Here is a 71,436-nt window from a genome sequence, read left to right on the forward strand (position 1 = left end):
GCTGACTCCCCACTGAGCAGGGAGCCTGATGTGGGGCTCAGTCCCAGGACAACAGGATAATGACTTGAGCTGAGGGCAGCTGCTTAACCAACTGAACCAAGTAGGCACCCCAGGGTGGCCATTTCTTGAAGATATTCATTGTATTTGCATAGGCTTGTATTGGGAAGTAGTAAGCAGTATAGACAAAAAGACCTAGGTTTGAATCCTGGCTTTCTCAACCAATTAGATTATGACTTTGAGGAGATGACATCCTGTCTGAGCTGCAGATTTCTCGTCTATAAAATATATTCTTTGTGGTTTCATTAAGATTACTGGGAGAGGGAGTCCTGGGTGGCTCAGTGGTTGAGCGTCTGCCTTTGGCTCAGGGCATGATCCTGGAGTTCCGGGATCCAGTCCCACATCAGGCTCTCTGCATGGAGCCTGCTTCTCCCTCTGCCTATGTCTCTGCCTCTCTCTTTCTGTGTCTCTCATGAATAAATAAATAAAATATTAAACAACAACAAAAAAAGATTACTGGGAGAATTCACCCAGTACTACAAATCAGTACTACAAATCACTAGTGTTAAATATATTCATGGAATTGTGCAGTTATCACCACAAGCAATTTTAGAATGTTTTCATTACCCTGAGAAGTCCTCACTCTCCATTCCTCTCTTCCCCAGCCCTAGGCAACCCTTAATCTACTTTCTATCACTACAGATGTGCCTGTTCTAGATGGTTCATGTGAATGGAAGTGAGCTATTAGGACTGGCTCCTTTACTAAACGTAATGTTTCCAAAGTTATCCATGTCGTGGCATGTATCAGCACTTCATTCTTTTTTTACCGCCAAATGCTCTTGTTGTATGGATATACCACAGTTTATTTATCCATTCATCAGCTAATGGGCGTTTGGATTGTTTCTACTTTTTAGCTATTACAATAAAGCTGCTGTGAACATTCATGTAGAAGTTTTTTGTGGACATATGTCTTCATTTCATCTATAAATGAAATTGCTGGGTCCTGTGGTAACTGTTTAACCTTTTATGAAACTGTCAGACTGTTTTCCAATGGCATCCAGATCATTTTTAAAGCACTTAACCCGGGCGCCTGGGTAGCTCAGACAGTTGGGCATCTGCCTTAAGCTCAGGGCATGGTCCCAGAGTCCTGGAATTGGGCCTCACATCCAGCTCCCTGCTCCACGACGAGGAGCCTGCTTCTCCCTCTGCCTCTGCTGTTCCCCTGCTTGTCCTCTTTCACTCTCTCTCTGTCAAATAAATAAATACAATTCTTTAAAAAAATAAATAAATAAAGCACTTAACCCAGTGCCTGCCACAAGGCAAGTACCTTAACAAGATAGCTATTCTGGTAATATGTTTTCATTCTAAGAAAAATGTTCTTGAAAGCCACTCTCCTAATTTAGTGAAATGAACTGGCAAGCATTTTGCTTTTTTTAATGCCCTGTAACAATTTGTGCGGACAAAGAATAATTAGTTTCTTTGGAGTGTGAAGGACACTTCCAGTCAAGCTGAGATTTCAAGTAATTTCTGCTTCCCTAGAAAAGGATGCATTTCTTTAAGTTTTCCAATTTGTTAGCGTAGTATTACATAGCATAATGGTTGAAGAGTCTGACATCTGGAGTCATTTACAAGGTTTGCAAGTTTGAGTGAGACTTTGTGAACTTCAGTTTCCTCATATGTAAAACAGATGAGGACATCTATCTCACCTATTTTAAGGACAAGCTGCAAAACATGTAATGCTTGATATAGTAGGTAGCACACAAGGAGTGCTAAATAAATATTAGTTTTTTAATCTCAGAGAGCTTATGTAGTTGAAAATCCCTGTGCTAGGTTATTATTAGAATGTTTTGGAGAGCATCTTAACGCAGGAATTCTTTGTAAGAAGATTTCTCCTATTTTTTTTCTATCCTTTTGGTAGTCAATTTGGATCATTTTAATTTTCTTTGAAAATGTTCCTTTTCATTAAATTTTCGTATGTATCAGTTTAAAGTCTTATTTAATATTAATGTGTTTGCTCTGACTTTTAATAAGTTATATATTTCTGTGATTCAAAAAGGAGAAAGGGGTATATAGTGAAAATTTCTTTCCCACATGCAGTCTAGAGCCACCAGTTTTCCTCCCTGAAGATAGCTGGTGTTACTAGTTTTGTGAATATGCTTTCCAAAGTTATTCCATGCATATAGTAGCAAATATATGTTTCTCTTTTAATTTAACAAATGAAGCGTTCAACTCCTTGGCTTTTCACGTAACAATGTATCTTGGACATCATTCCATAAGATATCTCTCCTTTGGGCATTTTCTATTATATGTAAAATAATATGGGATTTTCTATTATATATAGAATTTGTAAAATCTGTACCTCTTGTCCCTAGCTGTTTTTCTGCTTTCTAAGTCATTTTCTACTTTTATCTCACTGATGGTCTTTTTCTTATTCTCTTCAGATATATCTTGTAATGGGCCTTTAGGAAAGCCAACCAGGCTGCCTGGCCTGATAATCTATGCTGTGGAAGACAGATCACCTCTCCATATCATTTTAGTCACATCCTGAGGTGTTGACATGTGAGTATGTGTGGAAATCGTGCCATATTTCAGGAGACATGGGTGAGATTTGATTGTTGGTTGCCCCTCAGAGGAATTCCTGCAATATGCTGGATTGTGATTGCCAGGAACCTCCAGTCCTTAAATGGCCTACAAGACCCTACAAGATCTGACTTCTCTCTCTAACATTTGTCTTATGCCAGTCTGTACTCTAGTTCTGTGGCTCTCCATATTCCTCTCTGCCTCCTAACTTCTGTACACACTGTTCAGTAGGCATAGGCTGCCTTTGCTTAGCACTTGGTCCAGGTTGGACACTTTGTACATGTGTATCTTTATCATATTTACTGCTTGTCACTCAAGTTGTGTGGTTATTTGATGGTTTGGCTTCATCCATGGGCCATATGTCCCATGAAAGCAGAGACTGTGTTTCCTTTTTCATTGTATCCCAAGTGTCTGGATGTAGTCGATATTCCATAACTGTTTATTGGATGATTGAATAAATGGGCATCTAGCATTTTGCCAGTTCAGGAGCTTTTTGGCTGATAAACCAATTTGAGAAAAAAGTATGTAAATAACCCCACATTTTCTAAATCAGTATTTTGATTAGCATTGACTTCTGAATGTTTTTGTTCCCAATGAGAGAAGGTGCCCAGTGCCCTCTTGTACAGAAACATGTGAGCAGAACACTGAGTAGGCAGTTGAGCCTTCTTGGCATACAGGTTCATAGTTCTGAACCTTAATACTGTCTGTCAGACTCGACATAGTTTCCTTTTATAACTTCTGAGTTCTGACAGAGTTGTTTTTGTTTAGTTTTAATCTTATAAGTAATTAATTTTGGGGGAGCTATTATTTTAATAATTGAATTTAGGAGCAGTTTTGTGAAAGAACTGTTTGCCTCTAACATATATTTGGTTTTTCATTGTCCTTTAATCCTTTGAGAGGATTAAAAAATAAAAGTAAGTTTACCCTTAAGGAAGAGTGATTAGATTTGCATTAATGAGGAATTTGATACAAATTTGTATACTAAGATATTTACCCATTCAGCTGTGAATATATACATAAGAGTCCTAAATACTGAAGAACTGATTTCTTTATTTTGTAAAGTAGTGTTTATTTTAACCTGAGTATTCATATAACAACCCAGCTCTTTGCAGTGGAATTCTAGACCTAGAGCTCCAACAGAGACCTCTCAAGAATCCCTACTTAACCTCTCCATGTCAGTGGAGTATAAGCATTTCAAATATAACACCTCCAAAAGAGAGCTTTTGATTTTAAGCTCCTCCACCACCCAAAAATGTAATTCAGAGACTCACTAGATTACACTTCCATTTACCAAGTTGCCCAAACAAGAAATATAGGAATCATTTCTGATACTTTTTTCCTTGTCACACACACAGATTATCAGCAAGATTGCTTTCTTCTGTTTTCAAAATACATCTTTTATTTGTACAACTCTCCCTATCTCTGCTGGCACCCTGTTAGTTCAGAGCACCATCATCCTTTGCCTAGACCACTACCTCCTCTCCTTCCATCTCCTGTACTCCGCACAGCAACACACATCTTCTTATAATGGAGTAATGGAGTAAGTCAGACCTATAAGTCTTTATAATGGCTCCCCATCACATTTATGATTAAATTCAAGATCATCTTGGTCTACAGTTCCTAAAGTGCTGGCTCTTGCACATCTGTAAACCTCATTTTATGCCCTTCAACCCCATCCTTGCTGTCCTCTACTCATTCTGGTGTCTTTCTATTGTTTTCCTTTATGGTCTTTGTATATTGTTATTTTGTCTGTCTAGAATGTCATTTCCCTTGTTTTCCTGGCTGAATCTTTCTTACAATTTAGTCTTTGTTTCTCTTCCTCAGAGAAGCCTTCCCTGAATACTCTGTAACCGCCATACAAACACAACCTTCCTCATTTCCACATCCTGGTTTTTTTCTTCAAAGCCTTCACCACAATTTTTAAAGGTTTATTTTGTCAACTTATTTATTGTATGTATCTTCCAGCTAGACTGAAGCTTGAAGACAGATTTATCAAATAAATGAATTAGGGCAGGGGCCATTTCATTGTCACTCACCATGAGCTTGGCCTTTATATGTGGGAGGCACTCAAATGTTTGTTGAAAGCATGGATGAATAAGTATTTTTTTAAGATTTTATTTATTTATTCATGAGAGACACAGAGAGGCAGAGCCATAGAAAGAGGGAGAAGTAGGTTACTCACAGGGAACCCGATGCGGGACTTGATCCTGGACCCCGGGATCATGCCCTGAGCTGAAGGCAGATGCTCAACCACTGAGCCACCCAGGTGTCCCAGATGAATAAGTATTTACTGAGAGACTTCCATATATTTAAGATCTGTATAAGCCATGGGATCATAATACCCAGTTAGCCCAATGTATTTATTGCAGACCAGGGGTTCTGAAATTTTCTGGTCTTCAGAGCCATTCATACTTTTGAAAATGATTGAGGATGCCAAAGAATTCTGTTTATATGTGTTGTACCTGTCAATATGCATAGTTTTAGAAGTTTTTTTTAAAAGATTTTATTTATTTATTCATGAGAGACACACAGAGAGAAAGAGAGGCAGAGACACAGGCAGAGGGAGAAGCAGCAGGCTCCATGCAGGGAGCCCAATGCGGGACTCAATCCCGGGACTCCAGGATCACATCCTGGGCTGAAGGCAGGCACTAAACTATTGAGCCACCCAGGGATCCCTGAATTTTAGACGTTAAAACAAAAAATTATAAATATATATTCTTTTAAAAATAATGGTAGTAAATTCATTACATGTTAATAGAAGCAACACCTTTTTTTTTTTTTTTTTTTTTACTGAAAATGTCTTAATTCCCAAAACAAAAGCTTACCGAGGGGAGCAGCATAATTTTACATTTTTGCACATCTCATTAACATCTGGCTTAAATGAAAATAGCTAAATCCTCATCTGTTTTGGTATTCTGTCAGCCACAGGAGAACTCCACTCTATGCTTGGGAGGGAAATTAGATAATTTAATTTAGAAGATACTGTTTTTGAGATGGTGCTGGATGTTTATGCATTCACTTCAACCTCTATTTATTTATTTATAAAATATTTTTATCTATTCATGAGAGACACAGAGAGAGAGGCAGAGACACAGGCAGAGGGAGAAGGAGCCCGATGTGGGACTCAATCCTGGGTCTTCAGGATCACACCCTGGGCTGAAGATGGTGCTAAACTGCTGAGCCACCAGGCTGCCCTTCAACCTCTTTTTAATATGAACTTGCAATGATAGGGATATTTATGACATCTCTGTGGATCAAAAACTGAACAGAAAAACACAAGGATATATGAGGTTCAAAGACATAATCCTGTAGGACTTTTGATCTTGAAATAGGCAGACGAAGTTAACAATTTGCTTTGGAGTAACGAGGTTCAGGAGCATCCAATGCATATTGAAGCCCCAGGTTCACCGTCAAACAGGCTGGGAGGGGGGAGTTGTCCTGACATGAAATGAGACTGGAAAAAACTAGTGATGGTTACACAGGACTCCAGCTTATATTGCGAGTAGTGGTAGTAGGGAAAAACATGTAGAGAGGGCCCAGCCTAAGTTTAAATCTTGTTCAGTGAGTAATATGCTCTTATCACATGGCATAGAGTCCCCAATGGACAATATAAAACTAAGTTAAGACTAAGTTTCTCATGGGCTGGTAGAGCTAACCAGAAAAAAAAAAAGCTAGACATGGAGGGAAGAGAAGTTCCGAGAGGAGGGGATAAAGAGATAAAGATAACCTATAGCAGAAATACTTAGAAACTAAAATTGCAAAGTATTGAGTTAAACTTAGGAAAACCTGTAATAAGCAAGATAATAAAATCAACAGCTAGGACATGAATTCACTCCTGACAAAATACAATTCAAAGCAAATAGTTTTAGTGTGACTTAAAATTTTTTTTTTTTAAGATTTTTATTCATGAGAGACACAGAGAGAGAGGCAGAGACACAGACAGAGGGAGAAGCAGGCTCTATGCAGGGAGCCTGATGTGGGACTCAATTCTGGGTCTCCAGGGTCACACCCTGGGCCAAAGGCAGGCACTAAACCACTGAGCCACCCAGGGATCCCAACTTTAAGAGTCTTAAAGAATAAACAGTAGTATTCATAAAATGTTCATCCATTTGAGGAAGGTGAGTAAAGAAAAGTACCAATTAAAAATCTTAGGGGATCCCTGGGTGGCTCAGCAGTTTGGCGCCTGCCTTTGGCCCAGGGCGTGATCCTGGAGTCCCCGGATCAAGTCCCGCATTGGGCTCCTGGCATGGAGACTGCTTCTCCCTCTGCCTGTGTCTTTGCCTTTCTCTCTGTCTATCATAAATAAATAAATAAATAAATAAATAAATAAATAAATAAACAAACAAACCAACCTCAAAATAAATAAATAAATAAATAAATAAAATAAAAATCTTAGATGTGAAAAAAATACAGCAGTTGTGAAAACACATCAAGGGAAACAGTATATTGGATGTAGTTAAACAGAGGAATTGCAGGGGTGCCTGTTTGGCTTAGTCTATAGAGCATGCAAGTCTTGATCTTGGGGTCATGAGTTCAAGCCCTATGTTGGGCATAGGGTTGACTTAATTTTAAAAAAATATATGTACGTGTGTGTGTTTAAAAAAAGAAAGAAAGGAAAGGAATTATTCAGCAACCCAGAAAAGAATATGAAAAAGAAAATTTAAGATAAATGGAGGATAGATGAAGAAGAGCCAGTATCCTTCAATTGGTTGAGAAGGAAAGAGAATTGGAATGGCAGAAAAGCTATTTTGGCCAAGACACACTGGCATGAATTCTCCAAAAGGGAAGAAAGAAAGTCCTGAGCAGGATAAACAAAAATCCATACATACCACCTATTCTAAAGGCTCCAGGGGGACATTTTGATTGATAGTAGACCTTCTCCTCAGCAGTTTCTGAAGACAATGGAATAATATCTTCAAAATAAGGAGAGAAGATAAGGGTCACCTTAGAATTCCATATCTAAGTAAACTGTCATTTAGAAATGTCTTCTAAAGACATTTTTAGAGATATAAATAGACTATCTTATATACTAACTAAAAGACTTATTTAAGGAATTATTTTAATGAGAAAACAAGAAGATGAATCTAGAGAGGAGTGAAATTTAAGAAACAATAATGAATGAACAAATTATTCAAATATCAATAAATATAAGTAATCATCAAATATAAAATTTTTTTGGTTTGTTTAAAAGGTATAACTAAAATTCTAGATCATAACTAGAAAGGGGGAGTAGGAAATTTGATAAGTTGCTAAAGTATTCCAGATATCCTTTATTATTTATACTGTTAAAAAATATATACTTGAGTATAAGTTGGGATTTTTTTTTTAGATTTTATTTATTTATTCATGAGAGACACACACACAGAGAGAGAGAAAGAGAGAGAGGCAGAGACATAAGCAGACGGAGAAGCAGGCTCCATGCAAGGAGCCTGATGTGGGACTTGATCCTGGGTCTCCAGGATCACGCCCTGAGCCAACAGCGGCACTAAGCCACTGAGCCACCCAGGTTGCCCATAAGTTGGGAATTTAAAGATAGACAATAAAGTAACTAAAATATAATTGAGAGCAGAGGGAAAAAAAGAGGAGTAAAGAAAATTTGATCTACTCAGTAGAAAATAAGAAAGGAAAAAATAAGCAAAGGAAAAGGCACATTCAACAAGCAAATATATCAGAAATTAAAAATGCAAACAGTTTAACTCCTCTGTTAAAAGTAAACTCTGTTAAAAGTAAGCTGCCTTAATTTATTTGATAGATAGCCAGCTTAACAGAAGAAATCATGAACTTGTTTCTACCTAAAAATAAGGCCCTGAAACATAAAGCATAAGGTAAAGAATTCCCAGGACCAGGATAAAACCATAGGCATTTTGGGAGATTTTATTATAACTACTTAGAATTGATACATAAGCAGAGAGAAAGTAAGAATCCTGAAGATGTGAACACATAGTTCATAAATTTGATACTATGAACATAAATAGAAGCTGGTAGGTAACATTTACAGAATACTCATTCTTTTCTAATGCATTAAATAATTAAAAATTTATTATATCCCAAGATCACAAAGGAAGCTTTAACAAATATTAGTAACATATAGGCAAAGTCACTTGGCTATAATGCAGTTAAATTAGGAATCTGTAATCAAAAGACTTTTGCAGAACTTGGAAACCTAAAGGCATTCTTTAATGTCATGAAGTGGAAGCGTAATAAAAACAATATAACACGGTACTAAACAGCAGTGAAATACATGCAAAGTGGTACTTGGAGGGAAAGTTACAGCTTTAAGTGTATCTGTTAAAAAATTAAGAAAGATTAAAATTATATGAGTTAAATAAGCAACTCAAGAGGCTAGGAAGAGAAACCCAAATAAGTAGGAGAAAGGAAATAATAAAATGAACAGAAATTAATTAAATGGAAAAGAAGAATATGGTTAAAACACCAAAAGTCACTTTAAAAACGTAAAATTGTCAAATCTTTAATAAAACTGATGAAGAAAATCAGTAGATTAAATGATATTAGTACTAGAAAAGGTGACATGTTAACAGTACGAAGAGATTATAAAGAGAATACTGTGAGTAATTCTGTGCTAATAAATTTAAGCAAAATGGACAGTTTTCTTATAAAATATAAATGACCAAAATAACTCAAGACAAAGGAGAAATATAAGTCCCAGACTTATGAGGAAATGAAATCTAAAATATTTCATGCAAAAAGACATCAGATCTATTTAATTTTATAGTGAGTTATACTAACCTTTTAAAAAGCAGAGGACCCTATTTTTTATAAACTGTTAGAGAATCTAAGCACCAAGATAACAATCTAAGTCATTTTATAAGGCAGGCATAACCTTAATACAGAAACCAGGTAAAGACAGTATAATTAAGAACTTAGATGCAAACAAAAAACAAAGGTGAAATATCAACCATAGTATTCAGCTATATGTGTATATAAATCAGACCCTCATAGTCATGCTCAAGTAGGCTTTAGAAATGCAAACATGTTTCAACATCAGAAAATTAGCCTTAATTCTCCACATTAACAGATTATATAAAATAGTAAAGTATAATCTTCCCAATAGATAAAGAAAAGTCATTGTATGAAATTAAACTTATTCATGGTAAAGTTTTTAGAAAACAAGAGCTTAAGGGAATTTTCCACAAATCCCCCCAAAAAGAGGCTCTACAAAAAAGTTTGTGAACATTTTTACTTGATGGTAAAAGGTAAGAAGTATCCCTACCTCAGAGGTCCTAGCCAATGTGTTATAATGGAATGAGTTATGATTGTCAGAGTAAATAAAAAATTGTCATTAATAAAGATACTGATATTACAAAAAATCCAGGAAAATCTATAGTCAGAACTAACAAGTGTTACAGCTAACAGGACTGGTAAGCAAATTCTTGGGATCCAAAATCAGCATATAAAAAGCAATAGCAGAAAATTCTTGAAAACTCATAATCCTAGACACATCATGAGAAAAAATTAGACAAATTCATCAAGAGACATTCTATAAAATATCTTACTAGTACTTCAAAACTGCCAGTCATGAAAAGCAAGGAACTACTGAGAGGCTGTCACAGCCCAGAGTTGCCTAAGGAGGAGTAACAATGTGTCCTGGATAGGATCCTGGAACAAAAGGAAGACACTTATAGAAAAACAGGTAAAATCCAAATAAGGTCTGTAGTTTAATGAATAGTTCTGTACTAATGTGATTTTTTTGTTTTCATAGTGAACCGAGGTTATGTAAGATGTTAACATCAGGGGAAACTGGGTGAGGAATCTTTATACTATCTTTGCAACTTTCCTATAAACCTGAGGTATGGGACGCCTGGGTGGCTCAGTGGTTGGGTGTCTGCCTTCCGGCTCAGGGCATGATCCTGGAGTCCAGGGATTGAGTCCCACATCCGGCTCCCTGTGTGGAGCCTGCTTCTCCCTCTGCCTGTGTTTCTGCCTCTTTCTTTCTCTGTGTGTCTTTCATAATAAATAAATAAAATCTTTGAAAATAAATAAATAAGTGAATAAATAGACCTAAAGTTCTTTTTTTAAAAAAAAGTTAAACCACCTTATAACACCAGAATAACTGATTAGCTAAGTAATAGGAAAAAAGACCTCCTAAAATCAAATGAAATTCCAATAGGATATTTTTCTCAGGTTTTTTTTTTTTAAAGTAATATCTACACCCGATGGGGGGCTTGAATTTACAACCCCAAGCGATCAAGAATTGCATGCTCCACTGACTGAGCCAGCCAGGTGCCCTTACAATAGTGTATTTCATCAAACTTGACCAGCTAATTCTAAAAGTCATTTGAAGGTGGAAAGCTAATAGTCAAAGACGCTTGAAAAGCAAGGTAGGTTAGATACCTAATAGCAAGATATTGAAAGCTATCACAATTACTATGATGTGTTAGCACACAGACATAGACAAATGGGCCAGTGGGACAGAGTTTAAAAACAGGCCTACCCATATACAGAAATATATAAGAAGAAAAATTAGGTCCCTATCACAAAACATACAGAAAATTAAACATAAAAACTTCAGGCTATTAGAGTATCTTTATGACTTCAGTGTGGAGAGGGATTTCTTAAGGTATTAAATGCAGAAATATGAAGGAAAAGATTGTTAAATTTTATAGCACCAGTATTTAACACTTCCATAACAAAGGATATTGATGGCTTTTCTTTTAACTTGTTTATGGTATGTATTTTAGACATACTTAAGTGCGACTGGGGTAGGGAACAGTAGATAATTCAAGCTGGAAATGACATCTTACTTGCCTTTAAAGATCACCCTGGATGTTATGTACAGAATATAAGGAGGGAAGAGTTTGGAGTAGAATTAGGTGATCCAAGTGAGTAGGCTAATAACCAGAGGAAATCATGGTGATTAGGACTATCACACAGAGGGGAAACATTGGACAAATGTAGGATGGCTTAGATGTAGGGTCAGCAGGACTTGCTGATGAATTAGATGGTGACAGGCAAAGAAGAATCAAGAACAATTATGAGATTTTTGGCTACCAAATCTGGTGCTGTTTATAGAAATATATAAAATTATAGATTGAGAAAAAAGAAAATTAAATATTTGTTTAAAAAATATTTGTTTTAAATGCTTTCAGTTCCTGTTAGATATTCAGGTAGAGCAGTCAGTTATTCAACAGACAGAGGAGATTGAGCTTCTGTGGAAAGTTCTGTGGCAGAGGATTTAAATGTGGGAGCTGTTGGCATCTAAGTGATATTTAAACCATGCCACTCGCTGAAACTGCTGCCTAGGGAGTGGACGTTGATGAGGAAGACTAGTGACTGAGTTCTGAGCATTTAGAGGTTGAACAGAGCAGATGCCAGCTAAGATGATGGAGAATAGGCCATTGAAAGCCAGGGTGGTGCAGTGTCACCAAAAATAAGATAGCATGGGTTTTTGTTATTGTTGCTTTTACTGAGGATATTGAATGTTACTGAAAGATCAGGTGAGATGAAAATCAAGTTCCCTTGCTGTATAGAGAATTGGTCAGAAGTTTTAGTGGTGTGGAAGGGGATGGAAGCACGTAAGGCACGGTAGAGGAAGAGAATGTGCAGTAAGACCGTTGAGTTAGCTACAGAAGTCCACTCTATCAAAAGAGTTTTGGGGGAGTGTGGGAGGAGGGGTTCCTGAGGAAAGGGGTCCTAGCTGGAGGAGCTCAAAAGGCATGTGGTATCTGAAAGGAATGAATGATCCAGTGTCAGAGAGATACTTATATTGCAGATAGAGGCCTTTGAGGAAAGAGAGGATGGGGTCCAGTCCATAGAATGTGTTAAAGATCACCTTCAGAACCTTAACCAGACATTAGCATCACCTTGGGAGCTCCAAAACAAACACTTCTGTGGGACCCTGGGTAGCTACAGTGTGTAACAGCTCCCCAGGTGATCCTAATGGATAACAAGTTGTGAAAACCTCTGACCTGAGGGTAGTACCACATTCACTTGCAGCCGGTGCCTCTAGAATTTTTGTAGAGGCTGCTGGGGAATGTTTCAAAGGTGCATAGCAAACACAATGTTTTAATTCAGATATTATGTTTACTGTGGCATGGCTGGCTGAGAACTGTTGAAGACTGGAGTTTAAAGCATGCCCATCCCAGCCAGTAGCTTCTTAATGTAACAAGCAACCACTGATTTCTATTTATACTAAGTATAAACAGAAAATTTAATTTTGGGCATCATATTCTGTGTGTTTATAGGTAACCTGCTTTTTATAATGAATTATTTTACGAATTTTTCCTTTAAAAAATTAAAATCCTACATTTTTACTTCCACAAAACATTGCAGTGTATTGATTTTCCAGGATACAATTTAATTCTGCAGAGTATGCTTTTCTAATAAAAAATGATGCCCCATGAATATGCTTGCATATAATCTTTAATACATTGCTGCTTATCTTCTTTGCTTTAGTCCTTTGAGAGTGGAATAGTTGGATCAAAGAATATATTAATTAACTTCATATAATTCATTGATTTTACTATTAGAAAAGAAATTCGTATTTCTGTCAAGGATATTCAAGCAGTATGGGTTGGAGAAGGGAAAAAAATCCTTCCTTCACCCCCCTCCCTCCCAATTCCTTTTCCCACCAGGTAACCAGTTAGAGGTTTCTTGTATTCGTTTGTGCAAGTTTTTTTTTTTTCGTTTGTGCAAGTTTTATCTGCAGATGTGTTCATCCTTAACAAACAAACAAATGAAAACACTTACCAGCTCATTCCTACAACGTGAGCAACTTGTGTGTTTATCTAACTCTAGGAGTCCTCGGTCCTTCCTAGTCCCAAACCGCTGCCCTTCACAGTTGTCCCGACCTACCGACCCCTCCCTGGTGTCATCTGTGGGTCGGAGGTGTGCTGCCCAGCGCTGCGGGGTCTGTGGAGCGGCTTGCAGAGAGCTGCGGGGTCTATCCCGGGTCTGTCCTGGGCTCTGTACAGGTCAGTGCTGGGCACCGGCAGGGTCTGTGCAGGTCTGTGCAGGGACCTGTGTGGGGCAGGGTCTGCGGGGATCTGTGCAGGTCAGTGCCGGGTGCCGGCGGGGTCTGCCAGGAGTCAGTGCTGGGTGCCGGTGGGGTCTGCGGGGGTCTGTGCAGGGACCTGTGTGGGGCAGGGTCTGCAGGTTCTGTGCGGGGCGCCGGCGGGGTCTGTGGGGATCTGTGTGGGGTGCCGGAGGGGTCTACGAGGCTCTCTGCAGGTCAATGCCGGGTGCAGGCGGGGTGTGCAGGATCTATGTGGGGGCAGGGTCTGCGGGGATCAATGCAGGTCTGTGCGGGGCGCTGGTGGGACCTGCAGGGGTCTGTCGGGGGGATCCGTGTGGCGATCTTGGAGGGGGGGTCTGTGCAGGGCGCTGGCGGGGATGTACGGGGGAATCCGTGCGGAGATCATGCAGGTCTCTGCGGGGCACTGGCAGGGATCCGCAGGGGGATTTGTGGGGTATCCTCTGGGAGATCCACGCGGGGATCCACGCACCGGCTCATCCGCGTTGTCCGCCTCGCCCAGCTTGGAGGCAGTGGGAGTTTCTGTGGTGGGTCTGCCAGCCATTTGACTCTTACCGCGAAGTGCTAGCATCCTTCCTGGCTGCCCAGGTTTCTGGTGTGGTTGCTCTTTCTCGCACTGGTTTCCCAGAGCTCTTCGTTTACCGAGGGAGCTAGCCCCGTGTCTGTCCAGTGTCCCAGGCGGAAAAGTGCCGTCTCCCACTTTCTCGTTTGTCTTTACCCTTCGACATACACGGTTTTGCCCGCCGGATTTTCACTTTTTGGACAAATGTATGTTTTTCTCATTTTCTTCATTGGTTTTGTGTTTGGGAGTCGTTAGTTGGCCCTTCTCCATGCCCCCCCCTTTGTGTGGGGGTCACATCCACTCGCCCCCTCCCCCCCAGACCCTCTCTGGGGCCCCTAGTGTCAGCTCAGTTGACGTCAACCTCCTGCCTTCGCGCCAAGCTGTCGGCACGGCAACCATAGCCTGATTGGCAGGGCCCAGAGGCGTGGCGAGGGGCCCGGGGTGGGCAGCTCGGCCGCTGATTGGCCCGCACTGGAGCCCCGCCTCTGCGGAGAGCCTGACAAGGAGATGCACGCAGAGGCTCGGTGCAGACGACGGGAGCTGCAGGAGGACGAGGTCGGAGTGGAAGAGCGGGCATGTCCACCTTGGGCTGGTGGCGCCGCAGGGCGCCAGGAGCCCTGTGGGTGTGCTAGACCGTGCACACGGGCTGCGCCCCGGTCGGCCCTGAGGCAGTGTGGTGAGGGGAGGTGAGTTGGGCCAGTCCCCATCAGTATGATGTCAGGAGGCGGCGCGGCGGTCACACGCTGCCGTCCAGGGTCCCGGTCAGCGGTGCGGGGGACGGCCGTTGGACTTGGCCTGGCGGGGTCCTCCCTCAGCGGGCCCAGGGTCCTGGTTGCCGCACTTGCCGCGGGCGCCATCTTGTGTGGCCCGCCAGGGTCCTGGTGACGGGCCCTCCCTTTGAGGGGCCGCAGAGCGGGGGCACTGCTGCGCCATCTTGCCTGGTGGAGGTGGGGACAGGGGCGGGCTGGGCGCTGGGGGACTGCTGGGCGGCCGAGTCTCAGGGTGCTCCCTCCATTCTCGGCTGGGTCTGGGGGCTGCCGGCCACTATATCCATCCCGCGGCATCCCTGACAGGATGGGTCCCTGGGGCTGTCCCTGCATCCCTGCCCGTCCTTGGGGGCGGGGCCTGTTTTGCCGCAGTGGCGGCGGGAGGAGCCACAGGCTGCAGGGGGCGGGGCTGAGGGCTTCGTGCCTCCAGGGTACTTTCTCTGCGTGGTGAGAGGGTGGGAGCACCCCTCCCAGCCTACCCACCCTGGCGTCACCTTCGGTGTGGGCGGTAGCGTTGGCTGTACAGGCGCTCTTCTCATTGGCTGTCTGTGGGCTGGGGCGGGGCCAAGGGCTGTGGAGATTGCGGCTCGTCTGGGCTACGACAGTCTCGTTGGGCCCCGTCCGCCCTGGCGCCATCTTCGGTCTGGGCGGTAAAGTTGGCTGCACAGGCGCTCTTCTCATTGGCTGTCTGTGGGCTGGGGCGGGGCCAAGGTCTGTGGAGATTGCGGCTCGCCTGGGCTACGGTAGTCGTGTTGGGCCCCACCCACTTTGGCGCCATCTTTGGTGGGGTGGCCGATGTTTGCCGCGCAGGCGCGATGGTGGCTGGCTGGCCACATGGGGGGTGGGGCTAAGGGGCTCTGGTGGCCGTGGTGATCCTGTGTTCTATGCAGTGATTGAAGGCTGCGGGATTTTGACTACGTAGCGCCTTCTTTGCTAGTTGAGGGTCTGGCTTTAAAGACTTGCCGTGATGTGGGATCTGGACTCAGACTTTTGAGAATGGGCCACGGTTAGTGACTGGGGGGCCGAATTACTGGCCGGGTCCCTGCATGTGGTCTGGAGAAGCCAGGCATTGTGTCTGAAGTTTGCCGCGGCAGCCGGCACCGCCGTAAAACCATTAGTCCTGAGGGACAGGGCTACAGGCCGTTGGGATGCCCTCTCCTTGTCCCGGGCCACTGTTCACCTATTGTCTGGGGACAGTTTTCACCTTGAGTGTGTCTGGCCCTATCTTTTGGCTGGAGATGTGTTGCGCAGGCCCTGTAGGGGTGGGGTCAGACCTGCGAGACCCTGCCTACTTTGGCATTCTTTTTGTTGGCTGGCCAGTGGCAGCCGAGACTTAATGTGCAGGCGCCATCTTGAATGGTAGTGTGCCTAGCCCCGGGGTGCAGGGTGGATCCAAGGGGAGGGGCTCCAGAACTCTGTCCATTCTAGTACTGCTTGTTGGCCGGCAGGTGGCAGCCGAGACTTACTATACAGGCGCCATCTTGAGTGACAGTGGGGATGGCCGCAGGAGGAGGGATGGATCCAAGGGGAGGGGCTCCAGAGCTCCGCCCACTCTAGTACCATTTGTTGGCCGGCTGGTGGCACCGAGACTTATTGCGCAGACGCCGTCTGAGTGACAGTGGGGCTGACCTCAGGAGGAGGAGTGGATCCAAGGGGAGGGGCTCCAGAACTCCGCCCACTCTAGTTTGTTTTTTGGCCGACAGGTGGCAGCAGAGATTTACTGCACTGGCACCATCTTGAATGACAGTGCAGCTGCCCGCGGGGGGGGGGGGGGGGCGGGGGGGGCGGGAGAGCCGGGGGCGGGCCCCTAGTACTATTTGTTGGCCGGCAGGTGGCAGCTAAGACTTACTGCGCAGACGCCATTTTGAGTGACAGTGGGGCTGGCCGTGAGGGGTGGGTGGGTCCAGGGTGCTGGAGAGCTCTGCCCACCCTAGTACTATTTGTTGGCCAACAGGTGGCGGCCAAGATTTACTGCACAAGCGCCATCTTGATTGCCGCTGGCAATGGGGGGCAGACCCAAGGGAAGGGGCTGCGGAGCTCTGCCCACTCGCGCACTTATGTTGATCAACAGGTGACAGCTAAAGCTTACTGCGCGGATGTCACCGTGAGCGATGGTATTGCTGGGAGCTGACCCAGCAGAGGGCTTTCGTGTATTAAGTGACTAACAGAAGACTGTAAAGTCCTACCCTTTGGATGGTTAGGTTTGTTGGCTTGGGGTGGTTCCCCGAGGCTTATTGCATCGGCCCCATCTTGAATGATGGCAGAGCTGCAGCAGGGGGTAGGGGGGCTGAGGGAGGGGCTGTCTTGTCCAGCAAGACCGACGGCCTACCGACACACATCTGCCCTAGTGCTCTGTTTGGCCAGTAGTTGGCTGCCAAGGCTGACTGTGCAGGCGCCATCTTGAGTGACTAGCAGAGCTGCCGGGGGGCAGTGGTAAAGGAGGTGTTTTCTCGTCCTGATTGATAGAACTGCAGACCTCTGCCTATCCATGTGTGGTGTTGGCCAGTAGGTGGCTGCCGAGGCTGACTGTGCAGGCGCCATAGCGAATGACCAGGGAGTTGCTGGGAGTGGCCTGAGGATGGGGCTGCCTCGTCCTTGAGTGACTAAAGGCAGCTACGGAGCCCTGCCCACCTTTCCTGGCCTAGAGGAGTCTGAAGTTTGCTGTGCGGGCGCCAATGTGGCTCGCCCAGAGCATTTGCTGCAGTGGCCACAGCATGGCGGCAGGCACAGTGTTTCCTGTGGAAGGATACCAAAGCCATACTCGGGCGTTTGGGGCAGGGCTCACCTGTGCAGTTCTGAGAATCAGTCTGAAATACTTGGGTTCAGATTTAGATATTTTAATAGGTTTGAGGAAGGGCAGGGTCTCAAGTAAGAAAACAGAAGGAGGGCTGTGGACATAAGTTTTGGGGTTTGGAGGGTCTGAGGGCAATATGGAGTTTACACAGAGAAAAAGGTCTAAACGCCTATGAACTAACTGGACAATTCAGAGCTGAGGATCGTTAGAAGAGGGGCATGGCATGGGAGATTATGGAGAGGAGGCTCCCTTGGCAGGTCAGGATGTGGTTTGGTGAGGGAGCGTGTGGGACCTCTGGAGGGGCGGAGCTTCCTGGAGCTGTGGGGCAGGGTTGCGCATGTGCAGAGCCCTTTGTGGCACTGTCACCGCGTTCTTTGGAGGAGAGCAACATTTCCAACACTGAATTAGCTTTCACCATGTTTCTTTATATACATCCTGGACTCCAGAAGGGGGAGTCTCTTCTAGTCCTAGCTCCAACAAAGGAGCTTGTTAGTCCCCACCCCTTTTTTTTTTTTTTTTGGATGTAGTAGGGAAGGTAACATGTTAGATTCTTCCTTCCCAACCAGGTGGTGAGGGAAGATTAAGTATGTCCATCCACTGGTAAATATTATTATTGATATATAGTAGAGGCATAGTCGTGAAGATACTTCCTCCAGGTGCTTCTAATTGATTAAACACATGCTCAGGCATAGTAAGACTTGAAATAGGAAGTATTAATCCACTGGGAGCATGTTGATAATCTTTGAAATGTTATATACGGTTAAGGCCTGATGTTACTACCTGATGATAGTGGTACTAAAGTCCTAATAGAAGTTAATATCTTCATGTTACTTAAATTTGCAGTAAAGTTAAGTTTCTGGTCCTGCATCATTGACTATTGAATGGCAAAACTGGAGTTACAATTCTACATATTCTTGCTATTCCATATGGACTCCATGGAAAATGTCAGTAGATGTTCTGTTTTTCAAAATGACAGTAGGTTGATTTATAACAGTCTGTCATGAGATCTAAGATTGAGTTCTCTGAGCATCTGCTTTTCTCTAAAATGAGAATCAGAAAGTTAAGTGTTGTGGTGAAGAGTGACAGAGACAATAAAAGTAAGATGTTAAGCACTGTAAGGCATGTAGTTAGTAAGTAATGATACTATAGATATTTTTCCTCCCAATTTTTGCCTACAACATGCATCCTTTGCTTTTAGAGGGACAATCAGTGTCACATAGTTAATAAACGGAAGTTGGATTCTTGGATTGGTTTCTTAATCCAGAGCACTGTGTCTTTACTATTTTGCTGTGCTTGTTAGAAAGGATTCTGGGGGCAGCCTGGGTGGCTCAGGGGTTTAGCGCCGCCTTCAGCCCAAGGTGTGATCCTGGAGTCCTGGGATTGAGTCCCACGTCAGGCTCCATGCCTGGAGCCTGCTTCCCCCTCTGCCTAGGTCTCTGCCGCTCTCTCTCTCTCTGTGTCTCTCATTAATAAAATAAATAAAATCTTTAAAAAAAAAAAGGATTCTGGGATACTCAGAAATTGACTTGCATACCCATTGACATAACCTCATTGGGAAAAGGCTGTAATGACAGTCCAAGATACAACATGTCACACAGGGAGCAGTGGGCCCTTCCATCCTGGGAGGGAGAGTTCTCCTTCCTGGTCTCATCTGACCTCTGCCACTGGAGGAAATGAAGATGCACGTGTTGTGCAGTCATTTTCAGCCTGAGGAATCTGGTATATATACAAAGTAAATTATCTCATGTTTTCTTTTTCTTCTGCAGCTTTGCCTTTTCCAGCTTCTGCCCTTCTCAGAGACAGCCATCAAGAGGAAGAGGGGACTAGGTGCAAATACTGGGTGGCCAGGCCCAGGTGAGCTGAATTCCCTTCTCACAGTGCTGCACTCATCCTTGGAGTGAACACATTCTTCCTCATCCTGACACTTTCCTACTGCATATGTGTTCCATATAGCCATGCAAGTGCCATTTGTGCTCTGAAAATTCAGACTCCTCTGGTGAATTCTGTGTTTGCCGGAAATTTTCTTTGGCCTCATGCTATCCTTTTCAGTTTCCTACTTCTATTTCCAATACTCAGCTGCACCTTCAGGCCTACTCTTTCTCTCTTGTCGGGTGATTAAAGAAGTATGAGAGATTCATCTGTTCATCTATCAAACATGGCCCTGAGTGGGAAAGGAAGTGTTTTCCTGGAGCTCGTAGTCTATTGGGTAATGAAAAATGTTGAAAAAATAATTGTATCATTCATGTCTTTGAGAGAGAACATTGACTATGAACAGTTAACCTGAAAAAGGCCATGTAGGGCCTTCCTGAGAATGTCATTGAGGCTAAGTCTGAGCTCTGTAGAGGGAGGATGATAGTCTTAAGCAGGGGGGACAGAGGCATTCTAGAGATAAGAGCCAAAAGTCTAGGATACCTGGAGCAAAGGAAAGAATTGAGTGGCATTTGATCAAAGTGGGGAAAAGCCATTTGGAGCTGTGTTGTGAAAGGCCTTGCAGTGAGAGGTAAGTATATGGGCTTGATATGAAGCATGGTGGGAAACCATTGAGGTGTTTTAGCCATGAAAGTAACCTGGGAATCAGCTTTGTGTTTTAAACATACCATATGGTTGTGGGGTCCAGAAGGGGGGAGTGTGGAAACAGTGGTTGCAGGGAGGCCACCTCAGGTCTGGGTGAGATATGATGGCTTGGTTTCGGGTCAGATAAGTGAAGTGAATGGATTTGAGAGAGGTACTAGGAGACTCAGTAGGGCTTGTACTTTCTTTCATGGCTTGCAGATGAGATGTAGTGAATCATATTGTGTGGGAAAGTGAGAAAAATAACAAAGGTTGTTCATTCCATCAGAATGGACATTCCATGTCCATTTGGACATCCATAATGTCCATACATGGACATTATACCCAATCTGGGACAGGACTGTGCTAGACTTTGTGTCCTTGGAAGTGGGTAATATAATCACTGGCCTCAGTGTCTACTGAATGAGAACTCTAGTTAAATGAACAGTAAGGAAACATGCTTACCAACACAGGTGTCTATGCTGATGGTATATTACCATCTGGAGAAAAGCTCACATATTGTTCCAGGTGGGCCCCATGGAATGGATTAGTTTATTCCTAGCCTCAGTGTATGCTCCAAGTATCCAATGTCTGGTACTTAAGCCTGTGAAGACTCAGAAACCTAACTTTAGCTAAGGACTCATCTTACATTAGTAAGTCCACATGAATGAAACTCAGGAGACTTAAAGATACTCTACTGACATATTAGTTTACGTTGAAAAATAGTGTGACTAAAATACAGTGTTCCTTTATTCTCAATTTTGGTTCATCAAATTATGGTGGGAGATAACTACAGTAGTGACCCAAATGCTCAGAAGTATGAATGATCAGCAGATTCTCTCCCCGTAGGCAGACCTATATGGGAAATGAAACCTTAATGAGAAGGTTGCTGGGTGAGTATGAAATGACAATGAGAGGATGTGGACAGGGTTTAATAGCACTGACCTATAAGGTAGCCTGGTGCCACCATCTGGTTGCATTGAAGCTCTTGGTAGGGTTACTAGGACATCAGAGGCCCCCTATCTACAGTCCCCTTCCTCCCTAATTTTATTCAAATTAGGTCTGAACAGAGTAGCCCTTTCCTGTACGTGGTTAGATGAACCGTGCTTTGTGTCCTGCCTTTTCATGCCCTTCCTCTTTTAGGGAAAAAAAAATCTGATCAGCTAATTACTGACATTAAAATACGTTTAGATAAGTCAACATAGCTAAGAAGACATTCTCTTTAAAGTAGCTTTATTCATTTGCAACTATTTGGGATCTGATCATTAAACTGAACTCTTAGATACTATTTTCCTCTCTTCTGAAATTTTTTGGGGAAACCCCACAAGAATGGACAACAACAAGGAAATTTCGCTGCATTGTGGTAAGTGCTGAGCTTATGTGATAGAGGTAAGCCCAGGGTAATGTGGAGATTACCTGACAGGAGCCATCCAAAAGACCAGAGGGTGGAGATCGTGGCCAGTGTGGTAGGAAGAGTGGTCATTTCCTCTTCGCTGACATTCCCATATAAAATTCATCCTCCAGCAGCCCCTGTTGTCCATATGCTCCTGTTCACGGTCAATTGAACAAGACCAGACCCCTAAGCCTAGAGCAGTGGTTCTCAAAAGTATAGCTTCTTGAGTGTTTCTTGGAATGCCTCTTTCAAAGAAGCACAGACCTCCTAAATCGAAACACCTGGAAAGGCAGGTACATATTTCATAAGTATCTCAGATGGCTTTTGGCACCAAGTTTGAGAACCACTACCCTAGAAGAATTTGAGCCATGGTGTGCGCTTATAGATTTGGAAAGCTTGGGTTGCTTAGTCTGTTGGCCCTGGGTGCTTCACCGGGAGGTGAGGTAGGACTGGGTCGGGGGCAGCATTTACCCATATACATGCTGAAGTAGAGAATGTCGGTCTGCAGAAAGAGGCAGGAGACTGGAGCAAACGAGAAGAGAGAGGAGACCGCACACCATGCTGTCCCTGAGAAATGAAGAAAGTAACTGCCTCGCTTCCTGACTTTAAAGTTCTCAATTCCAGCCCCCTCGGATGAGGTAGGTAGAATGAGTGAGGGGGCTGAATCTAGGTGCACCATGAGAGGGATCAAAGTAAGTAAGTATAGATGGGCTTGGAGAAGCTCTCATGGAGCTTCTGTCTCAACTGATGGGATATGGGAAGCCCAAGGTCAAACCAGTGGGGTCCCGGGATTCCTTGATCTCTCCTTACATGTCCCACTCACATCTCCAATCCTCTGCTCTGTGTTCTTTAATTGAGTTCTTCCCAGTTGAGTTGAACACTTGACCCAGTGATCCTTTGATTGAGGCGAAAGACACCCCCATTCATGCCTGATGAATTCCATCTTTGTTTCAGTTATGTTGTGAGACCCATATTTTTGTTTTCTGTTCATGAAATGGAAAAGTAAAGTGTTTTAAAACATTTAAATAGCACAAAAACCACAATGGCAACACTTGTCTTGGCAATACCACAGTCGTGTGGTTTTAGGTGATCAAGTTCATGTCTGAAATTTATTCAGATGCTTATGCATATCACATTACCTGGTTAGATATCTAATATATATAAGAACAGATATTTGGAGCTTAAAGAATAGCTAGAAATCCATAAGCTCTTCTGCCCAGGGTGGAGAGTGAGACTGGTTTCTGTCATTTGTCTCCTCTCTTTCCCTCCTCTTGGAATTAGTGGTCTTCCTTGGCACCTGGTCCCTTTGTGTCTCTACCTTGGCTCCTGTTTGCCAAATGTGGTCAGACCTTTTAAGATCCTGCCCTTGACTACTACTTAACCCACTTACTGCAGAAAGCAGAGGGAAATGCAGAATGTTCAGTAACTAGGGGCCTGTGAGGGTCCACCTCCAAGTCAGGAAATGAAGGTGATAGGTTGGGCATATGGCCAGAATTCAGTTTGAGTTGTGAGACAGAGGGGAGGGCTTTTGTGTGGAGCGCCATCAAGTGGTGCACAGGCTTGAGTGGGGCGGTATACAGATAGTAGAGGACTCCATGGGAGCAATGTGGGGTGGCCTGAGGGGGAGATGAAGTGTCAGAATAAGCAGGGGCCATGGACTGAGGACCATCACAACAGAGGGAATGTTGATAAACAGTAACAAGCAGAAAGGAAAAGGAAAGACAAAGAGGAATTGAATTTACTTCCAAATTTTTTATTCAAAAAAATTTTGATTGTGAACTCAGGATAATACTTAAACTAAAATATAAAAAGAAATGGAAGTATATTTTATTATTTTTTTATTTTCCCTGGTTTATGAATAGTCTCTATACAAGTTCATATGGAACTTTTCTTCTGGTTTAGTTTATACGTACTTCCATATGTTTAAATATCTATGTAGTTGTTTTAGCATATGTTTTTATTTTAACACAAACGAGAGCACAATTCATTAATGTTTCATACTGAAGCTACAAGAGTGGTTCATAGGATGTGAGACAATGGTTGGGGGGAGCATGTGATACATCATCTGGAGAGCACATAGAATAGGTCCACCACATTTTCAGTCTCCATTTACGTGTGTGTGTGTGTTTCTTTGTGTTTTTACATGTACTATTTTGTGGCTGTTTAACAGTGTCTACGAGAATTTCCATATAAATACATTTTCATCTATAGCTTTGCTTTCTGCAAAAAACACATTACATTTCTTTGTGTGGACATTTTCATTTTTTCGTGTACGTATATGAGCCATGTGTGCTGTACAATTTTATACCCTATTATTTTAAATTAATGTTTCCAAAGCTTTTTTATATTAATGGTTTCCATGAAGTTTAAATAAACCAGCGTGTCTATAGAATGGAATACTATGTGGCCTTCAGAAAGAATGACGTAGATCTGTATGTGCTAGTATAGAAGGATTAACCATCATAGATTACTAGGTTTTAAAATGCACACACAAGGGGGTACCTGGTTGGCTCAGTGGGTAGAACATGTGACTCTTGATCTTAGGGTTATGGTTTGAGCCCCACGTTGGGTGCAAAATTTATTTAAAAAAATAAAAGTAGATATAAAATGCACACTTAATGCAGAACTCCTAATGTGATCTCATTTGGGTAAAAATGAGATGCTACTCTATATGGATGTTAAAAGGTTTAGTATAGCTGCAAATTTGATCAATGTATGTGGCTTATAATTTCTACATTAAATACCCTGTCATTGAACATTGTACTATCGTTTGTAATCAGAACATAAAGTTATAAAACTTTTGGAAAACATGACTACATAACATTCATTAGAGATTTTATCTGTTTTCATTCCTTCCTATTTGATAAAAATTTTGGAGGAATGCTGTGTTTTTAGTGCACTCATTGATTTTGATGTGAATAAAGTGTATTTGTTTTGAGCTTAGTGGCCTTAGGCTTCCAGGATGGAATACTGGTGCTGAAATACAGAATTTCTTGTCAGGAGGCCAAAACTGGTTTTATTATTCTTTCCTAATGTTAAAGGCTATCTCCAACCATCTTAGAAATGCATACTTGAATAACTGGTCAGAAATTAAAGTGTTGGCCATCTCCTCTTGTTACTTTTATTAAAATTACCTTACTGCTTAGTCCTCAGAAAGTTCATAGTTTGTATTTAAAGTTAATGCTTTTCTTGACTGAAAAAACTTTATTATAAAAAAAAAAAAAAAACTTTATTATAAATTAAATCCCACATGTGTATATACTTCCAGGCAAGTCAGTTTGGGGACTGTATTAGCCCTGCTAGTGTATTTGTCCTAACACATCATTGTGTTAGAAGAAGACTTTGTTATCATATGTTTGGGTCATTTTACAGACAACCCCCTGCTCCCATCATACACATACCTTCTTCAAAATTCTCCTGATATATTTGTACATATATTTATCTAGAGGAACTGGATTCTCAATTTGTCAAAGCTCCCAACCCTGTTACGGAATTTCAGTTTATGTTCAAGAAAGGATTAACGATAATTTCCACATTCCCATCCTAAAACATATATTTTTATTTATTTAGGACTTGTTTTATATCCTTCTATAAATTTTTAAAATTTTTGTTTGGAGTTGCAAATATTTTGTTGAATTTATTTATGGGAATTTATTTATTTTGTTATTAATGGGATTATTTTCTTGTATTTATTGACCAGGTTTTTCAGCTCAAAATGCTTTTTTCACATGATGCCTTTCATTTCTTTTTCTCAGTTGTGTTTGGTAGGTTTTCTCCAGGCTAGTGTTGAATGATGGTTGTGGAGGACCACCCTTCCGTGTTCCCACCTTTAGTTGGAATACTTTTTAGTGTTCAGTCTGCTTGCGTTTATTTGAGATCTTTATTCTTAAATGGTCTCCTAGTTTTTAGCCTTTGCTAGGAATATATAAGAAGCTATTGAAGTTAGCAAATGCTTTTTAACATGTAACAGTGTTCACAGGATCCCCTTTCCCCCTTTAATCGATCATTTAGAATAGTCCACTAGAATTGGGGTATCTTCCTTGTGTTCCTAGTATAGGCTTTTATGATCATGGGCTATTTAGGCTTTTCTAGGTTGGATTTATTAAACGTTTTTGCATTTAAGTACAAATATGTTTTTTTTTTAATTTTTATTTATTTATGATAGTCACACACAGAGAGAGAGAGAGAGAGAGAGAGAGGCAGAGACATAGGCAGAGGGAGAAGCAAGCTCCATGCACCGGGAGCCTGACATGGGATTCGATCCCAGGTCTCCAGGATTGCGCCCTGGGCCAAAGGCAGGCGCCAAACCGCTGCGCCACCCAGGGATCCCCAAATATGTTTATTGGACCCCTCTGTGTTCCAGTCCTGTGAAGATAAAATATGATGATGGAAAATGGCCTTCCTTGCCCTCAGGGACTTTGGGGATAAGTATGGGAACTCTCATTTCTACTGGGTTCCTGTATCTTCAAGCACATCTCTCATAATATGTGTAAATTGTTACTGTTGGCCTTTCTGGGCTGTCCTTAGAGGGATTCCCCCTCAGCTTCAACATCTCATGTGATCGTATCAGGCAAACCTTTAGCCAGCTCCTTTTTAATGCTTTCGTATCAGCCACATCCAAACCTGTATCTTCTGTTTTCTTCAACGGTAGACATGGCTGTTGCCATGGAGGCAGAAGCTGGACTGGGGAAGTGGGGGCGAAGTGGGTAGAGCAGTTACGCTTTTGATTGGCCAGAGGCACTGTCACAGGATGAGTTCACCTGGGATCTCGGTCTTCCTGAGTGTAAGGTGAGTATGTAGCCCTAGCAGATACTAACTCAGAATGTTTGACCCCCACTTTTAGTTGCCCTTTGAGCTGCAAAGGCAGCTCTGGAGGTCAGAGTTGAGTCAGGGGCAAGGGTTGGGTCATTCAACCAAAGAGCACCTCACTTTGTCTCACAGGGCTCACCTGCTATCAGGTACCCCTGTAGGAGGATGTCAACCAGTAGTTCCTCTTCCTGAGTTTGACTCTTGTTGACTGATAGGACTGCAGTTATACAGTAGCACATTGACAACATAACACTTCTCTGACATGCGCTTGTCCCTTTCCATGGCTCCATGTGTAAAATGTCACCTGCCATCATTTACTGGGGTAGCTTTTTTGTGCTGCCAGTGTTACCTTTTATAAACTGGAAGTTAGATATACATATAAGGACTTAATTGTAGAGGGCAGCTGACTTTTTAGCTTTTTTCCCCTTACTAATATCTTATCTACTTGACCTTAACTAGAGACTTGCTAGTTCAAAAAGAATGGGCATTTTTTTTCTTTTTTAAAGATTTATTTATTTATTCATAAGAGGCAGAGAGAGAGAGAGAGAGGCAGAGACACAGGCAGAGGGAGAAGCAGGCTCCATGCTGGGAGCCGGATAGGGAACTTGATGCCGGGTCTCCAAGATCACGCCCTGGGCTGAAGGTGGCGCTAAACCACTGGGCCACCGGGGCTGCCCAAGAATGGGCATTTTTAATGTTTTTAAACCATGATGCTGAAACAGCATCTGGAAACATGGTTCATGTCTGCATCAGGCAGCTTCTCACCAATGTCAGTTTTTCTTTTTGATTTTTATTTTTGAAATACTTGCCCAAGTGATAAGCCAAAAAAATATTCACTGTAATAAATTACATATCTTTGACTTCTGGTGTAACTGTGTTGGATCTTACCATTGATTTTAGGAACTGTGTTTTTATTTTTATGTTGAGACACTTATCTTTCTGTTGCTCTTTCTAAGAGCTTTTCACATTTTGAATATTAACTATCACCTATGTTGCAAAATATTTTTCCTCCTCCTTGTCTGGTTTGTTTTGGTTGTTTTTTATAGTACAGAAAATTTTTATTTTCATGTCTGCTGTTGGAATTCTGCTTGAGCATTCTCCCTGTCCCTGTTCTTTGCTGTTGCAAGTAAATGATGCCTCTGTGAACATATTTGAGAATTGTATCTGTGGGCAGATAGGTCTGTCAGTTAGGTTTCAGAGGGAGAATCATTAGGATAGGGGATGGCATAATAATTGCTGGAGACCTGAAGAGTATATTCAACTTATAGCTGCAATTTCTACATGTCATTTCTGGGTTTCAGAAGTTCCAAAGTTGATTCTTTGGGGTTTTCTAAATTGCCCGCCATATGGTTTATTGTGTGACCTTGGACTCCAGTAGGGTGGGATGGGCAGGGAAGGGAGGAGACCCCCCCCCCCCAGCATTAAGATGTCAGTGTTACATGCATCCATTCAATGGGCAGCACAGTCTCTAAGGCCTCTACTAGTTCTTTTGTTTCTTGTTTTGTTTTTAACTTTGGATTTATTTTTTTGACTAGGTAATACATGCTCATGGTAAAAAAAATAAAATAAAAACAAAAAAAAAGGACAATATACAGTGAAAAAGTAAGTTTCTCTTCTCTTCCTGGCAGCCCCCAGTTCCCTTCTCCAGAGGCCAGTCCTTATTAATCACTATTAATAGTCTCCTATATATCGTTACAGAAATCATCTAAGTAAATGGATCTGTTTTTATAGTTTCTTAGAATGCTATACACTTTGCTGTGTCCCATTTTGCAGTTAACGGGTCTCCAGGATCACACCCTGGGCCGAAGACAGGCGCTAAACCGCTGAGCCACCCAGGCTGCCCTGGGTTATTTTCTTTTTAAGATTTTTATTTATTTGAGAGAGAAAGAGAGCAGGGGGAGGGGAAGAGAGAAAGAGAGAAGCAAACTCCCTGCTGAACAGGGAGCCCGATGTGGAGCTCGATCCCAGGACTCTGGGATCATGATCTGAGCCAAAGGCAGAAACTCACCCAGGCACCCCTTATTGTCAGGTTAGAAATGCCCATCCTTGTTCCATAATTATAAAAAGTAATCTTTTATTTACTTTATTTTGATTTTAGTTTTAGCATTTTTATATATGGTAATTTTTTCCCTTAAGTGAATGATTGGCTAGTTTTTATTAAAGTAACTCATACATTCCTTACTAGTTTGTAAATGCCACTTTTCATGCCAATACTGAACACTCGACTATGTATTGTCAACTCAGACTAAGAAATTCCTAAATGAATCCGTTTCTTTTGTCATAAATTACTAGTGCATCTTTTTTGTTGTATTTCATTGGCTTTGGTGGTATAAACAAAACCATCATTTGTTATTTTTATGTAGTTTTTCTGCCTTCAGGCATATTATAAAATAACTTTCTTACCTGAGATTATGTTAAAATATTTTTTAAATGTTATGTATGATTTGTTGGCCTTTTGATACATGAGTTTGTAAAATATTGATAGAAATGGAATTCTTCCATGTCAACTTTAGAATCACTGCCAAGTTCGCCAAAGTTAATATTCTTTGAGGTTCCATTAAATAGTATAGATTAATTTGGGGGGGGTTTCAGAACTTTAATATGCTAGATCCATATATCTCCCATAATTATATTATGTCTTTTCAGTTATTGTCTTTTATTATTATAATATAATTTGTAGTTTTATTAACATGGTTGTCGTTACCTTTTATTAAATCTTTTCTATCTTTACAATAGTAGTTCTCTTCCCATTTTTTAAAATTTGTAATTGCTGGTACATTTTAGGGAGTCTGTTATCAGTGATTCCTTATTGTGATCCATTGATCACAGTATCTGAGTGGAGTCTTATATGACTAAATGATAGTTTTAGATCTTTCTTTATGCTTCAGATTTGTTTTTCTTGCCTTGTAATTGGCTAGAACTCTGTAGAATCATGTTCAACAGTGATAGGGTTAAACACTTTTGTGTCTGCTTTTATAACTGACTTTGGTCTGTGGTTTGTTAGTGCTAGCTTTGTCTTGGGTTTTTTAATTACTCTGGTTTCATAAAGATAATTTGAAAGCTCTCTCTTTCTCTTTGGTTCGTTTATATGACATGGGAATTGGCCTTTTCTTGAATAGGATATATAAGGCCTCATCTCTAATGCTGAGTTCACAGACATTTGGAGAATTAATTTTCTGACACTCTTTTTACATTTCTTTCATGTTTATTTGTCCATGTATTTTTTTTCTTTAAAATGTCTGCAGGTCCCTGGCATTTTGACTCTGTTCCTGTGGATAGCTGCTTGTTCTGAAGTTCCAGAAAGGATCTTATTCCCAAACAGGTATCCTGTTGCCTCCAGGAAGTTGGACTAGTGTTTTCTAGGGGACTGGGGTTTTCTCTGGAATCTGGATGCCAAGAGCAGACTTGGGCTTTCTGCCCTTGTGTCTTTGCCATTCAGGCATGCTGGTTTTTGAGAATGGTGCTTTTGTCAGAGACAGTACCTTTTAGCCAAGTCCTGTGTGAAATTGACTGTTTTCTGATCCAGAGTATCCCACCAGTTCCCCAGAACCTTAACACTTGCCCCTTTCCTTCCCCTGCTTTGGAATCTTCTGCCCAGAGGGGTATGACCTAGTACCCTTCTCTCTGTTGGTACCTGCCCTAGGACAGGGCAGTCAGGGAGGCAGTGCTTCATTCACATTCGTGATGGATTGTGTTTGTGAGGTTGGTGCTCCCGAGGACAGAGGTGGGAGAGGGCATGGGAGAACAGTGTGTACATGAATAGAGTGCAAGCCTATCACTGCCAGGGGGACCCAGCATGGCATTGCTTGCTACATTTACTCCTAAATAATAAACACCTTGTTTTCTCTTTAGATATTTTTAAAAAAAGACCTCTTACTTTTAAATGTGCTGGTTTCCTTTTAAAACAAAAGCAGAGACTATGCTGCATATGCTTTAGTTCTTCTCTGGAAGTAAAGCCAGAAGTACAAAACTGACAGGTGAATAAATTGACCCACCCAAGCCTAGACTGTGTTCCCAGAGTGCCTACTCCCTCATACTATTTGTGGCTGTCCACAGGGAGAAATGTGTAGCCTTAACTGGTTACGTTATACTCAGTCTAAAGGATTTTTCAAAAAAGATGGTCAGATAATAAAAATGAAGACAATGAGGGAAATAAATGAAAACTACAGAGGATTATCAAAGCTGTTTCTTTCCAGACAAATAAACCTTGGCAAGATTGATCAAGGCTATTGCATGAAGAAGTTTGATGGCCACTGTATCATATTCTTACAGAATAATGTGTTTATCACCTGTATAGGGTTTCTGTAGCTTCACCAAAATTGCATTTAATTTTCCCCCAGTGTACTAGGCAGCATTGTAAGATAGCTTCATGTATACCCCCAATGGCTTCCCACCCATTTGTCTAGGAATACCAAGAAGGGGCTGCTAGAAAAGGGTGGGGGGGAAAGGAGGCGACACACCAGAATGTCTTTTAAAAGCAGTGGCAGAGGTTAACCCAGGATGTTCTCTCTCCCCAGAAACTTTGCTGTGTTTCTGCAGGCACACAGTAACATATGCCTTTATCTAAAACCAATCTAAAGTGGATTTGTGTTTGTTATTTTCAGTATGTTATTTCAGTGTTGATACCTGACTTTGTGTCAGGCAGGCACTAGAGGATACAAGAATAGAAAAGTTAATCTCTAATCAATCCATTTAGTAGAGTTTACAGTTTGCTATAGGGAGAGGGGCATGTTAACTATTTAAAAATAAATGTGATGAGTGCTTGCAACACCGAAGAGATGAAGTACATCAAGAAGCCTACCTGAGGAAGTGCTGTTAGCAGAGCCTCAGACTGGGTTTTGGGAGTCGCACTCATCAGAAGGGTGTGCGGTGCTGATGGAAGGATTCCTAAGTATACCTGCAGACTGTGCCACTCTGGCCAGTAGAACTTTCCACAACAATGGAGATGTTCAGGAATAATCAGAAATGGCAATTTGGTCCCCATTCCCTATAGCCTCCTTTCCATCTTTGCTGAGAAAAAAATTGACCTCCAGTTTCAGTAATGGCTACCTTGAGCATTTCCCATGTGTAGACATGGGGTAGTTAGGCCTTTAGGTATATTGACTTACTTAATTTCACAGTTTTAAAGATGCTGAGGGCTTTTGTTCCCCATGTGTAAATAAGGGTACAGACTCCAGGACATTGAATAGTTGCCCACAGTCACAAAACCAGTTAGTAGTAGGGCTAACTTTGAAAGGGGTCTGAGCGGTGCCAAGAGGTCCTGGTTGTAGCTCCCATGTGAGGCCAACTTTGTGTGCTATGTGTGTGTCTGTTTATTGTGGGTTTTTGCATCCCAGCCCCCTTGGCCTGTTCACAAAGCATTATTGATGCCCCATGTAGGGCAGCCCCACTCTGCTGCCTGATCCTCAACTTCTGGGACATGTGTATATCTCCTTACGATCTACAGGTCCCTGAGTACTGACTGTCACAGGCTGCTGCGTCTTTCCTGTTGACTCATGTTTGGTTCCTCCAGTGAAAATTTTACTTAGAAAAATGCTGCCTCCAAAGTACTTGTCTGCCACCAAACCCAAGAAGTCTTGGGTTCCAGATGTGTATGAGCTAGACAGTGACTTGACTAAGGAGCCGGATGCCACCATAAGAGAAGGTGCAACTGACCCTGAATTCTTTCATCAGAGGTTTCGGAATTTCCTCTACGTGGAATTTGTTGGGCCTCGGAAGACGCTGTTCAAACTCAGAAACCTCTGCCTCGATTGGTTGCAGCCGGAGACTCGCACTAAGGAGGAGATTATTGAGCTCTTGGTCCTTGAGCAATACCTGACCATCCTTCCAGAAAAGATCAAGCCTTGGGTGCGGGCAAAAAAGCCAGAGAACTGTGAGAAGCTAGTTACTCTCCTGGAAAATTACAAGGGGATGTATGAGCCAGGAGGTGAGACTTTATAGAAGCATGTTGAGGCAGTCAGGGGAGTGTGAGCTCCCTGGGGTTCGCAGCCTCAGCACTGCTTGTGTTGGAGGCTTGATCATTCTCTTCTGGGGGGCCAGCTCGATATAGGACGTACAGTGACACCTCTTGCCCCTCTCTACCCACAGGGTGCCAGTTGCACTATCCCCCCAGCCGTGACAGCCACAACATGATGTTGCCAAATGTCACCTGGGAAGTAGAATGCCTTGGTTAAGGACCACCACCCCAGGGTGGTGTGAGAAGGAAGAGCAATACTTAAGTGAGGGTCTCCGTGAGGAACTGGTGAGCCCCTGTGGGCCTCACAGCCCTGGGCCTGGTTCCCTTTTGTGAAACAGAGGGTGTGTTATCCCAGAGAGGTATCTGTGGCTGCTGTTTAGAGGTGAGATGGGAGAGGAGTTGCAGTCACATTGCCCACCAAGGAGCAGTAGGAAGCTGAGGAATGAGAGGATCTGACCACTCTAGCTTGCTCTGGAGGGTGGGTAGTGTGGTGGGGGCAAGGACAGACTCCACTTGGAGGAGCTATTTGAGAACACAGGCAAGAGGTGATAAAGCATTAAGTCATTGTCTGGTGTCCTCTCAGACGACAACAACAGTGACCTCCACAGTGAAGACAGCATGAGCCGAAAGGGAGCAGAGTCCCCACCACCACGCTCCGCCTCTTCTTTCTGCAGTGAGTAACCCTGTCAGAATATGCCCCTGTTGGGGCATGCTTCCAGACTTCAACCTAGCTTCCCTTCACCAAGCCTGCCACGTGGCATGGAAGTACAGCAGTGGGCATGAAACCTTCAGTGAAGATAGCAGCTCCTTCCCCAGGGCCACTGCTGCTACTCACAGGTCTGAGGGGAAAGTAAATTAATTGATGACCTAAAGAGACATTTTTAATATCAAAGACACTAGTATGTGGCATGAAATACAATTTTCTTTTTAAATAATGAGACAGTATTTAAAGCTGTTGGAATTTGTAGCAGGCTGTTTGAAGGTATATCCACAGCCTCCCCACTGTGAGGGGCAAAGTTCATCACTACTCTCTCTAAAAGCTGATTTTTTTTTTGGCTAAAGGTTCTTCAGTGACCTTTTTAAAAGGAGGCTTGCTTTTGGGGAGGGGATGTGTTTTGTTGAAGTAGTGTAATGTGTCTATGAAGATTGTCAGGGGTGAACCCAACAGTAGAGGGTCTGATGTCATTGTCCTGAGTGTGGGCTTGTCTGTGTAGGAACTGGGAAACCAACAGAAGTGTTCGAAGAAGAATTAACCTCTAAGCCAGCCTTTGGAACTTGCTTTGCAATGTGCCCCACTTAGGCAAAGCCTCCAGCAATGGGTGGGGTTCCAGGTGTAGGGTAATAGGAAGAGCCCAGATCCTGTTAGGGAGTCTGGAGACCTCAGAGCGGGATCCATTTCCTTAAGGGAGGAGCAAGGAGAGTGTTCCTTTCCCAAGTGCTATGTGTGTACGTGGAGGGAGAGCACAGGTGTCCAAGCACTTGTTAACCAGTGTCTGGCTTTCTCAGGTGACCGGGACCGGGAATGGGACCAGGACTGGGACCGAGATCGGAAACGGGACTGGGAGCTAGACTGGGACCGGGAGAGGGAGCGGAGAGGCAGAAGCAGAGACCTGGAGTCTCGAGACCGCTGGCCATATACCAGGAATCCCAGAAGCAGTAAGTCCCACACTCTGATGTCCTTGATGAGTATGCAGGGTTAGACTGGTTCTTGTTCCTTCCCAATGCCTTTTCTCTTCCCAGGACTTCCTCAACGGGATCTTTCCCTTCCTCTGATGGAGAAAACAAGTTTTGCGATGGAAAGAGAGTGCAAACGTAGGGATTCTGTGATGGATTATGAGTCAAGATCCCAGGTATGCTTAGGCTTCCTCTCTTTCTGGAAAGGCCATCTTCCTTTCATGGCAGAAATGCCTTTCTTTACCGAGAGAGGGTAATCCACTCCCTGTAATTCATCCACTCCCTATAATCCCAGCAGGGATTGGGGCCAGTTATTCCCTGCAAAGAGCCCATGCCCTTTCCCAGAAGTGGCAAGTGGCTGGGGTGACTCCCATTTTCTCATTTATCCATGTAGTCAGAAGGAACACTTATCCGCTCAGCATCTGGGTCATGTGGTACTTTGGTCATGTCAGTTGTTCCCTATGGGGCCAGGGAAGCAGAACTATTCTGGAGATCTTTCTGGCCAACCCACTGTGGGGAGCCAGGGAAGTTGCAAAGCCATACAGCAAACTGGCAAAGGAGAGCAGAGGCTCTATAGCCAACGTGAGCTGGGTTCGAAGCCCAACTCTGCCAGCTGTTGGGTGTGCAGCCTCCAACCATTTACTTAAGCAAGCTGAACCTCAGTTTCCTCATCTGCAGGATGGATGTGGCGATTGGCTTAACAGGGTTGCTGGGAGGAGTGAGTGCGATTCTTATGTACTTGTGAAGTGCTTAATATGATGCCTGGCATGTGGTTGGCACAGCCTACCTGTCAGTGGTTATGGCTGTAACTTTAAGAGGTGATGTGCTAGAAAATTGGTGAAGGAAAAAAGGACTTGAGATTTGAGCCGACCTTTAAGAACAAAGGTGATGTACAACGTGGCATTATGAAGAGGAGCCATAGCATGGAAAGGGCTCTGAGAGGAAGGGGGTGGCTGAGTGTGTGGAGCCTGCATCTGATCTTACTATTAATAATAAGGACTTCCCCCATGTCGGGGGGTACAGTGGCGGTTGAGATAATTAGGATCCCTGAATGCCCTGGAAACTCTGAACCTTACAACAGAGAAGGGCATTCAACAATCCCACAAATAAGTAATAAGTTTATATATAAATACCATATATGACTGCTCGTTATACAGACTGCTGCTAAGGAAAAATTGGGGGTTATGACAAATTGTCATGGGGGTCTTGATTTAGATTTGAAAAGAAATATCTTGAAGGCAGTAACTTTTGACATCTGAAAGACAGGAACAGTTGGCTGGTTAAAGTGTTGTAGTCAGAGCCCAGGCAAAGGCCCTGAGGCAGGAACCAAAGACCAGGTTGGCCAGAACATAAAGGGCAAGAGACCCAAGATAGCCTGAGGCACGGGTAGGCCTGGTCACTGGTGTCCTGTAGCCAAGCAAAGAGCTCAATTCTATCCCCAGTGCACTGAGATATATTAATAATGGTTCCTGCAGTGGGATATATGATTTGGGATCAGCTGACAGAGGGCTTTGTATCTTACCCTGAGAGGTCTCTCCTTTGTCCTCTGTCCTGAAGGCAAGCAAGGATCCACAGGTGTGTATGAGAAGGAAGGATAGGGTCCAGATACTGAAAGCAGAGCTCCTGCAGCAAGAGTAACTGACAGGGGAGGGGATGTGGAAGAAGGTCAGAGGTGACTCACTTCCTCCAGGCCAGATGCCCATATGTCAGGGAAACAATTGAAGTTTGTGACGTACTTAGTTTGTTGCTAATTTTGCTGCCTTATTTGAAGAAACCAAAATGACCAAAATTTTAGGAATCTAGATTAAAAAAAAATCATAGACTCTCTCTTAAACTTGATGGTGAAAAAAGTCTAATTGATATGCGTTTGCCACCCATGTAGGTGGTCTGTGATGAATATCAGTGACTCCTGAGCACTGCTGTGCCAGATGGGAACTAAGTTTTCACTGTGATATGTGGGGAAATGAGAAATGTAAGTGTCCTTATTTTGGTAGTGTTAAAATTATGAAATAAAGGTGATAGATTAGTAATTGGCTATTGTCTTATTTTGCCTTTTAAATGCCCCTCCTTGATGGGAGCCTGGATGGCTCAGTTGGTTAAGCATCCAACTCTTGATTTCAGCTCAGGTTTTGATCTCAGTGTCTTTAGTTCAAGTTTCATATTGGGCTCCATGCTGGGTATGGTGCCTACTTAAAAAAAGAATGCCATTCTTTGACACTGAGAAGAGTACGCTCTAGGGCTGTCATCTAAAAGTCTAGAAGCCACTGATTGCTCCTAACTTAGTGTGGTAGGAATAGCAGCAGCAGCAGCAGATGTAAATTATATCTTGAGGATGTGCACAACAGAAAATCCTCATCATCTTTTACCAGTGTTTGTAGATCTCTGAATCACTAATGGTGTGGATTCTGAAAGGGAAGCTATGCCACATTGCTCTCTGGGCGGTGCTCATTCAGGTGGTACTTGACTGCATCTTGTACAAATTTAGATGCCATTTCGATTATATTGACCAACTGCTTTAGAGATGGCCACTTACATAGATTAACTTCATTTTAAATCAGAGCATCATTTTTCTTTCATAGGAACAACGTAGTTCAAAATTTAACATGCATTTATTTTACTCAGGCAAATGGAGAGAAGAATATGAAAAATAGCCACTTCTCTTTGCCATTGCCCTTGGGGGTCTGTCAACACCAGGCATGGTGACCCTTCTGATTCTCTGTGTCCATGTTCTTGACCTCATCTGTTCCTCTGCTAATCCCCCAAGTTAGGAGCCCTGGTTTCCTTCCTCTCACTACAAATGCATTTATGTTCCTACCCATTCTTTCCTTCACAGTATGATAAACCAGTGCTGGGACTTAGGAAGTAGTGTCACAAATCGGAACATAGCACAGCTTTTGCTATTGAACTTGCTGTTGGACAGAAGGAAATTGACACTCAGCAAAAATGATGCAGTTAGCTTTATAGGGTGGCAGTTGAACTGAGTTTGCAGTACCTCTTGGGCTATGTAGCTTGTTCATTGTTAGGAATTTTCAGCCTGGACCTAGAAAGAATTCCATTTTTGAAGCTCTGCTTAGTTTTGGTTGTGGTTTTTGTTTTTTATCATTGGATATTGGCAGTTGCATAAATGAAGCTTTCCTTTTAAATCCCAGTGTATGTGCCTGTCTTTCTCCATAGGAGATCCATCTAATTGTGCGCATACTTTTTCTGATATATTTTACATGGCTGTAATGTCCATGCTGCTTCTCAGAAACTAACTATAATAAATTTAATATCAAAATATCTTTTACATAGTACTATAGTAATTTACATTTTCTTTACATAATTTTTCTTGATTTTTAAACAACGCATCATGTTGCTGAAAATCTTCACCCACAATAGTGCAAGGCAGGTTGGTGCCTAGCTCTCCATTTTACAGATGAAGAACCTGAGGCTCAGAAAGTTTTCTGTTCCCAAGGTTGCATGGCTCATAAATGGTACAGTTTTCCTTTGACCCTTGAGTTTCCTCTGACTTCAAAACGTGGGCTTCCCATGATGCGTGTCCATCCTTAAGTCTGTCTCCAGGCCTTGGTGCAATACTCCATGGAACCACACCTCCCTGAGGCCAGTGACATCTTTGTGCAGCAGCGAGAAAAAGTCCCATAAGAAAAAAAAAATAAGAAAAAAAGAAAAAAAAAAGTCCCATAAGATCCTACACAGAAGACTCTTCTGAGTAATGCAGAGAATTTTAAAATTATTTTGAGATGTAGTTGTTAAATCAGAAGAGGCAGCTATAAAATGAAGGCATTCCAAGCTTAGAGTTCCATCTGGGCTATTTGGAACTTGTCCTCTGGAAGAGCTCACCATGTATCCATGTTGTACAGTGAAGGTGAGCACAGGACATAGTGGGACTGTAGACAGATGCCTACGTCACACTTTGTGACCAGATGTCTGCTGAGACATGCTCTCCTTCTGTCCCTGCACATGCTACACATGGTTAATGTTTGGCCTGTTGAAGCTCTCCCATTAATTCCTTTTCTCTGTGTCAGAGTCTTAACCACTTAGAGTCCCACCCAAACCCCTCTATAAAATCCTAAACTGTTCCTCTGCTGAACCTGTTTAGCACTTATTATCTGTACCCCACTTTATTGATTATTGTTCTCTAATTGTTTCATGAGTCTTTTCTCTCCAACCAAATTATAAGCTGCATGAGGGCAAGGAATATGTGTCATACGTCTTTTGGATCTTCCTCAGAGTATAGCGCCAAGGTAGGTACAAAGTAGGTCCGTAGTAAAACTTGCCTTGGATCACTCAGAACCCCAAACATTGTGAGCACTTTCTACATATCTTTGTATGTGTAGCACCCATGGTGCCAGAATTCTCTCTCAGATGCCCATAGAAAAACTCTATTGAGAGGTCTGTGTTTGGTATTTTAGGATGCAGTGTCATACCAGGACGTTGTGAACCTGACTGAGGACAGGAAGCCTCAGAACCCGATTCAGGACAACATGGAGAACTATAGGAAACTGCTCTCTCTTGGTAAGCAGCTGCTTCGGTCACGTACTCCAGACCTAGTCATTGGAGCTTCTCGTCACCTTTATTCTTAAAACTGTGTGATATTAGAGTTGACATTCATATATTTGGACTTTAAGGGTAATAAAAGAAGCCTTTGAAATATGTCAAGCAGAGAAGTAGATTGATGAGGTTTATGTTTTGAGAAATCATTCTGGCTTTAGGGGAAGAGTGTATTGTACCGGTGTCTCTTGCCACAAGAGTTGGTACTTTTTCTAGAGAGGTGACAGTAAAGCTTTTTAAATACATGTGTAGAGTGGGATCCTGAGTTCACGTTTGGACTGTCCTTGAAGTCATCTAGCTCTAGTTGTAGTGGGCAGTTGGCTGTGCAGGTCTGGTGCTGGGAAGAGAGAGCTGTGCAAGGCAGTGTAGCCTTCAGGAGCTCTGGTGTTCAGAGAACAGCTGGAAAAAAAGAGTCAAGGAAGAAGAGAACCATGGAGGCCAGTGAAAAAGAGGGTGTCAGATTTAAAAGGTGGTTACAGGAGGGTGAAGACGAAAAATGATGCACTGGATTTCAGGACATGGGTCATCCCTGTACATATTTCTAGGTGGAAACAATAGACTTAATTACAATTTTGGCTAGAATCAGCTGGGAAGTGAACAATAGGATGTTGAGCTGCACCTAGAAGACATTCAGGGAGTTGGGTGTGGGCCACCTCCTGTCAGTGGTTTGTAGGAAGGTAGGCACCATCTTATGGTAATGAATCTTATACCCAGCTTGACTATAGCTGTCTAAGTTGTAGGTCATATTATTCTTGTGAACAGGGGTTCAGCTTGCCGAGGACGATGGCCACTCGCACATGACACAAGGCCATTCATCGAGATCAAAGAGAGGCGCCTACCCGAGCACCAGTCGAGGTAAGCCCTAGGCAGACCACAGCTAGCAGCTACTTTGGTTAGTGAGACAGGAGCTATACATACATATTGGTAAATCTCTTACCATCATCTCCCAAGTCCCACTCTTATTCTGTGCAGGTGCAGGGACTAGGGCGTATTTACATTGAGGTTTCTTTCCAGGGCTGAAAACCACACCTGAAACCAAAAAGTTGGCCCATCGGCGGGGGATTTGTGAAGATGAATCTTCGCACGGGGTGATAATGGAAAAATTCATCAAGGATGTTTCACGTAACTCCAAATCGGGAAGGGCCAGAGAATCTAACGATCGGTCACAGAGGTTCCCCAGAAGGCCAGAAAATGACTGGAAAGGAGTTTCATTCAACAAGAGAGAGTCAGTGATTCAGGAGAGGGGCTATGAAGGGAATGCCTTTGGGGGAGGCTTTAATATGAATTCGAGTCTTGTTTCCAAAAAGAGAGTTCTTGAAAGGAAAAGGCGCTATCAGTTTGACACAGATGGGAAGGGTTCAGTTCATGAGCAGAAAGGCTATGCGCGGAAGAGACCTTTTGAATGTAGTGAAATGAGAAAAGCCATGAGTATGAGCAGCCTTAGTGCACCCTCCTTCACCGAGTCGCACCCATTTGATTTTGGGGCAATGCCCTATGTGTGTGATGAGTGTGGGAGGTCTTTCAGTGTGATTTCAGAATTTGTCGAACATCAGATCATGCATACTAGAGAGAACCTCTATGAGTACGGTGAATCGTTTATTCATAGTGTGGCTGTCAGTGAGGTTCAGAAAAGTCAGGCTGGGGGGAAACGCTTTGAATGTAAGGAGTGTGGGGAAACCTTCAGTAAGAGTACCACTCTTGCTGAACATCGGAAAATTCATGCTAGAGAGCATCTTGCAGAATGTAATGATGAGGAGTATGAGGAGCCCTTCATGCCTAGCCCAACCTTTAGTGAGCTTCAGAAAATATATGGAAAAGATAAATTCTATGAATGTAAGGTGTGTAAGGAAACCTTCCTTCATAGTTCTGCCCTGATTGACCACCAGAAAACACATGGTAGAGATGACAAAGATAATGAGCGTGGGGAAGCCTTTAAACCCAGCCTTAATGAGCTTCAGAAAATGTATGGTAAAGAGAAAATGTATGAATGTAAGGTGTGCGGGGAGACCTTCCATCACAGCTCATCCCTGAAAGAACATCAGAAGATCCATACTAGAGGAAACCTATTTGAAAATAAAGGTAAAGTGTGCGAGGAGACCTTTATTCCTGGTCAGTCCCTTAAAAGGCATCAGAAATCTTACTCAAAAGAGAAGCTCTATGATTTTAAGGATGGTGGGGATGCCTTTCGGCAAAGCTCAGACCTCAGTGAGCATCAGAAGATTCATTCTCGAAAGAACCTATATGAAGGCAGGGGGTACGAGAAGTCTGTCATTCATAGCGTGCCATTCACTGAATCTCAGAAGAGTCATACCATAACAAGACCACCTGAAAATGAGGAGGATGAAAAGGCGTTCACCATTAGCTCTAACCCTGATGACAATCAGAAGATTCCCACTAAAGAAAATGCCTGTGAGAGGAAACCATACGAGAGGTCTGTTATTCATAGCTTAGCCTTTGCTAAAGCTCAGAAAAGTTGCCACAGTGCAGTGGGGCCCAGTAAACCACAAGTGATTGCAGAATCTGCCACTCAGACCTCAGGTGTTATTGAACATCAGAAAGTCCATGCTGGAGAGAATTCTGAAGGAAAGAAATATGAAACATCTGTTATCCATACCTTAGCTGCTTTCAAACCTCCCAAAAATTGCAGTGGAAACGAAGTCGTTCAATGTGATGAGAAGGGAGAATCCTCCACTTACCTCTCAAATCTCTGTGATAAGCAACAGAAAACTCCTGCCAGAGAGACCCCTTATGAAGGGGCTAAGAGTAACAACCACAAGGACTCTGTCATACAAAGTGTATCCCGTATCGAACCTCAGAAAAGTCTTCCCAGTCAGGGGTCCAGTGAATCCTCTATTCCCAGCTCAAATGTCCGAGAACATCAGAAGGCTCGTGCTAAGAAAAAAAACATCGAGCATAGGAACTATGAGACCTCTGTAATTCACTCCCTACATTTTGGTGAACCTCAAACATTTCGCCCTAGAGAGAAATTCTATGAATGTCCAGAGTGTGGAGAATCCTTTGTTCGTATCTCCGACCTCACTGAGCATCAGAAGATTCACGATAGAAAGAAGCCCTCTGGAAGCAAAAACTATGAACGATCTGTAATTCGCAGCTTAGCCTCTACTGACCCTCAAACAAGTTACGCTGAACAGCAAGCACAGACAAGTTATGCTGAACACTCAAACTCAAGGCAGATGAGGTACCCCGAACAACCAGCACAGACAAGTTACACTAAGCAACCAGCACAGGCCAGTTACACTAAACAGCCAGCACAGGCCAGTTATGCCAAACAACCAGCACAGGCAAGTTACAGTGCACACTCAGTGCACTTGAGTTACTCTGAACACCCAGTGCGGATGAGTTATACTGAACAACCAGCACGGGTGAGTTACGCACAGCAGCCAGCACAGATGAATTACACTGAAGAGCAAGCACAGACGAGTTTTGCTGAACAGCAAGTGCACAACAAATGTAAGGAGTGTGGGGAATGCTTTGCTACCCTTGAAGAGCTTGGTGCACATCAGAAAATCTATGCCCGAGAGGAATTTCATGGTCGGAAGCTCTTTGGAAACTCTGTTATTCAGGGCGTAGGCCTTGATGGGCCTCGGCTGGTAGAGTCTCGGCCTGAAGAGCCTCGGCAGGAAGAGCCAGATGAACAGGATGAGCCAGATGAGCAAGATGAGCCTGAAGACACAATCTATGGATGTAAGGACTGTGGGCTAGGCTTTGCACATCGCGCAGACCTTAAGGATCATCAGAAGGTACATGGCAGAGAGTATCTCATCGATAGTCGTGAGTACACACATTCTGTGATCCATACCCATTCTGTCAGTGAATATCAGAAAGATTATATCGGAGAGCAGCTCTATGAATGCCCTGCATGTGGGGAATCTTTTGTTCATAGCTCATTCCTTTTTGAGCATCAGAAAATCCATGAGCAAGATCAATTTTATGGCCATAGAAGGTACGATGAGCCTTTTGTGCAACCCTTGGTCATTAACCCGCGGAGGCCTCGTGCCCCACAGAAGAATCCTCCTGCAGGAACATCTCTTCAATGCCATGTGTGTGGACAAGACTTCATTCATGGCTCTGTCCTTAGTGAACATATGAGAATTCATACTGGAGAGGATTTACCAGAGCAGGGCCAGAGAAGTGAAGATGCAGTCAGTCCAGGCCTAGCCCTCACTGAATTTCAGAGAAGCCAAACCGAAGAGAAACACTATGAATGTAAAACATGTGGAGAATCTTTCCTCAATCAAGCAGACCTTAGGGAGCACATGAGAATTCATGAGAAGGATGAGCCCTATGATTATGGGGCCTCCTTTGTTCACACCTCATTTCTTACTGAGCCTCCCAAAAGAGATTCACCATTTTATGAATGCAAGGACTGTGGGAAGTCCTTTATTCATAACACAGTTCTCAATAAACATCAGAAGCTTCATCTTGAAGAAGAGGAAGAAGAAGGAGCCCAAGAGGTGGAAGCCAATGTCCTTGTTCCACGAGAAGTTTTACGAATCCAGGGATCAAATGTAGAAGCTGCTGAGCCAGAGGTAGAGGCTGCTGAACCAGAAGTGGAGGCTGCCGAGCCTAATGTGGAGGCTGCTGAGCCCAATGGAGAGGCTGAAGGGCCAGATGGGGAGGCTGCGGAGCCAAATGGAGAGGCCGAACAGCCCAATGGAGAGGCTGAACAGCCCAATGGAGATGCTGATGAACCAGATGGTGCAGGGATTGAAGACCCAGAAGAAAGAGCTGAAGAGCCAGAGGGAAAGGCTGAAGAGCCAGAGGGAGATGCTGATGAGCCAGATGGGGCAGGGATCGAAGACCCAGAAGAAGAAGGTGAAGATCAAGAGATTCAGGTTGAAGAACCGTACTATGACTGTAGGGAATGTGGAGAAACCTTCACTTCCAACTCAGCCTATGGTGAGCACCTGAAAACCCATGCCAGGGTGATAATATTTGAGCCTGGAAATGTCTATGGGGAAAGCTCACACTACACTGAACATGCCAGCACCAGCACTAGTGACAATGATAGGGCAGATGACAAGTACTTCAAATGTGATGTCTGTGGGCAGCTTTTCAGTGATCGCCTGTCCCTTGCTAGACACCAGAATACTCATACTGGCTGAGAACACAAGTATAAAGGTTAGAAAACTTTCATTTAGAACTTGACCCTTACTAAACCAGATACTTCAAACCAATCCATAATAACGTCAGAAGGAAACTTATCTTGGCGTATACACACCTGACTTTTAACATCAGAAAACTCAGACTAGAAAGAGACCAAAGGTAGAAACTCCCTTGGTCTTAGCTCTCTCCCATCAAACATTGGTGTAGGCATATGGGAAAGCTATAGCACCTACTTTTCATCTGAGTAATCATATTGAGGGAAAACCTTAGAAGCTTTCAAGATTACAGAAATTGCCCCAGTCAACTGTAAATGACACTTCTGCAACCTATATATAATGTTCCCTGCAATGTATATAAAATAGCATATCATAGCAAAACAGTAGTCACATATATTTGGATTTATTATGATATACAGTTACAGTTTACTGTGCAGAGTACCTTACCTGGTACTCTGAATTTTTTTTTTTTTTTGGAGGAGGAAGAGAGCAACAAATTAGAATATATTTCTAAGTATCTTAGATTCTGAGAAAGACTTATTGTACATTTGAACCCCATCAGTATTGTTTTGAGTAATTGTGTTGTTCCTTACCCTTAAGTATTCCTGTAAAAGTGTAAGCATGAAAGGTTAAAGTGTCTTTTATTCTTTGCTGTTTGAAAAGAGAAGTACTTGGAACTTCCTCTTCAACCATTTTGTCTACACCAACCCTTTGGAACCTTATGCTTTGGAACCTAATGCTGTGTAAGCTTTTACAATATGTGGATTGGCCTTTTGTGACCCAAAGTGGTTGGTTGCCACATTGTACCTTGCAGTGATTGTCATGCAAAAATATTACAAGTTTGTTTTTTTTTAAAACCAACTTGATGTGTGTTTGATAGCAAATTTACAAAAGCTGAAACTTTTCCCTGTAAATGTTATGCTTTTGCCTTTAAAAAGTGGATTGCAACCATCACTAGATCACAGTAGTGCCTACTGATGATTGAGAACCAGAGGGAGAGGCTTTCATGTTGTAAATAAGGATGCAGGCTTACAACTTCCATCACTTCCTTTGTGCGCTTCCTGCCTTAAGAGACAAGTAGCAGTGTGGCTTCATTAGTATTATACTGCCACAAATCATTTTGCACCTTGGGTGCCCAGGAGCTAGTATCCTTAGAGCTTTCTATTGCTTAATTATTGTCTTCACCTGTCTGACCCTCCACCCCGTGTCTAACTTCCATTTTAAGAATTTAAAAAAAAAAAAAACTTTCTTTACAGTCAACTTAAGCTTAACATGGACTCAGGTTCCCCAGCAGCCTTAATTTGTTTCCTTATCATCTGTTCCTCCCTCTTTCAACCCTTCTAAGTATTTCCGAGCTACCCATTAGTGTCACATTTGTGTGATAACCTCAGTTTTCCACTTAATCACAAATCGACCTCATAGCTTGAGGTTTCCTGTGTCCTGTTCTGTGGACCACTTGTGTTCCTTTTGCTTCCCCTCCCCTTGCATAATGACTATTAAATTTTTTGGCTTTGAGTTGGCTGGAAAAAAAAATTTAAAAATGTAAGTGGATCTATAGATTAAGTGAGCAAAAGATAACAGCAGATAATTTGAGCAAGCAAAATTATTAATTCCCACATTGCTGGGGGAATGTGTCTAAATCTCACTCTCCTAGATCCACAATGGTTGGGGCTTGGGAAGTGTATGTCAGAGCTGCAGAGAATGCCAAAGTCGAGGGAGGTTGTGTTGAAAGCATGAAGTAGAGATGGGAAAGCCAAAGGGAGTCCTAATACATCACCAGATCTAGGAGGGTAAGGAAGCAGACAGAAGGAAACATGGAAAGCAGGGCTTTAGAAGGCCAGGTTAGTGGGAATGAACTGAGCAGGATCCCCTGGGCAGTTAAGAAGGGGCCTTTTCAGTGTAGGTAAGAGCCAGCTGCATACAAAGACCTGAGGTCGGAATAGACATCCAAGGAGCATTGAGGCCCCACATCACAGGAGGACCCTTTAGATGGGAACCAGCATTGATATTATTGGGGCGAATTTGGGTTTATCACTGTTGCCAGTATTAAACAACTTGCTTAATGTCAGGCTGTCCATTCCAACCTTATGTTAGTGAAAAATTAGGAACAACATAAATGCCAAACAGAATGATTACATGAAGGTATCCATGGGCTGTTATGCAGCTGTTTAAAAATGATAATCATGAAGAGTTATGTAGCAACATGGAAATATATTTACAGAATATTGAGTGGAAAAAGCAGGACACAGAATTATATTTATACTACAATTATAACTGATTAAAAATGTATGCTTATAGTCAAAAGCTGTTGTGTTGTTGTTGTAGGCTTATAGTTGAGCATTATTTTCTTAAATTCTTTGAATGTTCTTTATGGTAGTATTACTAAAAGGTTTATAATCACGTTTCCATTGTGAACATAATTTGAACTCATTATCAGACACTTGGAAAATACAGAAAAGTGGAGGAAAAAAATCCATATTCCAACCATCCAAAGACAAATACACTCTTCAACATCTTGTTTATTCTTGTTTCTGTGCACAGGTTTATAATTATAACTGTGTCAAAATGTGTATTCAAAATAGCTATTACATTATCTTTGTGGAATTATGGTTAAATACTTTCATCTTAATGTTTTCAAATGTTCCTTATAATAGTGTTCTGATAACAAAGTTTATTATGTTTGTTTCCATTACAAGCATAATACATACCCAGAGGAAAAATTGGAAAATGCAGTAAATTAGAAAAGAAAAAAGTCACCCATATACCCAACACCCAACAACTACTGTTAACATCTTGATCTATTTCCTCCATCTTGTTTTAGTGCACAAGCTTGTGATTATACTGGTATTAAATATGTATGCATAAAGTCTAAAAAAATATGGAAAATAATTAAAATAGTGTTGTCATTGTGGGATTATGGTTAAATATATTGTCTCAAATTCCTTGAATGACCTTTGGTGTTTGGTATTAAATCTTATGTATGTATTTCTCCATCACAAATGTAATACATACTCATAGCAAACTGGAAAATTCAGTAAACTAGAAGAAAAGAAGAAATTCATCCATATTCCCAACACCCAGCAACAGTTGCTGTTAACATCTTGATTTGTGCACCAGTCTATGATAATTAGGATGTTAATGAGAAGTATACATAGAGTTTAAAGATGGGAAGAAATATGGAAAACAGTTAAATAGTTGGGTGGTTGTTGTGGGATTATGGTTAAATATTTTGTGTTGGTTTCCTCAAATGGTCTTTATCATAGTGTTTTGGTAATCTACCTTTATTACATATATTTCCATTATAAACACTGTATGTATTCATTATAGAAACTTTGAAGTTGCAGAAATGTAGAAGAGAAACTCACCCATATTTTCACCATCCAAAGACTGTGGTTAGTAACATCTTGATATATTTTCTTCATCTTGTTTCTGTGCACAGGTTTTTGGTTTGTTAATATGGTTGTGGTTGTTCTATCTATCTGTAATAGTGTCGACAATAAAAATAAAGTTAAAAATAAGGTATGTGTCAGTTTCTTCTTTTGTCCATTCTAAGTGTTTGGGGTTGGTAAATAGGTTTTTTTGTTATAAATCCAAAAGTTTAGTGCCCCCCTAGGCCTTTTAAGTTTGGCTTACAGGTCTTACTCCATTTTTCAAAAACTCCTTCTTAGATATTTTAATACCACATAGTTCCACATTTTTAAAAAATTGTTTTAAAGATTTTATTTATTCATGAGAGACACAGAGACAGAGGGAGAAGCAGGCTCCTTGCAGGGAGACTGACATGGGACTCTATCCCGAATCCCGGGATCACACCCCAAGCCAAAGGCAGATGCTCAACCACTGAGCCACCCAGGCATACCACCACATTTTTTTTTTAATTTTTATTTATTTATGATAGTCTCACAGAGAGAGAGAGAGAGAGAGGCAGAGACACAGGCAGAGGGAGAAGCAGGCTCCATGCACCGGGAGCCTGATGTGGGATTCGATCCCGGGTCTCCAGGATCGTGCCCTGGGCCAAAGGCAGGCGCCAAACCACTGCGCCACCCAGGGATCCCCCACCACATTTTTAACTGCACTCTATTCCAGTAGTGTTTTTAAACTTGGTATAAACACAAATATATTTCAGTTACTTAAGTCAGCATTTTTAATCTCAAATATGAGATTCTTTCAAGCAAAAAACTATAAACAAAAGTGACCTCTTAACATAAAAATGTTAATACTGTGGTTTAGAAAATTTATTTTTTTAAAATATTTTATTTATTTATTCATGAGAGTGTATACACAGAGAGAGGCAGAGACACAGGCAGAGAGAGAAGCTCCATGCAGGAAGCCCGATGCGGGACTCGATCCCGGGACTCCAGGATCATGCCCTGGGCCAAAGGCAGGCGCTAAACCGCTGGGCCACCCAGGGATCCAAGAATATCTCTTTAAAAAAAAAATTGTGGGACACCTGGGTGGCTCGATGATTTGGCACCTGCCTTTGGCCCAGGGCATGATTCTGGGGTCCCGGGGTCAAGTCCCATATCAGGCTCTCTGCATGAAGCCTGCTTCTCCCTCTGCCTGTGTCTCTGCACCCCCCTCTCTCTTTCTCTCTCTGTCTCTCATGAATAAATAAAGTCTTTTAAATAAATAAAAATAATTTTTTTTTTGACAGAGCACAAGCAGGGGGAGCAGCAGGCAGAGGGATAGGGAGGCTCCCCGCTGAGCAGGGAGTCAAATGCGGGGCTCAATCCCAGGACCCTGGGGTCATGAGCTGAGCCAAAGGCAAATGATTAACTGACTGAGCCACCCAGGTGCCCATAGAATCTCTAAAGTGTCTATTCCTAACTCTTCCTGGAGGTTAAAAATTTTCAAAGGAGTCATTTCCCTTATTTTAACTTGACTTTACCACCTAAAACATCTCACACAATTTGGTAGGTTACCATCCCAGGTAAATTGGGAGGTAATTTTTAAACACGCCTGTAATTCCATTATGACCAGAGATTTTTGGCCAGGCTGCTAACTGGGTATAACTGTGGTTTGCATCCCAACAAATTTGGAATTGCTGTGTCCTTGACTCCATGACACAAAGGAGATGGTTATATACTTGACCCCTTATAATCCACATGTCACACGATTGAATTCTCCTTGAGATAAAATGTGGTTTTCATTTAGTTCTAACCACTCTGGAATTTGACAGTGGCAGAGTCCTGGGTTCTTTCATATTCTTAGGTTAACTTATTTGTATTAAATGAAAGTCCATTGAATTATGGTTATCTCTTGTAAAGTCTGATTCCTTGGTCACAGCTTTGATGACCCTTCTATGGTGAGGGGTATCAGCATAGTTCAGGGTGAGCTTCAGTTCTCTTTTAAGATTGATTTCCTGAAGTATATTACAAAAGGAAGTAGAGGAAGGGAATTAAGTGACAGTCATTTGGGATTGCGTGACCAGCATGTTCAGTCTTAAGGAATTCCTCCACTGTGTGTCACTAAAAAGTTAAGGGAGAGTCTAGGTAGCCATGCCCCAGCCTATTCCATGAAATTTGACTCCCCCCTGATCTCAACTGATTGGTGATCTTGTACTCCCAGTGTGCAGTCAGACTCAGATGATGTGCTACCTGATGGGTCATAGGTTGGGACTGGGTGTGCTGATGAATAAACAGGCCTGGAATAAGGCCCTATAGCTGGAGGGAAGCTTGGCCCCTGGTGCCTCACCTACCCCAGTACCTTGTGGATCCTGGCTGAACTGCCCACTTTGAGGTTTCCTAAGAACTCCTGTATCTTTAACCTTTCTCACATGAGCTGGCTTTGTTATTGTATGGTTTTTGCTGTTTTTACCAACCAAAAAAAAAAAAAAATCCTTTTCTCTTCCTGAAGACTACTCAGTTGTGTGGGTATGCCATAATGTCCTGCCCCTACCTCAGCCAAAGGCTGAGCCTGGTTCTGTTGGGCTCCCTGAGCAGGACACACAAGAAGTCATTGCAGTGATAGCATTTACTGTTATAAGTTCCTGTATAGATAGAGCTGTTCTGGTAAATGTCCTTGAGAACTGTTTAGTTTCTTCTTTGATTCTCTGGGTGACCCAGTATCTTAGTCTATGCCTTATTTGCTTTACTATCCAGTGTTAGTTGCAACCCAAAAGGGCCCTGATAGGGAAATTGATACCAGAGAACGTGTTGGAGATAATAAATCTGAGGGAAATGTGGGATACTTAGAATTCAGTGTTGGGTCTTGGGATGGGAAGCTAGAAGACCAAGGCATGTGGCAGTAAAATAACTAATTAGTGCCTGTGGTTGGCCTTCTGGAGTCTGTCATCTTCTTCCTGGGGTGAAGGGCTTAATAGCTGTCATCATAGACAAATTCAGAAGCTATGAGGAGTGTCCAGATCAGAGATATAGAAGGGTTTCTACAAACACCTTGATCCTGCAAGTCAGACTTACTCAGTTGAATTGGTAGCCTTGCTCTATTTGTAACATGAAAAGTTCGGGTGGCCCTAGGGAAATAGGATCCTGGCAGTTGGAATGATGGTGTGTAGGAGATTTGGAAAGATTGAGACATTCAAAGCTCCAACCCCTTTGAAACACTCCCCATTTTTTTTTTTAAGATTTATTTATTTATTTATCCAGAGAGAGGCAGAGACACAGGCAGAGGGAGAAGCAGGCTCCATGCAGGAAGCCTGACGTGGGACTCAATCCCGGATCTCTAGGATCACACCCCAGGCTGCAGGCGGCGCTAAACGGCTGTGCCACTGGGGCTGCCCACTCCCCATTTTTTTTAAAAAAGATTTTATTTATTTATTCACGAGAGACACAGAGAGGCAGAGGGAGAAGAAGACTCCCAGCAGGGAGCCCGATGTGGAACTCAATCCCAGGACCCAGGATCACAACCTGAGCCAAGGGCAGATGCTCAACCCCTGAGCCACCCAGGTGTCCCAAAACACTCCCCATTTTATCACTTATCTCCCACACAAGATAAGTTGAGGGGGTGCCTGTGGGAGGGGCAGCATTTGAAATGCTCTGTGATCTCCATGGTGGTGGGAGGAAACAGTATTGAAAAGGGGGCCGCTTCTCATAGGAGGCATGGCTGCTGTAATGAGATCCTAGGGGGAGTGGACATAGAAATTTGGGTTTCTTGATGCCCCTCCCCCAATTATTTATATAATAAACTAAAACGTAGGTTTGAAAAAGGTGGACAAGAACTACTCTACTGGAGTCATAACCTCCTTGAGTCAGTTTATAGACATTTAAGGGAGAGTCCAGGGACCTTTGAGGAAGGACTCTGCTATGACAATTCTGCCTTCCACCTAGCCTTCTGCAAAGGGACTTGCAGCCTTTTACATAGATAATCCATTTTTTGACAAACAAACCTCCCAAGGACTAGTGGATGTTGCACCTAAAGAAACTAATTATTGGGGATCAGAACATTGTGACTTGAAGAGAAGCTAAAAATATAACAGGCTGTCTGTGGGCAAGCCAGCTACTGAGAACTGGGCTCTGCACATCTTAAGCATTTGTTTTCAAGATCTTATTTATTTGAGAGAGCATGAGCATCGGGGAGGGGCAGAGGGAGATGGAGAGGCAGATTCCCTGTTGAGCAGGGGAACCTGATGTGGTGCTGGATCCCAGGACCCTGGGATCATGACCTGAGCAGAAGACAAACACTTAACTGATTGAGCCACCCAGGTGCCCTGGGCTCTGCACATCTTATTTACATCTTCCAAATTCTTCACTTGGTTTAAATCACTCCTCCCCTGGGAAGACATGAATGAGAAAGAAGCCAGGACTGGTTCTATATCCACCACACACCAGCCAGACCTCTGGGGGCAGGTGGATCACGCCGAGCAATTTGTTCTTGATTTACACTTTTCTTTCCCTGCCCCCGCACCCACCACTTCTCAACATCTGTGGGCTTGCACACACCACTTTTGTGCTATATGTAGCAGTTGTCAATCACAATAATACTGTGTAACAATCAACCATGAAACCTGAATAACAGTATTTGTTTCTCACACATCTAACTAAGATCAGCTCAGAATTGGGTGGGAGGCTCTGCTTATCTTAGTTGGGCTTGTTCTCTTGCTTGGGAATTGGCTGGTTGTCAGCCAGTGTAAGCTAGTTATAGCTGGGGATGTGAGGCTCTTAGCTACATGTCTCTTAACTTCCTGAGACTGGACTACCTCCTTGTGGTGGTAGCAGAAGTATAATTCAAAATAATCATCTTTAAGAAGGTCAGTGAGTTAGGGGTGCTGGCTGGCTCAGTTGGAGGATCCAGGGTCATAATCTCTGGGTCGTGAGTTTGAACCCCAAATTGGGAGTAGAGATTACATTTAAAAAAAAAAAAATATATATATATATATATATATAATTTGTTTTTAAAAAAGCTCACTGAGAATAGAACATGGATAGACCGTGAAATCAGGAAAATGATACATGAACAAACGGAATATCAACAAAGACATAGGAATAAAAAAATACAAAGATAACCCAAACACTGGATCTGAGGAATACAATGGCAGAAAAATATATGAGTTCAAAAGCAAACTTGATCAAAAAGAAGAAAAAAAAAATGAGTGAACTTGAAGACAAAGTCTTTCAAAATGATCCTGTCGGAGGAACAAAAAGAATGAAAAAGAGTGAAGAAAGCCTAAAGGACTTAATAGGACTTCATAAAATGAACAAATCTACACATTATGGGAGTCCAGGGAAGGGAAGAGAGTGAAGCAGAAAGCCATTTTAAGGAAATAATGCCTAGGGATCCCTGGGTGGCGCAGCGGTTTGGCGCCTGCCTTTGGCCCGGGGCGCGATCCTGGAGACCCGGGATCGAATCCCACGTCGGGCTCCCGGCGCATGGAGCCTGCTTCTCCCTCTGCCTGTGTCTCTGCCTCTCTCTCTCTCTCTCTCTCTCTCTCTCTGTGTGTGACTATCATAAATAAATAAAAATTTTTTAAAAAAAAGGAAATAATGCCTGAAATTTCCCCAATTCTGGGAAAGCAAATAAACATCCAGATTCATAAACCTTAAATAATTTTAAATAGGTTAAATTTTAAAAGGCCCACATCAAGACACAAAATAATCAAGTTCTCCAAAGCCAAAGAAAAAGAGGCTTGTAACAAACTAGATAGCCTCAATAAGACAGTCAGCAGATTTCTCTGCAGAAGCCTTAGAGGCCAGAAATAAATGGGATGACAGAATCATAGTGCTGAAAGGGAAAAACTGAAGAATACTATACCTGGACAAGCTGTTCTTCAGAAATGAAGGAAGATAAGACTTTCCCAGATAAGTCTTTCATCACCACTAGAACTGCCTTACAAGAAATGCCAAAGAGAATTCTTCAAGCTGAAATGAAGAAAAATACTAATTAGCAGTATGAAAACACATGAAATAAAACTCACTGGTAAAGGGAAGTATATAGTTAAATCAGAATACTCTATACTGTTATGGTGGTGGATAAATCACTTTCAATTCTTGTATAAAAATTAAAGGACAGGGATGCCTGGGTGGCTCAGTGGTTGAGAGCATCTGCTTTTGGCTCAGGCATGATCCCAGATTCCCAGGATGGAGTCTTGCATCAGGCTCCTTGTATGGAGCCTGCTTTTCCTCCCTCCGTCTGTGTCTCTGTCTCTTTCTGCATCTCTCATGAGTGAATGAATAAATTAATTAATTAATTTAATTAAAAGACAAAAGTATTTAAAAATTATAATGACAATAACTTGGGTAGTCCATATAAAAAGATGTAAATGTTGACATCAATCACAATATGCATGGGGGGGGGAGAGTAAAAGTATAGAGTTTCCTGTGCAATCAAAGTCAAGTTGTTCTCAGCTTAAAGTAGACGGTTAAAACTTGTTTTATATGATGTTTTATGTAAGCATCATGATAAACACAGATTTAAAAAAATAGGTACACAAAGTATAAAGAATAAAGGAATCAACGCATACCACTACATAGAATTATCAAATGACAAGAGAAGACAGCAAGAGAAAGAAAGGAACCAAGGAACTATTTTTTTTTAATCAGAAAACAGTTAACAAAATGACAATAATACGTCCTAACCTACCAGTAAGTGCTCTATTTTTTTTTTAAGATTTCATTTATTTGAGAGAGAGAGAGAGCATGAGCAGGGGGAGAGGCAGGGGAGAGGAAGAAGCAGACACCCTGCTGAGCAGGGAGCCCAACACAGGGCTCAATTCCAGGACCCTGAGATCACAACCTGAGCTGAAAACAAATGATCAACAGACTGAGCCACCCAGGTGCCCTTCAGTAAGTGCTTTTGGTGTAAATGGATTAAATCCTTCAATCAAAAGACAATAGCTGCTCAGGTAAAAAACAAAAACATGATCCAAATATATGCTGCCTACAAGAGACATATTTTAGCTTTAAGGACACACATAAGCTGAAAGTGAAAGGTTGGAAAAAGAGATTTCATGTAAACAAAATGGTAACCAAAAGAGAATACCTGTAGCTATTCATATATCAGACAAAGTAGACCTTAGGTCAGAAACTGTTACAAGAGACCAAGATAGTCATTATATAATGATAAAGGGACCAATTCACCAAGATATATTCACCAATTATATATGCACCCAACATCAGAGTCCCTAAACACATAGAGTAAATATTAACCAAATTAAAAGAAGAGACAGTAATGCAACAGAAGTAGGGGCTTTAGCACCTCACTTTCAATGACAGAAAATAAAGAAACAGCAGATTGGATCAGCACTATCCAAATGGACCTACAGATGTACAGAGCATTCCATCAACAGCAGAATAGACCTTTTTCTCAAATGTACACAAAACATTCCTCTAGATACATATGTTAGACCACAAAATAAGGCTTAACTAATTTAGGAAGATGGAAGCCACATCATCTATCTTTTTCAAACATAATACAAAACAATAGAAAAAATCAATGAGACAAAGAGCTGACTTTTAAAAATATAAACAAAATTGACAAAACTTTAGCTAGACTAAAGAGGGAAAAGGCTCAAGTAGATAAAAGTATAAATGAAAGAGGAGACATTATAATTGATAATCACAGAATTACAAAACAAAATTTTAACACTGCTATGAACAATTACATGCTATTAAGTAGGACAACCTAGAAGAAAATTTTTAGAAATGCACAACCTACCAAGACTGTATTGTGAAGAAAATTTGACCAGGCCAGTAATGAATAAGGAGATTAAATTGGTAATCAAAGAGTTTCCAACAAAGAAAACTGCAGGATCGTATGGCTTCACTGGTGATTCTACCAAATACTTAAAGAATTAACACTGATCCTTTTCAAACTCTCCCCAGTTCTATCCCTCCCCCACCCAAAAAAAGAAGGAACTAGAAGAAACCCTTCTAAACTCATTTTACAATGAGTTTTTAGCACTACCCCAATACCAAAGCCAAACAAGGATACCACAAGAAAACTATAGGCCACTATCCCTGATGAACAGAAGCAAAAATCCTCAATACTAGCAAACTGAATCCAGTAGCACATTAAAAGTATCATACACCATGATCAAATGAGATTCATCCCTGAGGTATTGGGAAAATTCAATGTCAAAATAATAAAGGCTACATCTGAAAAGCCCACAGCTCACATATTTAATAATAAAAAAGCTGAAAGCTTTTCCTCTAAGATCTGAAACAAGACAAGGGTGACCACTCTTACCACATCTATTCAACATAGTATTGGAAGTCCTAGACAATTGAGCAAGAAAAAGAAAGAAAAGGAATCCAAATTGGAAAGGAAGAAGAAAAATTTCTGTGTGTGTGTGTGTGTGTGTGTGTGTTTGCCATCACAGAAGAGAATATAGGTTCTAGCGATTAGGATGTGGACACCTTTCATCTTCAGGGAGCCATTATTCTACCTAAATTTTCCTCCCTTAGTTTGGAAAAGAGGGAAAGGACAGGGTGTTGCCTGCTTTGTTCTATTGGAATGAGAAGTAGAGCAACTTACCTTTTACTAAGGAGGTCTAATAAGGTCAGATATTGCCTAAACCTGTGATTAAAAGCACCCACCCTTGAACCAAGCTGCTCTGGCTTCAAATCCCAGCTCGCCATTCCCTACTTACTTCTTTTAACAGCTCTGTGCTTTCACTTCTTATAAAACAAATAATATCTATCCAGAATAGGATATGTAACTTGGGGGGCCTATTGCACAATTAACATATGGGAGCCCATGCTAAAAAATTAAGAATTTCAGACGTGCACAGCAGAGCATTAAACCTACCTCGGGACACATTTCCAATCCCACTCCTTTACCCCTGTCTCTCTTTACGTTAGCAAGGGGTGTTCTGGGTCTTGGCAATGACCGGGGGTGCTGGTGAACAGTGAGCCCTAGGCATAGGCCCCTCTCCCTAGCCCCCTCAGCCAGGCCAGGAACAGGGAATCCCAGTGGTCTGCAACTATCATTCAACCAACCTGTGAGAGAGGGAACAGGAGTCTTTCCCTGCCCCTACTCTGGGCAGAGTCCTGGATGAAAGGAACAGACTTCTCCAGGCAGTGACTCTGGACGTGAAGGGATACCCACCTCCACTCAGTCCCTTAGGTCTAGGACAAGGGGTTGAGGGGCCCTCTTGAACCAAATCCCCAATAGGCCTCCTAGGGTCAGCTGTTTTCTGCTGCTGCAACAGAAAAGTGTCCAGCCAGTGTCCTCCTCACTATTCTTCAAACACATTACACATGTACCCGTTTCTGGGCCTTTGCACCAGTTGTTTCCTTTGCCGAGAACATACCTCCTCCAGATATCAGTCTATCTTGTTTCTTGGGCTCCTTCAGAGCTTTGTTCAAATGTCATCTTTTTAGGGATACATTCCTTGGCCACTGTGAAATTGTAGCACCTCTCAAATATAGGTCCCACCCACCACATAACCCCTGTTTAATTTTTCTCTATAATACTACTTTCTACCATCTGATTCACTACTTACCTTTCTTAGTTTTAACTTTCTCTCTTTTACATTAGCAAGGAAATGCCACAAATTCAGGGATCTCCGTCTGCTTGGTTTCCCTACTCAGTGCCTGGCATACATAATAGATACTCAGTAAATGTTAAATGAGCAGGGACTTGGGCTCTGGATCTATTCTTCCTGGGATCGGATCCCCACTTTGTCACTGGCCCACTATGTTACCATGGGTATATATTTTAAGCCTTTTGACCTCAGTTTCCTCATTTGTAAAAGGGGGTTATTTTCATGGTTCAAAGAAATTCAGATAGCCTGGCTACTCATCCATAAGTGGTGGTTACTTTTGCTATTCCTACCACAGCTACACACCCTACCCCCAGACACCCACTGTGTGTTTCCTTTCTGTTTTTTTTTTCCAGCTTCGAAGAGAGATGACCGACAAATAAAAATTATATATGTTATTTGACGGTGTACAACGTGATGCTTTGAAATTCATATACACATTGTGAAATGATTATCACAATCAAGATATTGATTATGTTATTTATAACATATCCATCACATCACATGGTTACCATTTTATTTTGCAGTGAGAACACTTAAGATCTACTCTCTTAGCATATTTGAAATATACAATACCATATTAATAACTCTAGTCACCATGCTGTACATTAGAACTCCAGAGCTCATTCATCCTGCATAACTGAAAATTTGTACCCTCATTTCCCCTACCCTCCCCCTGCCACTGGCAACTACCATTCTATTCTCTATTTCAGAGTTCAACTTTTCCTATAGTCCACAGATAAGTGAGATCATGCAATCTTAAACTCCATCCTATTTTCCATAGTGGCTTTACACTTTGTATTCCCACCAACAGTGTAAAAAAGTTCCCTTTTTCCACATCCTTGTTATCTTTTGTCTTTTTGATAATAGCCATTCTAACAGATATGAGGTATTATCTCATTGTGGTTTTGATTTGCAGTTTCCTGGTATTTAATGATGTTGAGCACCTTTCCATATACCTGTTGGCCTTTGTATGTCTTCTTTTGAGAAATATCTATTCAGAACTTCTGCCCATTTTTAAATTGGCTATTTTTTCAGCATTGTATGCGTTCCTTGTATATTTTGGACATGAGCCTTCTGTCAGATGTATGATTTAAAAATATTTTCTCCCATTCCATAGGTTCTCTTCACTCTACAGATTGTTTACTTTCTGTGTAACTTTTTAGTTTGATGCAATCCCACTTAATTAGTTTTGCTTTTGCTACTTGTGCTTTTGGTGTTACATCAAACAAACAAACAAACAAACAAACAAAAAAACATTGCCAAGACCACGGAGATTTTTCTCCTGTTATTTATTTATTTGTTTGTTTGTTTCTCTGTGTGCACATGTGAGCATGAGAGGAGCAGACGGGTAGAGAGAGGAAAGAGAAAGAATCTCAAGCAGCCTCCATACTGAGTGCAGAGCCCCACTGGGAACCCAACAGGGGCCTCGATCTCAGCACCCAAGATCATGACCTGAGCTGAAACCAAGAGTCAGATGCTTAACCAACTGAACCACCCAGGTGCCCCATTTGTTTTCTTCTGGTAATTTTATGGTGTCAGATCTTATGTTTAAGTCTTAATTCCATTTTGAGTTGATCTTTGTACATGGTGTGAGATAAGGGTCCAATTTCATTCTTTTTCATTTGGATATCCAGTTATCTTAGCACCATTTATTGAAAAGAATTCCATATTCCATTACGTATTCTTGGCACTTATGTTGAAGATCAGTTGACTAAAGATGCATAATTTATTTCTGGCTCTCTATTCTGTTCCATTGGTCTACATGTCTGTTTTTATGCCCATATCATACTGTTTTTATTAGTGTAGATTTGTAATATATTTCTAAATCAGGAAGTGTCATGCTTTCAGCATTGGTGTTTTTTTTTTTTCCCTCAAGATTGTGTTGGTTATTTGGGTCTTTTCTGATACCTTATAAATATTAGGATTTTTTTCTATTTCTGTGAAAATGCCATTGGAATTTTTATAGGGATTGCATTGAATCTGAGAATTGCTTTGGCTGAATAGACATTTAACAATATTAATTCTTCCAACCCATGAACATGGGATATCTTTCCATTTATGTGTGTCTTCAATTCCTCTCATCAGTGTTTTATAGTTTCAGTGTATAGATATTTTGCCTCTTTTGATAAACTTATTTCTCAGTATTTTATTGTTTTGATTGTTATGTAAATGGAATTATTTCTTAATTTTTTATTGGATAGTACTTTATTAGTATATGGAAATGCTACTGATTCTTTGTATGCTGATTTTATATCCTGCAACTTTATTAAATAGGTGAATTAGTTCTAACAGTTCTATTTTTTGTAGAATCCTTAGTATTTCTATAAAAGATCATGTCATCTGTAGACAGAGACAATTTTACATCTTCCTTTTCGATTTGGGTGCTTTTTGTTATTTTATTATTTTGTCCTTGTTTAATTGTTCTGGTTAGTGCTTCCAATACGGCCTTGAATAGAGTGGTGGGCATGGGCATCCATGTCTCCATCCTGATCTTAGAGGAAAAGCTTTTGTTTGACCTCTTTTGGTCATATGATGTTAGCTATGGGCTTATTGCATATGGCCTTAATTATGCTGAGATATGTTTCTTCTATACCCAGTTTATCGAGAGTTTTTATAGTGAAAGGGTATTGCATTTTGTCAAATGTTTTTTTCCACATTAGGGATTTTCATGTGGTTTTTATCTTTCAGTCTATTAATGCTGTGTATCACATTTATTGATTTGCATATGTTAAACCATCCTTGTGTCGTTAAACCATCCTTGTGTCCCAGTATATATCAGTCAAAGATAAATACTGAATATATATATAATATACATAATATATATTATATATATATAAAATCACTATTTAACCTAAAATAATTTAAGAAATTATAAAAATATTTATTTGATAGCAAATGGGGGATGGGGAGGAAGAGAATCTTCCAGCAGACTCTCCACTCAGCTGGGAGCCCTTAAGTGGGTTCCATCTCACCACCCTGAAATCAAAACCTGAGCTGAAACCAAGAGTCTGGCGCTTAACCCACTAAGCCACCCAGGCGCCAGAAAATAACTTCTTAATATCACCAAATACCCAGAGCTTAAATTTCTCCAACAGAAGTAACAAACTGGTTTTAAAAGTTTATGTTCCTCTCATATAAAAGCCACAAAAAGTAAAATTTGTTGAAAGTAGGGGTTTTGTGTTTGTTTGATTAATTCGCTTTTCATCGAGCACACGTTAATCTTGGCTCCCCGGATTGCGGAGGGATGCTGGAAATTTCGAGGTGGGGTCGCTGCGGACCCTTTTGCACCTGGACGGCCAGGTCAAGGGATGGGCTGCAGAGCGCGAAGCCCACCCCTCCCGGAAGGCTCCTTCCCTCTGCGGCAACCCAGACCTTCCCCGCTGTCCAGTGGGAGGAATGGAACCTCCTGCCACCTCCCCGCTAACACCTCCCATGCAGGCGGAGCGCCAGGCACCGCCCCCATCGGTCTCAGAACTACATTTCCCAGCGATCCTCGCGCGCCTCTCGGGCTTGGGCTCCTTGGCGGACACAGAGCGGCGGGCGTGACAAGGCGCGGGGCCTTCTGGGACTGGTAGTTTGGTGGGCGGCGCTCGCGCACACTTGGACCGGGGTTTGAATTCCGCCCAGCCTCAGACGGCTTCGGGAGAAGGAGGGCTGTACCAGGCGCAGTGAGTTCGCGGCGGGAGAGGACCAGGAGCTAGGGGAAGGGAGAGGTGTGTGTACGCTCTTCACCACCCCGCCATGGTTGGGTATTGCGGGGCGGCTGTGAGTGAGTGTGCAGGGGTGGGGGTGACCGACCCGGGGCACGTGGAGCCGCGTCTGTGCCAGCGCGGGAGACCCACACAGCGCGGGGCCGAGGTTGCGGCAGGTGCAGGTTGTCGCCCTGCGCACGTGTCAGAGTGTCTGCCCGCACCTGTGTCTCGTGGTGTCCGAACCCGGGTACCTGCCGTCTGATCCCTGTGGGGGTGTAAGTTCATGTCACGAGTCGGCCACTTGTGTGTAGCCTAACGTGTGTGGTCGTGTGTCTGTGCATTTTGGTGGGTCGTGACCTCTTGTCCAGTTGTGTGGCCAAGGTATGACTGTGTGAGACTGTGTGTATCCCGTTGTGTGTGAGTTTGTGTCTGACTTTTGGGCGTGACTAGGTCTGGTTGTGTACCTCGTTCCGCGTATATATGGTTGTGTATGTGTGGTTGTGTTTGCTGTGTCAGCGTGCCTGCCTCTGTATGATTGAGCTGCTGTGATTGAAGACTGTGTCTGTGTGGTGGTATAACTTTGGGAGTCTCTGTGGCTCTGAGAGCATATCTGTGTAGTTGAGTGAGTTTGTGTCTGTGGGAGTTTGTGTGCATCTGAGTGTGTCTGTGGTGGGGGTTGAGTGTGTGTATTTGAGTGTGTGTCTTAGTGTTTGTTTAATTTTAAAGATTTTATTTATTTATTCATGAGAGACACAGAGAGGCAGAGACACAGGCAGAGGAAGAAGCAGGCTCCATGCAGAGAGCCAGATGCGGGACTTGATCCTGGGACCCCAGGATTACACCCTGGGCCGAAGGCAGGCGCTCAACTGCTGAGCCACCCAGGCATCCCAATCTGTGTTTCCGAGTCTGTTTGAACATGTAAGTTTGTTCATTCCCACACTTTTTCACCAGGGTGGTCCCAGGGCATCTCCTGAGCCTGATCCGTACAGGCTCCAAGGAGCACCCTGATCAAGCCTACCCATCCAGCATGTGCCCATTGGACCAGCTGCCGTGGAGCAAGCCATTGTGATTCAGACCCCGGGCATAGGGGGCAGTCCCATGGCTGCTGCTTCCAGCCGGCAGGCAGTCATGTTTACTGCTGAAGCGCTGAGGCCCCGCCACCCTGGGTCTGGGAGGAGGTGCCCAGCAGGATGCGCGCTGGCAGGGAGGGATCTGGCTGGGGAGACACAGGGGACTCCGATGCCCAGAAACTCAGCTGGTGTGGCAGGTATGCCTTAGAGTCAAGCAGAGGACCAGGTACTAGCCCCATGGGCCACTGGCATGCTCAGGTCTTTCTGAGCCTCTGGATCTCAAAGATTTCCCCTGTCCCTGCTAGGGAGAAAAATGTAAGGGAGAGGATGCTGGAACTGCTCCTATGGTGACTCTCTCCAGGACCACCTGGGGAGCACAGGTCCATGTGGGAGGTACAAGGGTCAGACCTTGAAACATGCTGGTCTGATGGGGGGCAGGCTAGCTCCAGGATGCTAGAGAGGTCAGATGGGGTTAACTGACTTGGCCAGCTGCAGCATGTAAAAACCGGAGGCCAGCCCTGAGGGGACTTTGGGGGAAGTGGAGCAGGACCCCCTAGGAGGCATTTGGGGGCATCCAGAGAGGATGCTTCTGGGCACCTGCAAACCAGCGTCGGGGCCTCCAGTGAGTCTCTGTGGGCACCCTGCCTGGCATAGGGGCTGGGAGAGAGCCCTGAGTGAGTGTGCAGCCAGGAGGGCTCCCCCGGGGGTAGGGGGAATGGGCCCCGGGGTGAGAGCCAGCGTGGGCCCTGGGTGTCAGAGAGGGCAGGGCATCTGTGTGTCCTGCAGGGGGACTTGGAGCTTCAGGATGGGCCTCCTCAGAGGCACGTGTCTGTGTGTGTGCTTGCCCCTGTGTGCCTGAGGGCTGAGCAGGTGCCTGTGTGTGCATTTGCCAGCGGGGGTCCGATCTTCCAGGTCGTTCTCGAAGTCTGAAGGAGTGAGTGGGAGTTTTAGAAGTAGGTCAGGAGAGCAGTAGTGTGTGTGTGTGTGTGTGTGTGTGTGTGTGCACATGCACCTACACCCTCAGGTCACTCTGTTAGGGGATCAGCTGGTACCAGGTATGATGGTGTGCCTGATGATCCTCCCGTGCCGGGCCCCCATAGCCCAGCTGTCCCTGATCCATGGAGCCAGGGGCCCTGCCTCTGTTGCTCCAGAGCATGAAGTTCTGAGCCTGTCCATCCCTGCTAGCAACTTTTGATCTCAGAGGTCAAAGCCCCATGTTGGGCATAGAGCTAATTAAAAAAAAAAAAAAAGAAAAAATTTATTCAAGGAAGTTTTAAAAATGATTTTTAAAAAGATTTTATTTATCTATTTGACAGCACAAGTAGGTGGAGCTGTAGGCAGAAGGAGAGGGAGAAGCAGGCTTCCTGCAGGGAGCCCTATGCGATGCAGGATTCGATCCCACAATCCCAGGATCATGACCTGAGCTGAAGGCAGACACTTAACCATCTGAACCACCCAGGCACCTCCCAAAAATGATTTTTTTAATATGGTCATATTCATGCAGTGTGTGGGATATACATATACTAAAAAAATATTCATTTCTCTCAAATTCAAATTTCCAGTTGCTGTGAACTTGTTGTTAGGAAATGTGGCCAGCTAGAGCTCTCACAGCTGGTGACCACAGGCTAGAATCCTCTCTCCATCTCCCGAGAGACTGCCCTCCAACCCTGCCTCACTGCTGGGCCTTCTTGCCCAGCTCAGGTCCAGGGCCCAGGACCCCAGGGCTGATGGGGTGGACCAGCACAGGCCTCTCCCCCGGGCTGTGGCCAGGGGTCCTGTGGACCGGTGGCCTCATCCTCACCATCCCCCTGGGACAAGGCTCCTATGTCAGAAGGGCAGGCATCATGCCAGGCGAGGTGAGGTCCAGCTCTGAAGCACTTCGTCAGGCTGCCTGATAGCTTTAGAACAGGGCCCGAAACACAACAACACCAGTGCTCGCCAAGAGTCACATTTATTGAGTGCCTGCTGTATGTATGCCGGGCACCAGAGGCCCATTTGATGCCTGGGTAACCAAGCTTCACCGTCAGAGTGCCAGCACCTTGTATCACAAGCCCCAATCCGTATGAGCCCTGGCCATGCCCTTGCCAGGCACCAGTCACTCTCCATAAACCATCCAGTTGGCCTAGAAGGCAACTCCAGGAGGGAGGTGTGGCTAACACTCCCTTCAGTTGATGACACAGAATTGGGGAGGTGACATCACCTGCCCAAGACCACCTGACTTCTGAATGCAGCACTAGGACTAGAACCCGGCCCATCCATTGCCACAGCCCACACACTAACTGCTCAGGTCTCTGCCCCCAGGGAGGCCCAGGATGCTGCATCTCAGTGCCATGGAGGGCAGGGGTGCCGTGGAGGTGGAGGCCTGGCTGCCCAACACAGGAGGTAAGAGACATAAAGGGTGGAAAGTTGTGGGCACGTGGGTGGGGGGGCAGGCTGCCAAGGCTCGGTAATGGTGGGAGGGTTTACACACTGGAGACACAGCTCCATGGGCTGGTCCTGGGCAGGAGGGTGCAGAGGGCACCCGGGATGGAATCTCCCCCACACTGACATCATGTCAATGGATCCTGATGAAGCCCTGCTCAGAGCCTGCAGGGGTGTGTTCTGGGAGCCAGAGGCAATCTGGGCTCCTCGCTGTGCCCTGTAATCAAGGTTCCCATTCAGGGGGCCGTGGAGTCATCTCAGTGGAAGATGATGAAGGTCCGACCCAAGGACACAGTGGAGGGGATGGGTGGCAGTGGATCAAGTCCTGCTGGCAGCTTGGCCTGGATGAGGGAGGGCTGTTGGGTTTGCTGGGATTCTTCCTGTCTTAAAACTTTTCATGTGGAAATAACTCATATTCATGTTAAGTTGCCATAATAGTAGACTACTGACGTTCCCATGGGCCTTCATCCCATTTCCCCAAATGGCCATATCTTACTCAGTGATAGCACAACAGTGAATTAGGAAGCCCATCCTGACACAACATGTGTGTTTTCCAGGGTCAGGTTCTCATGTTTGTAGCTGAGTATAACTATCACCCACATCAACACACAGAACTGTCCCATCACCCCAAGATCTCCCTGGAGTTGCCCCTCATTGTCCATCCTCTGCCCCCTTTGGCTGTGACAGACCCTCTCCGTCCCTGTGACTCTGTCATTTTGAGAAACTTGTGTCAGCAGAATCTGGTGGCTACCTTCTGAGATTTGCTTTACCCCCCTTGGCACAGTGCCCTGGAAAGCCATCATGGTGTTGTGTGCACACACACTTCATCACTCTTTATTGCTCAGTGAGGTTCTGTGACGTGGCTGTAAGTCTGGAGGGACATCTGGGTTGTTTCCAGGTGCTAGCTGTCACAAGTATAGGTTTTTGCATGAATGTATGTTTTCATTTCATGGGCAGAGGTGCTCAGGACTGTGACCATTCACAGACAGATTAGCTAGACACACAAAAAGTGTTGTGATGCTGTGTTTTAAAATCTAAGAAAAGTCTAAGAAACCACCTTCCCTCATATCCTCAGGAAACTCTTGTGCTTCCCTCATATCCTCACAGAACTCTTCTGTTCTTATCCAGGAAGAAACACGGCCCAAAGTACTGTTACTCTGTGCTGGGTGGCCTCCTGGCTTCCACTCCTGCCTCCTTCAAACTGTTCCCCATGCAGCAGGCCAAGGCATCCTATAAAAATGAGAATCACGTCTGGGCAGACCTCTCAATGTGGAAAATGGTACAAACTCCATACAGGGGCCCTACTGGCCTGACTGCATCACACCTCTCTCTTTCCCTCCAATTTAAGGAGGTCTGGCCACCCTGGCCTCCTAGTTTTGCCTTTAACATCCCACCTCAGGGCCTTTGCATGTGCTGTTTCCCTGCCCCAGAATGCTCTTCCTTCATATGTTCACTTGGCCATCTCCTTCTCAAAATGAAGGTCAAGACTAAGTCATCAGCAACTCAGAGAAGCCACCCTGGACTGTCCTAGCTGAAGCATTACCCCAGGATTTGCCCTCATTCCAACCTAATTTGTCTTGATCCTGATGTCTGTCACTCTCTAGTATTTTCTAGTGTATTGATTTGGTCTTGGTCTCTCTGCCTCTCACATATGTGAGCACTGGTGATCCCGGGAGTCAAGATCAAGACCATACACAACCCGGTGGGATTTCCTGCTGTGGACCACATGATGCTAGGAGGATGTATATGAATCTAGCTCTGCAACTAAATAATCTCTTAACCTGTTCCATGTAATTTGACTTCTTGATTGGAAAGTTTTTGTTTATGGACAGAATTTAAGCAGGCACAAAGATAATGGTTTGTATCTAATAGGAGTTTCATTCACAGGCATAGGCATGTTGAAAACCTTAGAAACTACTCTCCTGAGATGTATCCATTTCACTGTTTGTAAATTTGACCTGGCCTCTCCCTTCCTCAGCTTCCTAGTTCCTTCCCCAGAAGCAGCGACTTTCCTGCTTCGTGTATGGCCTTCCAGAATATTCTATGCTCGCTCATGCAAACACCCATGTATCTATTACTATATATTTACGAATTTCTTTTTACATACACCAGTAGTAGCAGACTCTTTGGGTTTCTGTTTTGTCTTGTTTTATTTAACTCTGATAAAGCACCTACTGTGTTCCACTCAGCTCGCAGCTGCTTTCCTTGCATCTGCTGGTCTATGCTTTACAACTCTGTGAGATATGAACAGTGACTAGACCCATTTTGCACATTTGAAACTGGAGGACTGAGAAGTGTGAGTGATCTGCCCATGTGAGGATTTGAATCCTGGCAGTCTGGGTGATGCTTACCCCCGAGGTGCCAAGTGCATTTCCTGGCTGTGTGGAAGCCTGCTGTCTGTCTGTGCTGCACGCTGATTTACTTAACCAGATCCCTGCAGGTGGGCCTTTGGGTTATTTCCAGGCTTTGGGGATGATGACCAGCCATCTACAAATAGGCTTATAGCTGGGTCATTTTGCACATGGGGGACCACTTCCATGAGTTGATGTCCAAAAGAAGCGCTCGCTGCATCAAAGGCCATGTGCATGTGTAATCTGGACAGTACGGCCAAATGGTCCTCCACAGAGAGACCAATTTCCAGACCCTGTGGCCACGTGGGAGTCTGTAAGACAATATTTAATGAGTTGCCAGATTTTATTATTAAAAAAAAAAAGATTTTATTTACTTATATGAGAGAGAAAGAGGGCACACACACGTGTGAATGAGTTGGGGGAGGGGCAGAAGGAGAAGCAGCCTCCTCACTGAGCAGAGTCGTGACACAAGGCTTGATCCCAGGACCCTGAGGTCAGGATCTGAGCCGAAGGCAGACATTACACCGACTGAGCCACCCAGGTGCCCCAGTTGCCAGCTTTTAAATTTCACTCCAAATCTAGATATCTGGCTTCTTTGGAAAAATTGGACTATTTTCCAGCTGGCGTTCTCCCAGGCAGCTGCACATTGGTTCACCTCCTCCTCGGCATGGGTGTCGCAGTCCTCCACAGACTCCAATGCCCCCCAGTTGTCTTACCCAAGCCCCTTCACTCACTGACATTTCCTGCCTGTTCCCTCTTGACCTTTGGGATGCAATTTAATGCATGTCTTAAGGGTACCCCTGTGCAACCTTGAGCAAGTGTCTTAACCTCTGTACCTGTGTCCTCATCTGTAAAGTGGGATGATGATAGTAGCCAAAGGTTATTATGAAAAACCAAATAAGGGGATCCCTGGGTGGCGCAGCGGTTTGACGCCTGCCTTTGGCCCAGGGCGCGATCCTGGAGACCCAGGATCGAATCCCACATCGGGCTCCCGGTGCATGGAGCCTGCTTCTCCCTCTGCCTGTGTCTCTGCCTCTCTCTCTCTCTCTCTCTGTGTGACTATCATAAATAAATAAAAATAAAAAAAAAAGAAAAACCAAATAAAAAAATACCAGTAGAGTATTTAGAACAGAATGTGGCACACAGCAAGTTTGATCCATGTTAGCTCTTATGGTCTCATTATTAAGATTTTATTGCGTTTCCATATGCACAGAGGGCAGGGTGACCTCATTACTCATTCTTCTTCCCAGTTCTGCCTTCTCAGAGCCCTGCTCCTACTTCAGAGAAGCTCTCCAAAAAGAAGGGAAGAATACCAGTCAGGTCCCTGCCGGCCTGGAGCATGGTAAGCCTTCTCCCTTTGACCAGAGGGCCCCACAGTTCAGAGAAGTCAGGCACATCTGCCACCCTCTCTCCCCAGCAGAGACCCTAAGGTGGCAGGAATATGGCCCCATCCCATGAGGGATGGTTTTCCTGGGAATGCTGCCTCTTTCCTGCCTTTCTCTTTCATAATTTCCACCTCTGCTGGAATGTTGCCTCCTCCAGGAAGCCTCCCTGCTCACTTCCTCCTCATCACTCCCTAACCCTTCCCCTTGCTTAATTTTCTTCAGAGTCATTATCACTATGTGATGCAACCACAAGACAGAATGGTAGGACAAGGCAGTGATTCTCAGTCAGAGACAGTTCATCCCCCAGGGGATACTGGCAATGGCTGAAAACATGTTTGGGTGTCACCACTGGAGGGGTGGTACTGCTGGCATCTGGAGGGTAGAGGCCAGGGATGCTGCTCAGCACCCTGTAATCCACAGCAAAGAATGCTCTGGCCTGCAGATGATCTCAGAAAACCCAGAATAGGGAAGGCTGGTTTTGCAAAGAAAAGGAGGCACAACCTTGGTGGCCCTTTTGTGCCTCACAGCCAAGAAAGCCAGCCTGGTGCTTCATGTTGGAAAAGCAGCGTTTACATTAGTAGGAAAGCAGATAGTTTTAAGACACCAGCTAAGGCAGAGTCATAGCAGCTGAGTTTCCAGCCCTTATTAAGTGCCACGCACTGTCACGGATTGTGTTCTTGGACTATCCCCTTGAATGCTCACACTCCTCCTGTCCCAGGAGGCAACACTACTCTTTATTCTTCCCATTTTACAGATGTGGAGACTTGAGGCACGGGAAGGCAAGTCCTCAGCCACCCGCCTGGCTCCCACACTGAGGGGTGCAGACCCCACCCCCGGAGTGAACACTGTCCCATCTGCTGCTCTCTCCCCCTGCAGCTGCTCCCTTTGCTTTGGCTCCTCCTTGTACACCGTGGCTCCAGCTCTGCAGGGCCTTGGCTTTGTAGCCTTTCCTAGCATTTCAGGAAATGGGCACGGGTCGCATCTCTGCGACCACAGCCCCTAGGCCCCTCTGCACCTACGCCCCCTGCACCTGTGCCCCGTGGCCCTCTGCATCCCAGCCTGGGGCTGGAGACCTCTAACCACACGGGTCTGGTTGCAGTAACATGACAGTCCAAAACACAGCTGCTTCACTCAAACGACGTTACTTACTCCTCACCGTGACAGTGTGTGGACAGCCCGGGAGCGTGCCTCTGCCCCGCGTGGCCCATCCACATTCAGGGGCATTCCAAGGGGAACGTGCTTAGTTTCTCAAAAGCCAAAGGCCAGAAGACACGCCTCTCTTCTGCTTGTACTTCATCGGCCAGAGCATAGCCACGTGACTGCCCCCGCTCCAAGGAATGCTGGGAAACGTAGTCTGGCTGTGCAATCATGGGCTCAACTGTAGCTTCCATTATTATGGCAAAAAAAAAAAAATGGATATTATGTCCACCACTGACCTGGTCTGTTATGTTAATCTATCCCAGCGCCAGGCTGTGATGAGCACATGAGTGAATAAAGCTACTCTCCAAGCCTGCAATCCTTTCTCCCATTGACTAGAATCCCCTCCCCTTTTAAACATGTATTTAGAATAATTGACATTTCTTGAGCACCAAGCATGGACTGGGCACAGAGCTAATGTCTTTACCTATTTTCATCCACCTAAGCCTCACAACTCTAGGATGTGGTACTGTATTATCTCCATCTTCAAGATAAGAGAATGGGGGTGCAGAGTTCACGTCACTTGTCTGAGGTCATACATACTAAGTAGTCAAGCCAAGATTCGAACCCAGGCAGTCTGGCCCTATAGCCTATGCTCTTAACTGTCGTGGTATCGACCTAACTCAGTGGAAACAGAAATTCCCAGGTGGCCATACAACTGGTGAGTGAAAGGGCCACTTTCAGCATTCATAGCATCCCTTCATTCATCTCTTCACATCACACGTGAACACTCAGAGTGTGCTCTGTGGCTGCAGTAATGGTGTGTAAACAACAACAAAACCCACAGAACATCAGGAGCACACAGCAATAAGGATTTGGCTATGTGGCTCTGCTGGTGTTGCTGGGCTCCTTTACATGTCTGGTGGACCCTGGTGGACAGCTGCTGGACAGGTGCCTGGTCAGCTGACCTGGGGTGGCTTTTCTCAGAGGACTGGGGTGACTTGGCATTGCTCTACATATCGTTCATCCTCCAGAGACTAGCTGGGGCACATCCTCACTCATGGAGGCAGTAGAGGCACAAGAAAGACGTGAGTGCTGATTGCTTCTATCATACCACCAACAACACCACACTGGCCACGGCAAGCTCCAAGGCCAAGTAAAGGTTTGGAACAGGAATGCACTGCACAGCCACATAGCAAAGGGTTTAGATATGGGGCAGGGTGGAAGAGCCCAGGCCTTATTTGCAAGCTGACACAACACTGAACTCTGAACCCATCCCAAACTTCTGTTGGCTTTCCTCCTAGTGTCCTGGGCCAAACGAAGGATCAGGCCCTTGGTGAATAGGAATGGGGGTTTGGGTTACAGGAACCTGTGATCTTCAGGGATGTGGCCATGTACTTCACCCAGAACGAGTGGCAGCTGCTGGAGCCTGCGCAGAAGGACCTATACAGGGATGTGATGCTGGAGAACTATGGGCACCTGGCATCTTTGGGTAAGGACAAGTCGCACAGTTCAGAAGACTTGGATGAGCTTACCCCTAGGACTGGTCCCATGTGCTAAGGGTTGGTGGCTTCATTCTAAGACTGGCTCTGCTCATGGTCTGAAGACAGCTGCCAGCGGCCACCGACAGGCCCTCATTGTAGTTCACTCGCAACAGAAGTGGTAGAATGATTGGTACTGGTATTCCCTCCAAAAGTCTGACTTTTGCTCCCATTAGAACTGGCTTCAGTCATATGACTGCTGCTAAGCCAATCACAGTGGCCAGTGCAACAGGAAGAGGCTGATTGGTGCCGTCCTCTTTGAGGGTGGGCTCTGCTCTCTGGGAACTGCAGGTGTACCCCTTACTAGGAATTTGGGCAGGTGTGATGGGGGAGATGGAGGCTGGTGAGGCAGAAGCCCTGTACTTCCTCTGGAGGGCCTTCGTATCATTGTGATGTGATTTATAATGAGAAAGATATATTCGGTCTCCCTCCTGTTTCTAGCACAGAACTCCTAAGCCTTTTGAATTTCGTACGTGATGAGAGGGATAAATGCATCTTTTGCTATGTTTGTAAGGTGACTTTGAGAAAACCCCTCAGGATGAGAGCTGGTTGCTAGGGGAAGCAACTTTGGGTCTCACCCCTGACCTCCAGGGAGGTTGAATCAGTCACCAATGGCCAGTGATTTAATCAACTATGTCTATGTAATTAAGCTTCCATAAAAACCCCAAATGATAGTGTTTGCAGAGCTTCCAGGTTGGTAAGCAAGTGAAGCTCCGGGGAGAGAGGTGGCCTCAGAGGGCATGGATGCCCCACACCCTTTCCCCACATCTGGCCCTCGACAACTCTTCCACCTACTGTTCCTGAGTTCTATCCTTTAATAATATGGGATCCCTGGGTGGCGCAGCGGTTTGGCGCCTGCCTTTGGCCCAGGGCGCGATCCTGGAGACCCGGGATCGAATCCCACGTCGGGCTCCCGGTGCATGGAGCCTGCTTCTCCCTCTGCCTGTGTCTCTGCCTCTCTCTCTCTCTCTCTCTGTGACTATCATTAATAAAAAATTTAAAAAAAAAATAATAATAAATCAGTGATCTAGTGAGTAAAACATTTCTCTGAGTTCTGTAAGCTGCTCCAGCAAATTCATCAAACCCAAGAAGGGGATCATTGCAACCTCTGATCCATAGCCTGCCAGTCAGAGGTACCAGTGACAACTCGGAT

At 43.6% G+C, this 71,436-nt stretch overlaps 2 protein-coding genes across 12 annotated transcripts in view; both read left to right on the top strand.

Moving 5' to 3' along the window:
- Positions 1-14,633: 14,633 nt before the first annotated feature.
- PEG3 (paternally expressed 3) lies at positions 14,634-47,264 on the top strand. 10 transcript variants are annotated; one of them, XM_077913145.1, is made up of 14 exons: positions 14,634-14,815; positions 19,457-19,544; positions 21,569-21,603; positions 22,142-22,271; positions 26,285-26,421; positions 27,978-28,044; positions 29,688-29,764; positions 31,889-32,368; positions 32,982-33,071; positions 33,905-34,054; positions 34,139-34,248; positions 38,485-38,587; positions 39,386-39,478; positions 39,638-47,264. In XM_077913145.1, the coding sequence occupies exons 8-14, from the start codon at positions 31,975-31,977 to the stop codon at positions 43,747-43,749; spliced, it is 5,052 nt and encodes a 1,683-aa protein (XP_077769271.1). In that variant the 5' UTR covers positions 14,634-14,815; positions 19,457-19,544; positions 21,569-21,603; positions 22,142-22,271; positions 26,285-26,421; positions 27,978-28,044; positions 29,688-29,764; positions 31,889-31,974; the 3' UTR covers positions 43,750-47,264. The 10 variants fall into 10 exon arrangements, with proteins under 10 accessions (XP_077769271.1, XP_077769288.1, XP_077769282.1 ...); XM_077913162.1 differs by having other exon boundaries at positions 32,116-32,368; XM_077913156.1 differs by lacking the exon at positions 26,285-26,421.
- A 13,015-nt stretch (positions 47,265-60,279) lies between these two features.
- LOC144322863 (uncharacterized) overlaps positions 60,280-71,436 on the top strand; it is an 18,105-nt gene continuing 6,948 nt past the window's right edge. The window contains exons 1-4 of one of the 2 annotated variants that reach the window (XM_077913165.1): positions 60,280-60,399; positions 63,750-63,830; positions 67,471-67,562; positions 70,108-70,234. In XM_077913165.1, the coding sequence (XP_077769291.1) occupies positions 63,761-63,830; positions 67,471-67,562; positions 70,108-70,234 (289 nt within the window). In that variant the 5' untranslated portion in view covers positions 60,280-60,399; positions 63,750-63,760. Of the gene's footprint in view, positions 60,400-61,140; positions 61,297-63,749; positions 63,831-67,470; positions 67,563-70,107; positions 70,235-71,436 lie in introns of those variants that run through there. The other variant, XM_077913166.1, reaches the window with a different exon arrangement.

This window comes from Canis aureus, chromosome 1, assembly GCF_053574225.1.
Source record: "Canis aureus isolate CA01 chromosome 1, VMU_Caureus_v.1.0, whole genome shotgun sequence".
NCBI classification, from domain to species: domain Eukaryota; kingdom Metazoa; phylum Chordata; class Mammalia; order Carnivora; family Canidae; genus Canis; species Canis aureus.

Coding starts and splice junctions, on each gene's coding strand:
- PEG3 (XM_077913145.1), top strand. CDS start 31,975: ATGCTGCCTCCAAAGTACTTGTCTGCCACCAAACCCAAGAAGTCTTGG. Junction 34,055..34,138: donor TACCAGGAATCCCAGAAGCA/GTAAGTCCCACA, acceptor TTCTCTTCCCAG/GACTTCCTCAACGGGATCTT. Junction 38,588..39,385: donor TAGGAAACTGCTCTCTCTTG/GTAAGCAGCTGC, acceptor TCTTGTGAACAG/GGGTTCAGCTTGCCGAGGAC.